The following is a 71,591-nucleotide window of genomic DNA, read 5'->3' on the forward strand; positions in this document are numbered from 1 at the left end:
GAAAGTACTTGCACACTGGGGCTTGCTGTCCTTCTGCCCCCAGATTTTCTGAGTTCCCATGTGAGAAAACCTAGGCTGACCAGGTGGAGGAGGAGAGAGCATGCTGAGCACAGATGCTGAGCCACCCCAGGAGCTCTCCTACACCAGCTCTCCAGCAGAGGGCCCAGCCAAGATCGGCCAAGACTGGTCACAAGCAGCAGAACTACCCAGTGAATCCCAGGACGTGTTGCCGACCCACAGAACTAGGAGCCAAACAAACAGCTGTTCAGCCACTAAGTTTGGAGCTTGTCTTATGCAGCAAAAGCTGAGTGATACAAAGGCTAATTTCCTTTAAAAACATTTAATTTCAATTAAAAACAAAAGAAACAAAAAACTCCTACATCTCTCACATAAAATAATACTTCTATAGTCAATGAGGCCTTATTCTACAAATACATTTTTATTCATGAGAAATTTTGTGTTCAGACATACCTTTGCTTTTTATGTTGCAATGACAAAATACATGAAGCAATCTCATTTTCCATCAATAGAGGCCTAGCTATATTCATATGCATTGTTGGTGGGTATGCAAAGTGGTCTGGCTCCTATGGAAGACAATTTCACAATGTCTATCAAATTATAGATTAGTGTACCCTATAACACAGATATCTATCTTTCTATCTATCTATCTATCATCTATCGTTTTCCTATTCTCCACTTTGCATACTATATATATTTCTCTACATCATGCTTTTTTTTACTTAACAGGCTACAATGAGTATCTCTATCTATTCTGCAGAACTTCCTCATTCTTGGCTGACATCTGCACAACAATTCATTGTGGGAGTGCTCTAACCAATCCTCTGTAGACAGGTGCACTGTTTCTGATCTTCTTTGGTTATGACAGACAATATTGCAGAGAATAACCTTTTTACAGTACACATGTAAGTAGATCTGTAGAGCAATCCTCCAAAGTGAAACAATAGGAAAATAAAATATATAGGTACACATATGCTTATATTTGTATAAAAACTCCTGACCTACAGATAAGGAAAAATGAAACTGGTTACCTGGCTGGGGCAAGCAGCTTGGGAGAAAAGGCATATGGGGGAGATGGGAAGGAACATTTTTACTGTATATCTTTTTACTCCAATCAGGTTTTGCTCTCATTATTCCACCAAAACTGCATTTGTCAAGATCAACAGTGACTTCCCTTATGCTAAAATCCAATGTTCTTTTCTCCATCTTCACCATACTTCATTATCAGGAACATCAAACACACTCGATCCTTTTCTGTTCCTGAAATACTGTCTCTGCTTAGCTTCCAGGACTCCACGTACTCTTGGTTTATCTCTTACCTCACTGACCATTCTCATTCTCCTGGCTTCTCTCTAGATCTCTAGATCTTCTCTCTAGCTCTCAGGCACAATCTCCGAGACTCTTTTCTGTCTACACCCACTCATGTGATGATCAAATCCAGCCCCATGGCTTTAAATAGTCCATCTTTCAATTTGGTAGTTCCCAAATCTCCACCATCAGATCTACTCTTTCCTGAACTTCAAACCCAAGTCTTAGTCATCTCAAATTTAACACATCCAAATCATTTTCTGCTCTTCCTTTCCAAAACCTGCTCTACCTTTGGCATTTCAGTTGAGGGAAGGAAATTAAATGATCTGGTTGTTTGGGCTCAAAATCTTGCAGTCATCCTTGAGTCCTTTCTTGTCTTACCCAGTGGCCAACCCAACCACTGATTCCTACTTCCAATGTTACCACCATGGTCTACCATCATCTCCCCCCGGATTACTGCAACACCTCTTGTCTAGTCTCCTCACTTCTACTTTGGCCCCTCAGGCCTATTCTCCACCCAACAGCCAGAATGACCCTTGTCTACATCATTTCCTATTACTCCTCCATTTGAATTCTCCAGGGGTTCCATCTCACAGGAAAGCCAGTACCTTACATTGGCCTACCAGGTCCTCACGTCACCCCCAAGATGTCTATATGGCTAATTCCCTCATCTTTGTTCAGATTTCACCCCCGAAGTTTCACCTGCCTGACCACCCTCAACCAGCCTTAAGATCTTCATCTCTGCTGATTTTTCTCCATGTCCTCCAGTTTATCATCTCACATTCACTTATTTTGTTTATTGCTGGCTCCCTTCATGAGAAATGAGCTTCTTTGTTCACCAATATATCCCTAGAATCTAGAACAGTGGTACCCAGTGGACACTCAGTAAGTATTTCTTGAACAAATAGTGAGTGGGTGAATGGACTGAAAATATTTTGAAATATGTGAATGGTTTACATATTTACAAAATTAAAAAAGAAACAGAAACAGAGAAAATATCATGAGGAAGGAAAATGTTGCTTAGCTAAATAAATGCATCTAGGTAAAAAGAATGAGGTAACTCTAGGAATCTCCAAACTAATTTATTAAGGAAAAAAGCCAGGTGCATACATTAAAAAAATATACATATTCATATATACTTCTGGAGTAGATGCAAGAAACTGGTTCTAATGTTTGTCCCTAGGGTAGCTAGGGCATGAGAATGAGCTGGAACTTGTTTTTCAAGGAGCACTACTTTGTATTATATTGAATTTTGTACTGTGTGTAAACAATACCTGCCCCAAAACTAAAATCAAATAATAATAAAAGGTTGTCATTGTGAGTTATACTCCAAAATTAACGATTAGAACTAAGACATGCAAATTCTCCTTAGAAGAATGGATCCCAAGACTTGAGTGTAAGACATGTCCGAATTATTACAGATACAAACTTGTTCAGTGCCCACCAGTCACCATCCAGTGGAGAAATCTTGACCAACCCAACCAACTTTGAGTGTTTGGTGCAGTAGGAAACCGTAATTGTTCCATCCAAAGGAACATAAATGATGAGACCTTGTGTGCCCCGTCCTCCCACCAGCAAAGTCTTCCTGAGAAGTTTCCCTTCTGAGCAAGGATGTTGCAGGACCAAGAAGAGGGTCTGCCCTCCCATAACCCTCACCTCAATATTTGAGTTGCATTTGCCTACAGGCAAGGCCATCCTGACTTTGGAGATGTTACTGCTTGGTTTTTCCATTGTTGAGGTCATCTCTATTGTCTCTTCATTCAACACTGGTGTTTCCAATAATCTCATAGCTTGCCCCTAACAAATTTTCACTTGTCCATAGAGAAGTGAGAAAAAACACAGAACACTCACTTATAAAAAAAATCTGTTGACTTTGTGTGGTGTCAAAATGCCTCCCACAGAATTTTAAAGCCCTGGTACCAATGATATTTCCAGGAGTGTTTAATCTAATTAATCTCCTCCCTTCTAATTCCATATACATGAACAGGCTTTAGATCGTTATTCAACTTTTCCCACTTGCCAGGAGTGAATACACCGGCCAGCCATAACTTCTTAGGATTCTGATTTCTGGATCAGTTGTAACTACTGTAAATAAATAAATGGGCATTTTGGGATTTAGACATCTGTCTCAAAATTGTTTAATGTGGGGCGCCTGGGTGGTTCAGTTGGTTAAGCAACTGCCTTCGGCTCAGGACATGATCCTAGAGTCTGGGGATGGAGTCCCACATCGGGCTCCCTACTCAGCAGGGAGTCTGCTTCTCCCACTGACCTCTCTCTCCTCTCATGCTCTCTCTCTCTTTCTCTCAAATAAATAATAAATAAAATCTTTTAAAAATAATAAAAAAATAAAACTTAAAAAAAAAAAAGATTGTTTAATGTGAATTTGCCCACAAAAGAAAAATTTGCTCTTGGGATTTACTATCAAGACCAAGAGCAGCCCTTAGTTTATGGAAAATTCACAACCCTCTGCCAACTCCTACTACCCTGATCTTCACTCCAACCCCAAAACAGACAGGAACAAATAATAGAAATTCTAACACTTTGCCCAGCAATCTAATAAAGTTAAACGTGTTTAAGATACGATACACTGCACACCTGCCAAATCCTTCAGTTGTTCAGACTCTGATTAGGAGTAAAACGTATCACATTTGAGCAGACCACTGAGCTCTGAAGTGCTTCAGGACACATTGTTAATGGCCATGAAGGCTAAGCTATATAGATTTCAGAGGAATTCTTCTGTTGTCTAAAAAATATGTATATTCTTGTGTGCTTGGTATTTTCATAAAGAAATAGTACAAGTCTGCGCTAGAGACTCATCAGTGTTAGGGAGGAGAGGACGGGAACAGGGATGGGAACAATACTTTCTGTGTAAAACCCTTCAAATCATTTCGAGTTCTGGACCACAGGACTATATTACCCATTCAAATCAAGAAAAAGTGACATCTGTATCTTTGTGGAGCCTTGTAGCTCCTGGAAGTTTCGTGCATGAGGCATCAAGTTATGTCACAATTTTGGTTTCCTCTGTGTCCTCAGCAGGGGATAATATCAGATCCCTTTGGAGACCAAGGATTCATAGGACTCCTAGGGATTAATTTGTGCAATAAGGATATCTTCTAAATTATTATATTTGATGCTTAGACATCTTGGGACCTTGCTTGTGATGGAGGGACTGCCCTTCCCGGGATTAGTCAATTCCTAGAAATAGTGAACAATTTGCCTTGAGCCCACCTTGCATGTGCAAACCAACCAGTGCAGAGCCCACACTCCCACTACCTCCTTTATGGGCTCTCATATTTTGGGCCACTGTCCACCTGCCCTAATCACCCTAAGGACAGGTGTCAGACACCCAGGTGGGGAGCCTCAGTGCCTCAGACCCCACTGAAATTATTCAGTCTGGCCAATCCAAAACCTGTTTATCTCTGCCTTGCCTGTTCTTCTCTGCAGGCTCTTGCCCACAGCATCGCCCCCCTTCTCTCTCTGCCTCCTGACCAGCCCTGGTGTTTCCCCACGTGGCCCTGCTGGTGTTGTGTCTCCCTCCTCTTGGGGTCTGTGAGTAACAAACCATGTTCTCAATGGCAGTCCTCTGATCTGTTGGCCTTGCCATGCCCCTATAATCATAAAATCTACATGTGAAAATAGTAATGCACCTAGAGCAGAAAGTTGGTATGCAGAAAGTACTTTAACCCCTCTGGACATGGGTCAGAAATCTCACCTACAATAAAAATGCTTGTAATTTGACAGAATGCCCTCTTAAATGAAGACCAAGAATGCATTCGATCCCCAGGAGGAGAAAGAGGCCAAGGTTAGGACACATTGCTCAGGGCGGTTTGGCTGCCAGCACCTGCATATATTTCTATTAATGAATGTTCTATCTTTGAGGACAGTGTGCTTATTAATGAGCCCCAGTTTGCTCAATTACCAGGTAGCTTATGCCCGTCTGCTGTCCCGCAGCAAGGACGTGGACCGCCCAGCATGTCAATTCTGCAGGCTCATCAGAGGACAGACCTAGACTGTGTCCTCGTGGTGTACCTTCCAGCAAATCTCATCCGTGAAATACAGTGTCTATTTACAACACAAGGAGCAGATGATGCCCCTGCCTATAAATAACGTTTGCTGAAGTTTCCTTTCAAATAGGAAATGCAGGTTTCTTTCATTTAATTTGCCAAAAAATTGTCTTAACTGCATACCCCTTTGCAGTGGAGTGCAGTACCGACACGATTCGGTAACAAAGGGGAGTGTCCAGGCCACCGCTGCCAAGGGCCTCCTGGTTGCCAGGGCAGCATGAGGGACATGTCACAGAGGAAACAGAGAGGCAGGTTGTTGTAAAGAAGACTCTGGAGAAATGTGTGGGCAAGAGTGCAACCTTCCCATGTGAACTTGAACTTGTCTGGTGTTGATTCTCTGAACTGACAGTTTAGAAACCAAAACTTTCTCATTCTTCTACTTGGAAAAGTTTCTTGTCATGGGTGTTTTTTGGTAACTCTTCAAAATTGGGGTATTTCAGATAAAAAGTCAGATTTCCAGCTCCTTTTGAAAACCTGGGAGGGCTGGCCACCTTGAGCCCACCCAACCAGCTGGAACGGCCCACTAAACAGAGCGGTGCTGACTGCTCCCTTTACACAGTGCACGAGCTCTGTGTTTGCTCCAGTCCCCACCACCCCACACTGGCCTTCCCACAGGGATGCTGAGCGCTAGTGACCAATCACCACTGCACTTAAAGAAACGGTTACCTGTACTTCAGATTCTTTCAAATGTCAGAATGAGAATGAGCCTGCCTTGTGTTTTTCCAGGGGAAAAAAAAGGAAGCCAGAGAATTGCTCTGATGTGCTTCCTAGGAAAACAAATATCCAAACACCCGACCCCTAGTTGAGAGAAGTCTCACGGTGTACTGACTGGAAATTGTGAAGAAGCTTGCAGAGCCAAGCTTGGGCCCCAGTGGGGAAACACGGTCCACGTAAGCAGAGAGAGGAACTTGGCCAGCGGCTGGGCAGAGAGAGAGAGAGAGAGAGAAGCAGCTCTGGGGAATAGGGGTCCTGAGGATCAACTGTTGAAACATAGATGGTGATTAACTAAACGTGGTGATTGATTCTAATCTTAAGTGCTAGGTGAGCAGCCCTATCCTTGTAAGGAACTGAATTCACCCCACAAGAGAAGAAAGACAACTGGCCAACCCCCAACAGCCATCCAAGAGCCTATTTGAAAGCAGGATGTGTCAGCCGAGCCACAGCTGGGAGACAGAAGGGAAACGCAGATCCCATGGAAATCCCATGCGAGGCTGTCAGGTCACAGAGGAGGGTTCCTGGGGCTGCCAAGAGGAACATGGAGAAGGAGGGGCAACCCCAAGTCAGAAAAACAAAAATCAAAAAAACACCAGCTGTTTGTTCACTTTTCGGTTTAGACAGATTATTCCCTAGGGTGAGAACAGAACACATTTCCTAGATAACAATGAGGCCAGAATGCGGCCTGGAATAGAAAGAGCCGTACCTTTAGACACCAGACATCTTAAATCCTGGAGTAGAGTAATACACTTTATTTAATTAAAATAGATTAAAAAACAGACTGTGTAAAAGAATTAGGATTCTCAATAATTTACTATTATTTACATTAGCAAATGTTGGTCGTTAGTAGACACCATGAGGAGATCAGCACACAGGACGCAGGCCTGCCTTCCTCCCTCCCCAAGGGGCAAAGGGGGACTCGGCGCTTTCCTGTTGATCCCCCCCCCCCCCCCCCCCCCCCCCCCGCCTTGCAGGTGAATATGGCAATGACATCACTGAGAGCTTGGTAAACAGCAGGAGAGGTGAACCTTCCACAGCCTGGGGTGCTTACGGCCTGGAGTGCTTACGGCAGGGCTACCCCACGCTGAGGGGCATTAGAGATGCTGGCAGGCCAGGCAGGAACTCTGTTCTCTGGAGGGGAATCAGTACTTCTCAGTCCTTGCTCACGGGGACCTGATGGGCAGTGATTTCCCTATCTCTGTAGCCAACACTCACCATTCCCAAAAGAACCTTCTATAAGGAACCCCACTGGCTGACACCAGACTCACAGTTTCCACAAAGAAGATGAAAAAGGAAAATGAAAGCCACACCTCCTGGTTCCCAGGGAAATCCTGGATTACCCAACACTCCCTGCCCATGTTGTCCAGACTGTGGTGACTCCTCACCACCTCACAGGCCATGTTGTGCTCCTGTCGTGTGAGGGAATGGTGGGGAGCGGGCGGTGGCCAGGCGGCCATGGGGTGCACTGCCCCAGGGCACAGGCTCTTCCCCAGGAAGCAGTCACAGCGAAACGAGGGAACTGCCAGACCCTGTGTGTCCGCCCTGGTGTCCACATGTCCTGCAGGCACTTGTGGCTCTCCCACACAAGGATGGGGGGCGAGTCCCAGGCAGGTGGAGACAGGCTGGTGGTGTTGAGCAGAGAAGCAGCAGGCTGCGTGGGGCTCCGGGGACCTGGCTCCTGCTTGCGGGAGACCGTGGGGATGGCCCTCTGGAAAGCCCTGCTGCTCCATGGGCCCAGGCCTCCAGGGCACTGTCACCGTAGAGACACCCCCTGACCCAGGCCTGGGGCAGCAATGGGGCCCCTGCAGCCGGGACAGAACCACCAATCGAGGGTGGGGGGAGGTGGGCCTCAAGAGAGACTCAGTCTAAAATGTCCGTCTCGAAGGGGACCAGGTGGTAATAGGACAGGTTGGTGACATAAGCTGCTGGGTCATCACCATCTTCCAGCTCTGAGGTAAATTCACCACCATTCTCAAACCTGAAAAGGAAAGTTCAGAGGTAAGGGCTGGGGCTGGTTCATTGACCCCCACCCCCACGCCCACTGAAGTGGAGAAAGAAAGGGCAGAAGGTCATTGGCAGGAGGGCGCTTAGGGGTCAGTACCAAACACCAGGGAAGGGCTTTCCCTAAGGCTCCTCATGAGGCATCGGCTCATCGGACCACGGGGCACGGCCTTCTCAATGCAGGTTAGGAAGAGTGACAAGGACCATGGCGACAAATTAATGAGGTGAAATGGACCCTTCTCTAAAGTCCCTGACAGCTCTGGCGGTTACTGGCTTCGACACTGCTCTCCGCATTCATGACCCAGGGTTTACTAAGACATTCATTCACTCACTCATTCACAGAGGGATTCTTTTTCTCTGTCCAGGGTTTGCTCTGTGTCAGGCTCTGGGGACATGGCAGGAAGCAAGGCAGAGAGCCAGTCTGTGGGAACGGGAGCCCCCCCCCCCCCCCCGTGCGGGGTCCCACAGACAAAGAGCACAGATGAGTGGGAAAAGCCACTGCGGCCACAAGTTCACAACCTAACCACATCGGAGCCACATGGTGCTGCTGACTTAGGGGCGCGAGATCAGCGGCCCAGAGAGGATCTGGGTGGGGGGCTGGGGAGGTCATGGAGGGAGGGTTCCTTCTAGAGGGGCCGTGTATTCAGTGTGGGGGCTTAGGTGCGGGGAGGGCAGGCAGGAAGAGCTGGGGAAGAATATGTACTCCGCACATAAGGTGACTAATGCCATCCGGATACGGATTCCCCCATGAGTCGAAACCATTTCCACTCCCTGCCTAACCCAGACACGGCCTCCTAAGCTGGGGGGTGGGGGTGGGGGGACAACCTCCAGATTTTTCAAACAGAGAAACCACTCCCTGAAGGACATTCTCCCCAGGAAGGGCCAGAGATGCTGTTTGTGCTTTTCCCTCTTCCTCAACAAAGAGGGGGCAGGGCAGAGGCGGGCGGAGGCGCGCTCCCTCCCTGCTCTCCCAGGCGCAAGCGGCCCGCGGAAGGAACCCACAGCGTACAGTGTGTCCCCGCGCTGATTCCTGGCACTGGAAGGCGTCACTAGCGAGTACCGTTGTAGGAGCTCCACTCTGCCTGGAAGGGTCGGGCGGGACCGGGAAGAACATGAACTGAGCCCAGGACACGGGAGCCGCCCAGGGGGGCAGTGGAAAGGCCCAGCCCCTGCCCGCAGAGCGCCCCTCCCAGCATCCTCCTAATTCAGAATGCGGCTTACTTCCTCTCAGTCCAAGCTTGAAGTTAAAAGTGGAGGAGGAGGCTTTGAATCAGTGAGAAAAGGTCTCCGCCTCCCCAGTGAGGGGTGTTGTGTGGCGATGTGCGGGGCCTTCCCGCATCCGCGGCAGGGGCAGGGCAGGGCTCAGGGCCGCTTCCTCCTCCCCGCACTGCCTGCCTGGGTAGCTTGTGGCTGCGGAGAAGGAGATCGAGGCTCCGACACAAGTGTTCGCAGCCTCCGGGGTGGCAGATCTCATGGAGGTAAGACCAACTCCTCGAATTTTTTCCAGGATGCGGACTCTTCCCGGAAACCAACAGCGGAATGAATTAAAAGACGACTCTTGGATGCAGGGAAAGGCTCAGCTTGGGGAGGAACAGGGCCGGTTTCCTATACCTCCGGCCCTCATCACATGACCCTAAAAACCCAGGGAGGGAGGGGAAGCTGGGACGCTGTGGAAAATGAGTCACCGGCCTGAGTCCAGCGGCCTCGTCATCCCCGATGACCCTCAGCTGGCCTGGCAAATACCTTTGCTCCTAACCTGTGAGGACAGAATGGGGGGCTTGCCTCAGCCCTGGGTGGATTTCTAGGAACCCCGTAACCACTCCAGCCAACCAGGATGACCACCAGAGGTCCCGCTGGCCTGCTGACTCACAGCCCCATTCCCTGAGCACAGGGTCCGCACCTGGGTTCTGGAACATTCCTGCCCCAGAAGCATGAAGACTGCCCTCTTGGCATCACAGCACAAGTTCTAATGGCAGGCTTGACAGCACTGAATTCACAGTGTGGGGGCCAAACAGTCACCCTCAGGTACCACGGAGGATGGCTGTGGCAGGGGGGCAAAGCCTTGTTCTCCAACGACATAGATCTGTGACCTCCTGTCCCCATCGTCAACCCCCATCACCTGCCTGACAGCCCTGTGGAGTGTTAAAACAGACTGCTTCTGAGAGACAGCCAGCGGCAGACTGTCAGCGCACTGCCCTACATCAGATACCCAGAGAAAACCCTGGCAAGCCCGCCTCAGGAATTCCCTCTAAATGCTCCCCTGAGCCACTCGGAAGCAGACGTTTCTTTGTTAAGCCTTTCTGGGATCACCGAGGCTTTTCTTACCCAGTTTCCTTCAGCCAGGCATCCTGGAGCCCAGGGGCCCCATTTTAAGGGTGTGTCATCCCTGTCCATGCAGAGCTGTGGGGTCATGTTACCACCCTTGCTTTCTCTCTGTGAGCTTCTCTCCTCGGCAAAACTATTCATAGTTCAACTTACTTGTTCAATCTCGCCAAGTGCGGGTTGGCCTCTTAGGACTCCCGACAACAGAAAAGGTCTCCCGGGAGAAACTGCTGCCAGAGCTGAGACCCTATTACTGACTAAGGAGGGTCTCCACCTGCCCCTCGTCCACCAAGACAGCCCCTCCGCAGAAGCTCCTCCCATGACGCTCCAGGGCCTCTCCTTCCGGTCACCCACTTCACGTAGAGCAATCTCATGCCCCCTCGGTGCCAGCCCTGTGATCATGGAGGGCCCCCGGCTCATGAACGAATGAGCTATAGACACGCACAGTGGGTACGAAGCCATGTGGTGTCACAGCAAGGCATGCAAAGGGACAAGGACCTGTCAGGGAAGGGCCACCCCCAGCAGCCTTAGCAGCATATCCTCTTACACAAGCATTTCATGACATCTCCATGGTGAGGGAACCTTGTGCCATTGACCCAAGAGACATCTTTGAAACTGAGAAAGTGGGAGCTGCCGGCTGGAGCTGGTTCCATGGGCCTGACGTGGCTCCCCCTGTGCTCGGTCACAGAGCAAGGCTCCAGCAGAGAAGGCCCCGGCTGCCTGCAGCAGGAGCTCAGGGACACCCGGGGCTTGTGCTCTGCTCTGCTGTCGGCGGCTGGGGTGGGTCTCAGCACAGAGTCCGTCCTAGTGCGTGTTTACTGGCAGCTCAGTGGGTGAGGCCGGATATGAGATTCCAAGGCCCCCGACCCCGGCGTGTGCTGCTCATGGGCCCCCAGGGAGACTCTGAGCACCCAGCGTGGCCTGTGGGGGCTCCTGGGCCAGGGGGTTTCCATTTACCACCTGAGATCTTTACAATGACCCCGGGAGAGCCTCAGGGGCCCCACTCGGAGAAGAGAAGCCAGGAGAGGTTAAATAACTTCCTGAGGCTCACATAACCAGCAAGAGCTGTGGGGTTGGCCTGGAAAGTCAATAGAAGCCAAGCTGTGATGTCCCCTCAAGCTGCCTCCTGAAGACGCCCAAGGACATGACCCGGAAGTGCACGAGGGATGAAGGAGGCTGTGCCTCTCAGGGACGCCAGGTGTCGGGCTTTCTCAGTGCGTTTATCACGGTTAAACATTCTTATTAGAGAATGAGGGACAAAGAAGGCTGTGGTGTTTTTGGCTGTCCTGCCTTCACTAATCAGACACACCCTCCTTCCCCTCAGAGCAGGCCCAGCGGCGCCAGGTTTCAGCCTGTGAGCTCTACGGAAGCCACCTCAGAGTCTGGAGAATCTCCAGCCCTGTGAGGTGACACCATGCAGGGGACACTTCTCCCCATCCCAGGGGACCAGGTCCTTGGAGCAGGGAGGCTTATGGCCGCCATAGTTCCTCAGGGCCCAGCACAGACCAGACCCTGAAGTCCGGCCACTTCTCCTTAATGCCCCCTTTCAGCCAGCCCCTTGGCCAAAGGAACTTCTTCCCCTCAAGGTTTATGAAGCAAGCTCTCACTGTCCTCTAGAAAAGTCAAACACTTCAAAAAAGTGTCCAAATGCAGGCAGGATGGCTCAGTATCTCCGGCCACATCTGCTTCCTCTAGAGCTCTGTCTGGGCCGTGAACTCTGGCTTCTGGCACCAGCTGACAGGCTGACAGGTCAGGGATCCCTTCTATAAAACGATACCCAAATCAGTCTACTTACAAGTGCTCTGTCGGATCCACACCCAGGTGCTGGTCTTTTCCGTTTGGTATACTGTGGTCAATAACAATGGTTTCCGTATTTGCTAAGCAAAATCCATTGGACCTCATGATTTCTGAAAAATGAAAGCAATGAAGTAAATATGCAGGATGGGCCAGATTTTGAAGTTTTGGGCTTATACCAATCTCTCTACTTCCCCCTCCATCTACAGCCCTAAATTCTCCCCCACACTCCAAGAGAATGCTCTACACTCCCGAGGCCCATTCCGGAGTCCTACCAACAGATTCAGGAGCTAATGCCAACCTCCACAGAAACCACATCTGAGGACCCTGTATAAGCCAAGAGGCTCCAGGAAATGCTCTGAATTTTACCAGCACCCTCCCCAAAAGCCCTCCCCATTGGTTTAAAGCTGGCATAGAGAGAGTACTGAGCTCACGTCTATCGGCTTGGGTTTGGGTCTGGGTCCATCACCCATTGCCGCAGTGAGGCTCTGCACAGGTACCCGATCTTCCCTGTATCTGAGACACGGATGACACTGTCCACTGCCCTGAGTCGCTGTGAGGGTCAGCTGAGATCAGTATGCATTTTACACCAAATGGGCAACTTCACCTTTTTACTTTGATAATTCTGTAAACAAATTGATCTCTCTTTTTTTTTTTTATCTGTACGCATAAATTTTGGTAGTTAAAAAGGCAAACAAAGTAGTCTACATTGGCCTTAGGCAGTGAGCTTCTGAGGATGGAAGTCTAGTGTTTACCCCACACTGGGAGAGGAGAGGACAGGCATGTCTGGATGTGTGGCAGGGGACACAGCCCCGGACTGGGAGCCCGGACACCAGAGGTCCACGGTCTTGGGACTCAATATCCTCAACTGGGGAATTTCAGCATAGTAGTGGATGGTCTCCAAGGATCCCTTCAACTCTAAACTCTCATGAGTTACCGGATTCCATCACGCCATCTCGTCCACTTAAGTATAAGGAGTCAGTGTGTCTTGACTGACTTCTCCTATCTGGTGTAGCTTTTATTTACATTTCCCCAGGGAATGTGTTTCTGTAAAATGCTCCAAGAATTGATCTGGTGTCCATTACTAGTCCTCCTCGGTGTTGGGAGTTCTCCAGCCCTCTGGGAAGCTGGTTAGGGAACCTTAGCTCTTAGGGAAGGGCCCTGTTCACCGCCCTTGTCTGTCTCTCAAATCAGGTCCTCTCCTGAGCTCATCTTAAAAAAAACTGACTCTGAATTTCTGGGGCATTTTCAAATCCAAAGGATTATCATCTTCCCGTTCAGAGGCTCTCACACAGAAACACACAACTTGAAATAGCTCACCTCTCCTACTGGCCCAGCACAGGTAACAAACACATCCCTCACCTGTCCACAGTCTCCCTAGGCACCTGTCACCACTGTTCGGGAGATTGTTTTCTTTAAATTTTTTCCTTCATCTCATCAGAATTTAGATTTGTTTTTATTCCCATGCATGGATTTTCTTTTCTCACAAGTATAATTGTAACTTTCTATTTATTTTTACTCTTTCCAGATACCTGGAAAAGGTAGTTCTTTGAATTTCTTTCCATGTGAAGAGAATTAGGAAAACTACACAAAAACAAACAAAGAAAAAGAGAAGTTTTCCTCCTCAGCCTCACAGGAATAAAACGATGCTTCATCAGTCAGATTTGCCAAGTAATTGCTACCATCTCCACTTGACTTTCTGCAGAAGTGACAGCTCATGGTTCTTTGGTCTTTTGAAATACCAGTCCCGTCAGTAACACTCTGGGTGACATCAGTGCATGGCTCTTCCCTGCCCACCCCACCCCTCCAGGTTGAACTGCACCCGCCCTCCCTGCGCAAAGACAAGCTTGCAGAGCCTGAAGTCATGAGAAGGCACACCAAGACCTGATGAAAAGTCAGTGCTTGGAACCTCTGGGATCAACGACATTTCTACAGGTGGGAAGATGTTTACCCAAGTCTGAGTGAACAGACTCTGAAGATGACTACATTGTAACAAGAAAGATTAAGATGCCCTGGCCTCTCCAATCAAAACACACAGCAGCACAGAACCCCTCTCTTTATTGCTTTTGACGAACTCTGACTCAAATATGTCTGTTTCAGAAACACATCCAACCTCAGCCAGTTCACAGCCTCCAGCCCTTTCCGCCACCCCTTTGATAAGGGAGTTTGGAGGGGAAAATCCTACAAGGGAAAACAAATGTCCATGGAACAAAACATTTCTGACTGTAATAAAGAGTTACTCTTTTTTTGAAAGAGTAACTTTCAAACTTCCTCATCTCTCTTAAATGTGAAATTTGGATCTCTAAGAAATGGAGTCCTTACCAGCCCCCCAAAACAGATTTGTAACAAATCACTCCTTAACTCCCCCTGCAAAGAAACCTCTGTACACAGTCATGGGGTTTCATGGTGTGCAAGGCAAGCTATGATCTCCAGTTCTGCTACTCATGCGTAGGGGAGCAGGCTACTGCTTGCTCACTTCCTTCATCTATAAAATGGACATACCCATCCCCAAAGCACAGGAGTACTTAAAATGAGATGGTATTTGTAAAGAATCTAACAAATACTGCGGGCCGGGCAAATGGTAGTGATGACTGCCATGACTGCAAATGTCTTCATAGCTGTTGTGTCATGCAATTAAACCGAACCAGAGAAAAGGTTATGATTACAGAACAGCGCTCACATCTGAAGCCTGTCTCCAAACACACATAGAATGTGAATGTCTTAGAAGTAAGCTTAGTCCCTATTGCAAAAATCACTGGCCAGTGTCATTACTTTCATCCCATACATGACTGATTCCATGAAACAGTTCCTTTTCAAGCTACTTTCCTGCATTCTTTTTTTTTTTTTTCACATGAAGAGTTATGCTTCGCCATTTCTCAACTTTTATCTTTTGAGCTAATTTTGAATTATAGGAAAGTTACAGAAACAGCATAGTGTTCTCACGTAGCCCTCACCAGTTTCTCCTGATGTTAACGTTTCCTGTAGCTATGGTGCAATGATCAAAGCTGGTGGACTTAACCAGACACCTCCCTTACTGGAATGTACAGACTTTTCCACCAATGTCCCTTTCTTCTGTTATAGACCCAACCCTGGATCCTTTGTTGGGGATCCTTGCATTGCTGTTTCCTTGTTTTGTGCAGCCTCTGAAGGTTCCTCCGTCTCTCCATATCTCCTATGAAAGTAACACTTTGAGAGGGGCTGGTGCATTATTTTATCGATGGTCCCTCAATTTGTCTGGTGCTTTTGAGCTCTGACTGACGTGGAGTGTTCCCAGCAGGAATCCTGTAGAGTGACCCTGTGCTCCCCTCTCCCCCCCGCATCCTGTTAGGGGGTGTGATGTCAACATCAGCATCACTTGCATAAGAAGTTTCTGCCAGGTTCACTCCTTCTCTTTGCAGTCAATATATATCTTGGGGCGATGCACTGATACTGTGCAGAATCTGTTTCTCTCCAACTTTCCCCACTCATCTTACCAGTGGACCTTTCCTGCAACAATTACAGTTGGCCTTGAACAACACAGGTTTGAACTGCCTAGGTCCACTCTGTGTGTGTGTGTGTGTGTGTGTGTGTGTGTGTGTGTGTATGTGTTTTAAGTACACTATAGTACCATAAATGTATTTTCTCTTCTTTAGGTTTTCTTAATAACATCTTCTTTTCTCTAGCTTACTTGTGTAAGAATATTTAATACATATAACATACAAAGTATACATTAATCAACTGTTAATATTATTAGCAAGGCTTGCGGTCAACAGTTTTGGGAGAATCAAAGTTATACGGATTTTCAACTGTGCAGGGGGTCAGAGTCCCTAACTCCTGTGCTGTTCAGGGGTCAACTGTACGACTGTGGTGTGTACTGGGTCATGATTTTTTTTTAGCTGTTGCCATGCTTTCCTCTGCCCCATAGGCCATCCTTCCTTCAGCTCAGTAATTCCTATGTTCTTCTTTTAATGCAGCCATTAGCTCAGCTCCAAAAGCATTCACAGTGCAGCTTCCCTCCATGTAAATCCTCTCTCCCATTATATTTTCAGTGCAGTCCAGCAATCAAACAAAATCCAAAGCATGGCCTTTTTATTAATTCACCAACTGGATGAACCTCGTACGGTGAAAATTAAGGTTGAGATGGTACAGCTGCCTGGTTAATGAAATACGAAATTAGAATTCATTTCCAACCCCCCCCCCACCCCCAAACCTGAATAATTATATTTTTGTGGCTTACATAGATTAGTCCAAGTAGGCAAATCACAGTGGCGCTTTAGGCTTCCTGCTAAGCACGGACCCAGCCACCATGTAGAAAACTCTAAGTTTTTCTGATTCCATAAACATTTAGATTCACACGGGAGGAAGAATGTTTAAGGATGTACTCGCCCAAAGCCTCCCGCAGGAGGTCACAGGGCCTCCCACGGCCTTGCAGCGGCCCCAGGATGTGGCTAGCGCCTGGCGCCATCTAGCGGAGCCCAGGCGCTCAGCAGTCTCCGCGGCTGCGCACTCACAGCCCCAGCGCACGCCTGGAGATCACGAAAAGCCCGCGGGAAGCCTAGGTCAGCCCCTGTCGCCCATGCTGCCACCTCCCTACGTGCCACATCAACAGTAGCTGCAGGCATTAAGGAAAGGAGGAGGAAGGGTGGGGTGAGCTGCAGCAGGCAGAGGCATTTTCAGGAGCGAGTGGAATTTAGCAGGACAGGATGGACGGGCAGGGTTTATGGGAACGGAGGGAAGATGGGAGCCCACAGCACAGCGAAGCCCCACCAAGGGGAGGCCGAGGGTCTGGAGCAAAGGGGTCCATGGCGACGGCATCAAAAAGCTAGTGTGAACCAGACTCTGGCCTTCTGGAATGACTAGGGCACTTGGCCTTTATCATGAGTGTAAGGTTGTGAGAAAATGAATGAGCCCAGGAAGTCAGAGATCCAGGATGACCAACCTCAGTATTCAGGGTCTGTCCTGGGGCAGGGGGGAGGCTGAGAGAGACAGAGAGAGAGAGAGACCTGTGGATATGCCCAGGTTGGGGTGGTCATACTGCCCAGATTCTGAAGCTTCAAGTCTGGGGGGACTCGAATCCACAAACACCCACATAGGAGAACAAGCCTGAAGAACATGGCTTGCCCACGTGTGGACTAGTTCTTCAAAGGCATACCAGTGCTGCTGTAAATAAAGGTTTCATTGAAAAGTATTTTTTAATTTACCATAGTCCATTGTCTTAATATATTTCTTAACTCACTCAGTGAGTGAGTAAGGAAAGTATATCTCACACTCCGGGGGCGCACCCCGTTATTGTCTGCATATGTATACACTGATGGTGAGAAGCCCTCCCTCAGACAGAGTGAGGGCCGCCTAGTCCCGGAGCAGAGATGGGGAGGTTGGGACGCTTCCAGGGGAGAAGCCTCAGACTTGGTGCCCAATCGATCGAAGGGGATAAGGAGGTTCATGAAGGCCCCAGGAGACACAATCTTAGCTCTTCAAGGGTGGGAGACGCCTCTCCCAGCTGCCGACCCTGGGGAGGATGCCTCTGACAGGCTGCCCTGGCCTCTGCAGGGAGCCACGAGGCTCTCGGAACAGACTTGCAATAGATATTTACAGATTCCATTGCTGGACGGAGTTCCCGTTGCTACAAAGTGTTCTGTGCCAAACTCAAATCCCTGTGGTTATTTGCACCCGCTGCAATGCCCCTGGGACCGAAAACCTGTCCTCAGTCCTCACAGAAGACCCAGAGAGTGTAGCTAAAGCCTCACATGGGAGGCTACAATTATCCCTGATAAATTTCACCTCATTATTTCCAGCCCTTTAGGATGAACATGGGGCATGTCATGTGCTTAGCCCTGTCACAAGTAAAAACAGGACGGTAGACAGAGGGCTGGGAGTGTTTCCAGGTGGCTGCACTCCAGAATTAATCAGACACAATTCCGCGTAGCCAGGGTCAACCGGAAGCAAGTGTTCTGCGCCTGCTACCAGCACAGGGCCCTGAAGAGTTCTGCTGCTCTTTGCTCTCCTATTGGCTCAAACCAGAAATAAAGCAAAACAGTGACACCGTGCTGGGACTCTTCTGCTCAGGACAAAAGAACGGAGACTTGACTGTGCTCTAGTGACAGCACATAAAAGCCACCATGAGTGACAAGCATCCCGGAGCCTTCACTGTGTCCTCCAAGATTGGGGTCCATAGTCACCCAACCAGGATAAATGACTGTCATTTCTCCTGTGAAGAAGGTTCTGGATACTAGGTGCCAGCTAAGGAGGGACACCCAAACACCCTGCTCTTCTTCCTAACAACACACAGGAAGCCATGCTGGACGGACATCAAAAGCAGCAGACCCCAGCAAGCCCAGGCCTGCCAGCCATCCCGCACGCCCAGTCACATGCTAACGCGCTTTCCCTTTGGGTCCCCTGAACTTGCCCACCCTCTCCACCCGTCCCCCACACATGGTTAAGAATCTCATCCCTGCTACAGCACATAGCTCAGTAAGGACACTTGTCCTACCAAAGACACCCACCACCACCATCCCGATTGGTCCTCTGTCTCCCCATCACCATGAACCCCCAGTGCCTTCTTCGGAGACAGCTCTGGGCTCCGATGCACTTTCGTCTCCTGACTGCTCTTCACCAGCTTCCGGGGTGTCCCTCCCGCCCATGCTCGCTCTGCTCTCCTCCCTCCTCCATCTGGAAATAGAATGCTAAATGCAGAATCCCTCCTTCCCTTCTTCCGACAGACCAGCACCTTCTGCAGGATCTGGAGCCAAACGCTATCTCCTCTTGTAGCTGCCTTTCCGCCCGCCACACTCCCACACGACCCCAGTCATGTGGGGTCACGCCATCTCTTGGGCCTAACCAAGCTGACTGTCCATTGCCTGGGGGAGCTCCGTGTCCGGGACCCTGGGACGGAGCTCTTTTCCCCACAAAATGCCCCTCAGCAGCCTTCACCAAAACAGTACTGCAAACACGGAAGTCTAGTGTTCTGACAACATGGGCAGCCCAGATGCAGAAAGCTACCAAACAGGGCTAAGTTCCAGCTCCCCCCACCTTTCATCCACCCCCCAGGGGAGCCGGCCGGCAGCTCCTCCCAGCCAGCATTCGCTTTTACTGCTGCTGACACTGGCCTCTTCGGGGCTAGAAGGTTTGGTCCGGTGTCAACGTTAGTGACATCTAAACCGTGTGCTCTCCTTTCTGTCCTGGATGCCCTAAAACCCAATCCACTGCCATATTATGTGAGCAATCTTACATCAGCTGCTAGACTCCTGATTGACGCCATTCACTTCCCAGTGCCCCATTAATGTGTTCATCATGACCCTGTTTCCTAAGAAAGTTCCAACTGATATACCGAGTTACTCCTTTTGGAAACGGGAGAAGTGTAAACTGCAGGTCGACAGGTGGAAAACACTGTTCCATGAAAATCAGGTAACAGCCTCCGCCTACTTTATTACTCTTTTGGATCATCTTTTTGGATCCCAAGGGTAGAAGGTGTACCCGGTAAACCGGAAAGGCTTCCCGAGAACCACGGCCTTCCACAGCAGGCCCCGGCCTCCCCATGCCTTCCCTGCAGCTCTTACCTGATATTTTCACTGGACTCTGAAAGCTGGGTTGAATTTTATGTACGTTGTCATTTTTTAACACCTGGTCCAGAGGAGATCTTTCAAAGAAGGTGAGCACAACTTCTGACCTGGAATACTGGGGTAAGTGCGTTAATGACTAAACTTGAGTCCTCCCTAGAGGTGGCCTCTCGTGAGGCTGACGCCCCTGCACCTTCCAGATGCTTGGCGGGACGGACCACACTGATGAGGCTGTAGTCAAGGCCCACCTTTCACTTACGGATGGCCCCGTGTGGCAAAAATGCAAGGCTCCAGGGACAGCGGGGATGCGGTGAATGGGAGCAATGGAGAGGTTTTCTGAGCGCTTGGTGCGTGCTGGATTTCGCAAACGTGTCCCTCCCCCTTATGATAAACGGTGTGTTGACTTTCCCCATTCGCAGAGGAGGAAATGGACCCTGTGGGAGCCAAGTGGGTCCCAAGTACACGAAGCTTGCCCACTTCATTTAAAGGCCATCTGCCAATGTGGATGCTAACACTCTCCTTGCTCTCGTACACCCTCTTCCAAAACACCCTCTGCAAGACCGGTGGGCTTCTGAGTGGAGGCAAGGAAGCAAAGACCATGGCAGTGGAGGGACCATGTCTCTTCTACTCAGCGCCTCCTTGGCCCTTGACTCTCACTTCTTACCAAGGAGAAAACCACGGAGCTGCACGAGCCCACAGAAGTCTTCCTTTCCCCTGGTTTTGTCCGCCCCTCCCCGTGGCCTGAACCATCCAGGGAGGGAGCAACCAGCTATGTGGGTGAGGGCATCGGCTGTCGGGAAGCGGACAGGATGTGTCCTGGTCCCCCCGCCCCCGCCAGCCGCGCGGGTCAGACTCACTTTGCAGGGCATGCTGAGGATGGCCTTCAGCAACTTCTCCACCTCGTTAAGCCTGGTCTCGATATCGCGGGCGTCCCTGATGGCAACCAGGCCTAGAATTGAGACAGACATTCAGACAGAATTGAGACAGAAATGCCTAAAGTCAAAAAACCAAAACCCAAACCAAACCAAACAAAAAAACCCCAAACCCAAAAAAACCCAAAACCAAAAACAAAACAAGCTGGAAATGTGCTCCTAGATTAAATACAGAACAACAGACAACCCCATGACAAGGAAGCCACTGCCCAGTGTCCCCCTCCACCAAAGACGTCTGGGAGTACTTACACAGCCTGACTCTGAAAGCAGTGCTCTCAACCTCATTTTAAGTTTCAATGACCCAATGGATGATTTCCATGTGTGCTGGGGGAGACAATGCCCTTCCCCGAAAGGAGAAGTCTGGCAGGCAGGGGACAGTGGAATGAGTGGGAAACGTAGGTGTAAGCCAGGGATCAAAGTCCCCTCTGTGGGACAGTCAGGGCCAGCCTCATGACAAGACCAAAGCTTGGCTGGGGACCACTCAGGCCCTGGCAGGTGGTGGCTGCTGCTGGGGGAGGGGGTGGCCCAGAACCTACCACACCCACGCAGTGGAAGGGCTGGCTCGCCTGGCCTCCACTGACCTCAAGAGCCTATGGAAATGGAGTCCATACTCAGACAAGTCATTTACATGCTGGGTTTGGAAGGGGAAAAGTCAGATCTTTACCCAGAAAAAAAAAAGCAAAGTGGGTATGGCTCACAAGACTTTTTCAGAATCTGAACATCTACCCTCGTTACATGTAACAGGGTCCTGAGTGACTTTCAGGAAGTAGAGACTTTAGTCTGTAAACTATGACGGCGGGCAGCCTGGAGACCTGGGTGTGCTGCAGCCTCCCCGTGAGCTGGAAACAGCCTGAGTCTCCTCATTTCAGTTTCTACACACTGGACTCCGGGGGACGCGGCAATGACATTCCCAAGGACACGGGCCTCTTTGCCATACTTCGTGTGGCCCAGCAGGATGGTCCCTGGGAGCCAAGGCCAGACCAGGTGCTGGGATCATCCCAGAACTATTACCAGTTGCTGCGTCTAAGGTTTTCAGTTCTGGTTTGGTTTGGTTTTGCAGGAGAAAGCCTTGGTCTTCAAGCAATTCATCAACGGAAACTACAAGTCATCAAGTTAATTTCCTAAACTAAATGATTAAACTTACAGTTCAAGGAACCAGGGACAGCCCCGAACATAGGGCAAGGACATGTCTGAACGCCTACGGTGTCACAAGGGGAGTCCTTCAAGCAACCTGCGTCACGGCCAACTTCTAAGCAAGGTTCCCTCAACATCCTAAAGCACAGGCCACCTCAGGGGTCAGAGGGGCTGTCTGGGCCTGCCAACCCCCTCAGCCCCGCAGGCCCAGTCAGCAGCTACTCAGGTGGCTGGAGCCGAAGGGGGCTGGCTGGGCTGCGGGCCACCTGGGGCCTCTGTCCACAGGGCCCAGGCACACACCCCAGCAGTCACCGGAGAAAGGGACTGGGCTTTCTCTACCTTCTCCCCTCTTCCTCGGGTTACCAGGTCCCACCACACCCCCTGCACGTTCTGGGAAGCCAAAAGAAGAAAGAAAATAGTACCAGAATCTCAGGATGCTTCTTCCCCAGCCCTGAATTCCTTACTTGGCAACATACATAAACACACACACACACACACACACACACACACACACACACACACACATTGTTTTGCTCTTTGCACCAAAATGCTTTCATCCTCTGCTTGCTACCGGGAGTCTGCAAAATCCTCTGGAAAATTGTTTTTAAGAAAGGACAATTAAATTAATCGTCCCCACCAAATGCTTCTTCATTCTAGAATGAATAAAACTATTATTATTAAAGTTCAACTTTTGTTACCTCTAGAATCTGAGTTTTAAATCACTCACATTTATGACACAGTAGTTTTATTATTTTATATTCTGTACGTGCATTTGTAGGAAGGTTAGCCTCTCGTATGGTCAATGCACGCAGCGTACGTATACCCAAATCATAGGATACACTTCACAACTTAACAATCTTAAGTTAGTATAAGGGTTTATAATTTGTGCATTTTTGCCTCAATGACACATTTGGGGTTACATCTTTGATTTAATTAATGTTCAGCCCACGGTTGAGTTCATAGCTGCAAAGTTATATATATAGTAGGATAAATACATTCTGCTCTATAGTGATCTTCTTTTTTTTAGGATGGCCTGATTTAGCAAATAAAACAAAGGACACCTAGTTAAATATGAATTTCAGATAAACAGTGAATCATGCAGTAGTATGGATAGATTACACTAAAAAAATTATTTGCTGCTTATCTGAAATTCAAGCTCAACTTGGTGTTCTGTATTTTATCCAGCAGCCCTATCTTCCTGGTAGGGTGTTGTTTTACAGAATGAAGTAGAAAAAGGCAAGCAATCCGTTCCCTGATCAACCCCAGCCCACCTTACAGCTCTGTGCCTTGCAACTCCCCATACTCTCCTGCTAATCTCAAAGGTCCACGCTACCCAGACACAATCCCCCTGACCTCCCCCCACCCCCAGGTTCACAGGTGGGAATGTCCCACCCATCCCTTAAGGCATGGGCGCACACCATCTGTTCTGAGAAGCCTTCCCCACATCTGAAGATGGAACCCGAGCTGCCTCTGGGCTCCCAGAGAACTTTCCTGACCTCTGCAGTATTCACCACTCAGCCCTGTGACTGCTCCTGGACCTATGGGTCTCCCCAAGATGCCCATGTGCAAAGCTAAGGGGAGCAGGTGCCTCTTCCTCTCACTGTTATCATCACAGGGCCTGACGCATGAAGGGGACTTGATGTTCACTGGCTGTTGGTCGACTGAAGTTACAGAAGAGAGCACGGAAGTCAAGCGTCAATGGTCTTCTGTGGGTGCGCTCCATCTTGCCCCATAGGCTCATCACCCTAATTCATGCTTCACAGCACCACACTCGGTCAGCACCACACCAGAACCTGCTGCCACCTAGCTTGAGGTCGCAGGCCTGACAGTCGCGCGGCATCATGTGAGTCATGAGTCATGCCGGCCTGAGTTTATGTGTGGACGTGCGCAGAGCCAGACTGCTTCCTCTGACCAGTCTTTATGATCCTCAACAGCAGCCAGATGGATCTCCTTGGAAATGTAAACAAGCCTCCAAACAAAAGGAGGCTCTGGAAACTTAACCGGGCAAAGGAAGATGCTGGAATCCCTCGCTCCACGAACATTAATGACAGGTGGCTGCCCATTTGCTTCTCCATCCTGGCTTCCCGGGTGACCCCAGCAGAGGCCTCAGCTAATCAAAGGCAGAGGGATTCAGGAAACGATGGATCCAGCTGAACACCGTGAAACCTGCTTAACAGCAGCTACCACCACCAACCAGAGCTCAGAGCATAGCAAGTCCCCCAACACCCCAAATACAGGCATGGCATGAAGGAGTCACCACTCTCCAAGCGCCTCCCTGCAGCCCAGACTTTCCCCTTCCCTCCGGGGCCCTGGACATCACCCTTCTCAGTTGTTTTCAAAGTGCTTCCCATCAAATGAGGGCTACCGTAAATGTGTTGGGAAAGTATTTTTAAGAAAAACAAGCCCCAAACGGCCATAATGCAAATATGAACCAAATCATCATTTTAGAATTTCATACACACAGGGGTTCCTTTCTTCAGACTTTCTGGTTTCATGATGGATGGGAAATTCAGACACCTACCATGAGACCAAAATTATTATAAATTCTCAAAATGTGACAGGGCTAAAAGGTGAAGTTGTGGAACACTGCATTACTTTCACGGGCAGGTGGCAAGAACAGAGTCCATGAAGGACTGCTACCCCAAACAGATTATATGCACTGGAGTTTCCTTCTAGCCTATCTGCTGTATTTTTCCTTTGTGACCCAACAGCTTTGGTTTTTAATGGCTGATAAAGCTTCTCCGAATAGGAACTGTTTATAGCAAATAGCAATTTTAAAACTTATTTTTATAAAAATAGGCTTAAACACAGTAATCTAAATACTTCTAGCTTTTATGTTCCAAATATTTTGGATGGAACAAGGATTCTGTGGGGATCTTGTCTGACTCCGTTTTCCTATCTGTGATGGTAATAACAAAAACTGTGGGCGGGCAAATGGTTGCGATTTTGCACGGTTGGACAGAAAAACTTGTCAAGCATCTACTGGTTATAAGACTGTCACCCTAGAAGTAGCCAGCAGGGGGCGCCAGCACTCTGTGGAACCAACCAGGTTTCGCCTGGTAAGGACAGAAGGGAGGAGGGTCCACTAGCACACTTTAATTGTTAGTAGTAGACTCGCACAATTCACAGACCCTGGAAATCTTTTTAATTTCTGATAAAGCATAGTCACTAATATAATCTCCATTTGTAAAGTTTCACTGTACCCAGTTTGTAATGTGTAAATTTGATTAGCCTCAAAGCAAGTAAAGATTTGAATCTGAAAGACTGATAATGTGATTATATATAAATTACAGTCTGTTAACTTAAATATATTTGGAGGCCAAAAACCAGCCAAGATCAGCCAGTTTGTCCTTTTTTTCTAAACTAGTTTAGCACTGAAAATCGAGAACCCAAAATGCGATTCTGTCATTTTCAGAATTAGCTTTTTTTTTCTTTTTAAGATTATTTATTTCTCCTCTGGGCTCTTTTCTCAGCGGGGAACCTGCTTCTCTCTCTGTCTCTGCCTCTCCCCCTACTTGTGATCTCTCCCTCACTCTCTGATAAATAAACGAAATCTTTAAAAAATTACAAGATTATTTATTTATTTATTTGTCAGAGAGAGAGAGAGAGAGAGAGAGCGCAAGAAGGGGGGGCAGCAGGCAGAAGGAGAGGGAGAAGCAGGCTCCCCGCTGAGCAAGGAGCCCAATGCAGGGCTCCATCCCAGGACCCCAGGATCATGACCTAAGCCGAAGGCAGACGCTTAACCGACTGAGTCACCCAGGAGCCCCTAGGATTAGCTTCTTTATGCAAACACAAACACCTGACTTATTCTTGGAATCCAAAATGAACACGCTGGAGTCAGCACAAAGACTTATCAGGGAGAGCAAACATAAACAAAGCCGTTTCCTAACCTCAGAAACCCTGAGTCCAAAGTCCCACATTTTCAGTAAACGGAGGCTTTGGGATGAACACCTCTGGTAACTGCGGGGATTCCTCCGTGGCTAGACTCTGGGGCCTTCTCCCATCATTCCAGACATAAAGACAAGGTGCCTCTTGGATCAACTGCTAAGGAAGAACGTCCTTTTCAAAGCACATTAAGAAGTGCCCATTACCCCAAGAACACGTCTCTTAGAGGAAACTCACATAGCAGAGCCCTAGGGAAATTTTCTGTAAAGCACACTTTCAAATTGAGTCAGATAATAAATTAGGTTTAAAGATTTCCTTCTCCATTTAATAAAATATGTCCATCAACACACCGTACAGCAAGGCAGACGGCTCGGGTCATCTCGCATGCGAGAGAGAGAGGTATTCCTCAAAGGTGGTGTGTAATAACCATTTTAGAAGCAAAATAGTTGGAATCTTCCAGGGAAATTTTCAATGCTGATTTCCTAGGTACCTGTGTTCTAAATAGGCAGCCGACATTTGAGAAGCGGAGAGTTAGAAATGGCCTGCTTGACAGCATAAGGGAGCCGATTCTGTGCACACTTAAGCACCCCAGGAGGGGCCGTCACTCCCGAGGAGCCCGTGCTTACTTTACTCTATGTAGAGTTCTGTGCGTGGAGTGTGGCGCAGCATTTCGGGAAGGACAGAAACCCTGTTTCCCCCTCCCTCCTGGCACGGTTCACCCTCCCACCCTCCTTCCACGAGGCTGCCCGCTTTGGTGATGCTCACACCGAGCTGTAAGAGGAGGGAGCCGCTGGGCATGCATATCTCTCCTGCATCTTTCCAAGAAGGAAAAGCAGGGCAGAGAAAGCATCAGAGGCTGAGAAAAAACAGCACCTCCCTGAGGACCCAAGAAGGGGCTGAGAGGAGACCCTCCTTTTTCTGCTTCTTCCTGCTCCTGGGAGGCGCCCCCTTGAATGAAGTGTTTTTATCAGCAGGAGAGAAGGACTGCTGGACTCCACGGCACTGGCCTTGACTGTGCCCTTCCCCAGTCTCTCCCTCCCTGGCCCTCTTCATTATCCTCTCCCAATAAAAGCACAATTCCTTTACTGGACTTCCCACTTACTGCATTTTAGCAGCCACTCCCTCGGGGAGTCTGTCTTCAGATCAAAGGTATTTAGGACACCCCATCCTTTGCTGGGTTCCCCAAACAGGAAGCACGCATTCAGCCACTCCTCCTAAACTATCCCTGCTAGGCACCCTATCACATGGGGGTGTGGGGGTACTGTACTGTAGCTGGAAAGACAGACGGTCCCGGGCTCCCCAGAGCTTTCCTGCTAGTCAGGACAATGGGCATGTGGCAAACATCAGCCACAAAAAGCAGGGGGGACAGGAGTACTCCAAGCTGGGACACCCTCACCAGGGTCGGAGAGGTATCTGCTCACCTGTGCAGATACAGAGGGCCCGGGGAGGGAGGAGAGGAACGCTGAGTGGGGTCAGGAGGTGCAGAGGCCCTAAGGAGGCCAGAGGGGTGAGGACTAAAACAAGCAGGGCCTGACAAAGGGCATTGAGGGTAAACCCCACAGTGGGCAATGGGGAGCCAAGGCTTCTCATGTAGGCTCTGCTCACAAGAACCCTACCCACTTGGCAGCTGCATTTCTTAGAGTGATACATACACCCGCCCTAGGATCCTACAGTCATCTCTGCCTGGTGAAATTGCCCCTGGAGCACAGTCCCCAAGCCTGACCCACGCTAAGCACCAAATTCTAGTTTCTGGATCTGCAAAGCAACAGGCTTGGTCTGCAGGGCTCTCACTGAGGTACATAAGGGCGGTGACCCCCTTTGTGGGCTCTCTCTTTCGCCTGGGCTGGGGCTTGCTCCATCTGTGCCTCCTAGGGACCTGGGGTTGGGGGTTACCACCCAGGAAGTGGATGCCATCAGGAGCCCTGGACCGACCCCCGCTCATCTGGACCACCCTGGGAAAGATGCTGCGTGTCCAGGAGCAGACGGCGGAAGCTCCAGGGACCCGTGCTCCTGAGTCCACACCCGGCAGGTCTCGGGTCTCAAGCGTCCAGCCGGTTCTGGGTACTCCATGGCTGTCGGGCCCTCCAGCAGCCCTGCCTGGGATACCATCATGCGATTTCATCAATCAGGCATCCGGGGCTTGGGTAACTAAGCGACTGCCGAAAGTCAAGTCATGGCGGAGGAGCAGGGGACAGAGCCAGCCTCTGATTCCTCACCTGTGGGCTCCCAAAGCCCCCGCCTTCCACCACACAGCCTGAGCTTCTCCCACAGGGACCCTGCGATACCCCCAAGGGAGTCATTATGACCCTGACCCCTCCCACCTGGGTCCTGTGTCCCAGGGGGATCCTCACTCTTTCGGGGCCTGGGTGGGGAATTTTCTCCCTCAGGAAGCAGGATGGGGTTCTGCTGGGATTCAGATGCTCTAGGTAGAAGTTTTCACCACGTGGGATTCCTTCCCACCTCCCTCTAGCCTCTGTCCAATTACTGCTCATCAGAGTTTTCCTGCTGATTCCAAGTTACATATCAGTGAAGGGTGATTAAGATGTTTTGGTCTCAAAACAAATATGAAAGCTTGCCAGTATAAATTAGCCACGGACCAAAGTGGCTCGGTTCACGGTCATGACTCAATTTGGGGGTGGGGTGAGGAGAGCAGACTGGAGGTGTCTGTTTGGAGAATTACATCATCCTGCATGTGGGTCTGTGCTGGGGCGTGACACACCCGTGCCTCCATCACTGACGGAAGCCCGGTCTGGCCGGCAGAGAATGGTGCACAGGCCCTCGACCCAGCCCTCAAGCAGAGGGTGCACACCAAGCAGCCCCAAGGAGCTTCTCAGGCCTGTTCCCGGACATGGGGACCATTGTTTAGTGATCACAACCGAAAACATTCAGCAGATGCCTAGAGTCATCCAAGAAAGTAAAAATGAACACAAATACCAAGAAAAAGGGATTTGAGAGAATCAGCTACACCAGCCACCGTTCTGGACGCACTCCCTCCCCAAGAAGGCAGAGGGGGGCTGTGGGGTCTGCTCGAGAGGCCCCCCAGGGCAAATGCACGTGGGGCTCATCCTCACTACCAGCCTGCCTGAATCCCACCTTACTCCAGGCTGAGCTTCACTGAAAAGGGACAAACTCATCCAATCCCCATTATTTCACTTCCACGGGCATTCCAGTCTCCCCTTTCCTTGACTCTTCATTACGCAGGAACATCTTTCAGCTTTTGGAAAAGTGTTTGTAGAGACAGACCACAGAGACACATGAGGCCCAGACTTTAGAAGGGAAGGGGACCGGTGTCCCTGTGGGCCAGCCCGACGGCAGCCGGGAGGCTCCTGGAGCTGTCTGCTCAAGAAGCAGGCCAAGTTTCTCCTCGGGAATTCGGCGGAAAGTAACTGTGACCTAGAAGCCAGCCACCTAACCCCATGTGTAAGTTTCTGGCTGGCTCCTTCTCTACCTGAGAGGTGAGGTCAGGTCCCCTGGGGCCCCCGACACCGTCAGAGATCTGATGGGATGAGATCACAGGACCGAGAACCAATTCAGCTGCTTGCAGAGAAAAGAGAGGGCCCTAGAGTGCAGGGAAAGGAAATCGCAACGAAGCCCGGGTGCACATTTGGGGAAGAGAGAGACAGAAGGCAGAGAGAGGAGAGCAGGCTACGTGGGGGCGGACACTCTGGCACTGCCCTGGGACGGCGTGCTGCCCTGGGGCCTGGGAAAAGTGCACGTACCACCGATCTAGAAAAGCTTCAAAAATACATCTGTGAATCAAAAAGAATACCTCCAAATCCCCGAAGTCCGAAGGGGCAGGATGCCCTAAAGTGAAGTGACACAAGGGCTGTGGGGTGGGCAGCAGTGTTGAGGCAAAGGGTAGAGCCACACTCAGCCAGCACCAGGCTACAAGGGCCCTGTGAGGCGGGGCAGAGCTGGGCTTGCTGCCTCTGGTCTGCTGCCCGGGGCCCCATGTGGCGTCTGATCTCTTTCCTGCCACCTCCACTAGGCAAGTAAGCTTGGTGGCTCTACAGTTTCTCCTCTGCATCAGCCGGAGTTGGAACAGAGCGTCTCCCCTGCAGTCCATGTGAGAATGAGTGGGCAGGCTCAGGGCTTGGGAGCATGGTCTGGGCTGTGGGAGCTCAGCAAATGTATCTGCACCCAGCCTTTTCCAGTTCTCTCCTGGGTGCCCTAACTCTAGTCCTCAGAATCTCAAATCTAAGACCAGACTATCTATGCTTATGCAGGTAGACCAGTCCTGGCCTCAGGGCCTTTGCACTTGCTCCTGCCTCGGCCTGGAATGCTTGCTTCCCCAAGTATTGACCAAGAAGCTTGACCTCTCCCTTCCTTCTGGCCCGGATTCAAAGGTCACTTCCTTTGAGACTATCTGGAGAACCTTATCTGAAAGTTAACTCCTCCCTCTAGAAGTCATAGCTGCTTTCCTTGCCTACTTGCTTCCTTCTGAATATTTATCACTATCTACCATATTATTTATTTATCTTTGTTTATTGTTGGATTTCTCCCAACCACAATATGACAATCAAGAGGGCAAAGATTCTTTTTTTTTTGCTGGGTCTTCTTTTGATCACTGCTGTGTCTCCACCCACTAGAATGATGCCCATGCCTGGCACACAGCAGGCATTCAGCAAATACTCACTGCATGAATGAATATGAAACCAAAATGTTTGATTTCAAGGTCATCAAGAATCAAAAGTCACCTGACTACTTGGGAAATAGAATCTCTTGCTGGAGTGGTGACCAGGATGGCTCAGACTTCACCAGGCCTGAAATCGGTGTTATTAAAAAAAAAAAAAAATCAAAATGGGCAAAGAGCACCAAACAGCCAGAGATTCTGCATGCTTATGTTTTAACGTGTAAGCCTTCTCAGACGTAAGAGATGGAACAGGCAGGAGACCCTGACCACGTCAGGAAACCCAGAACCACATAAGTATCACACAGAGGGAATTCAGGTTCAAGACTCAGCCCCACTGGTGAGGGGTTTAGAAAAACCAAAAGGAACCCCTCGGTCATCCAGAGATAATATCCAGAGGAAGCAGCGGTCTTCATCTCCTTGGGCCAAGGCACCAGAAAGGATGGGTGGGTACCTCAGATCCAGAGGAAGAAGAGGGTGAGGTGGGAAGCCAAGATTCTAAGAAAAAAAGGACAGAGGACAGAAGCAGGACAATTCCTGAGGTCAGCCCTGCCCAAGAGAAGGCCAGGAAGGTAGTGAGGGAGGGAGGTCCCTCCGCGTGTGCAGCGCCTGCAGTATCTTTACGCAACATGTACCAAAGTGAAACATTCAAGGCCATGGACAGTCCCTGAGCCTAACACCACAGTGTGTGTGCCAAAGGGAGAGAAAAGCCCATTCTCTCCACATAAACACTCTCCCCCACGGCAAGACTTGAGGGGCGAAGGAAAAGGGCTCAACATCCCTTTAGCTGCATGCAGACTCAAAAATGCAAGTGAGGGGGCAAGGCTTTTACGCCCCATGAGGGCGTTCAATCAGACATTCCCAAGAAGAGCTACCTGCTTGCTGCCAGCATGAGCTCTGAAACCCAGATCTGCTCGCAAGGCTCGTTAATAGAAGCCGAGAGCACAAATCTAATCCAGCCAGAAGCATTTCAATAAATTTCAGTGAGGGAATCTGGTGGGGAACGATTCTGAGAAAACCTGACATTTCCCATACAACACACGCATCCGGGTGCCTTCTGTACTTACAGTTTGTATATCCAGACAATGTTTCTATGCAAATAACAAATCTGCATGGAAATCAGGTAGAATCTTCTCTTATATTACTATTATGTACTTGATTCAGTGAACAATTTCCCTGGACTTAAAAGACTCTAAGAAAAGAAAGGGGCTTCCCCTGGGATTGCACAACGGAAACTCAAAGGGGTGCCCCAGAGCAGTAGCAGCGTGCCTCATGCAGAGAATCAAGGACCACCAGGACAAAGAATTAAGGTCACCCCATATCCTCCCCTCCAGGGGGTGCTGGCCCAGCCCTCAGAGGGGTCTCCCCTGAACAAAGGGGCCAGCAGTTCCAGTAGAAAGCCTTTCCACCCAATCACTGGTCCCCATCCTAAGCACCTGCCCCACCCCCACCTCCACCAGCAGCAGGGCTAACACGCAGAACTAGTTTCTCCCTCCTTCAGACACTTAAGCAGCTCTCCTATCCTTCTAGATCTTCCTTTCCCCCTGGTAATCCCCCTCTTCCTAAACCTGTCTCACTCTCACTTCAGACACACACTCTATGTCTACATCTCAGGAATCCAGAACTGACCAGCACTGTTAGCACAAGGACAGATGGGTCAGAGCCGGGGTGTGTGCAAGGCAGGTCCAGTGACTTACACCCACCTCCCTTCTGCTCCCGGCAAGTCCTTTTCCCTACCAGATCCCAGGGCTTCCCCACTGGCTACAACCCTTGCCAGGAACAGCTGATGCTGAGGGTAACAATAACAACTAGCATGTATGGAGGGCTTACTACTATGAGACACTACACTATGCATTTTAATCCTCACCACCACCCCTCCAAAAAGTAGGACCTGTGTTACAGGGGAGGAGCCCAGTGCCAGCCTGCCTGCCTGCCTGGGGTCCCAGCTGAGCTGTCCCACCTGCCCAGAGCGCGACCTGGCAAGGACAGGGGAGGGCATGTACACCTGGCAAGGACAGGGGAGGGCATGTACACTGGCCGGCTCTCAGGGGCTCTAATTTGTTAACGGCTCGCCTTGTTCCACCAAAAATGTAAGTCACTGAACAAACTGTCGTTCCTTCATGCAAGCTTTCCTGATTTGAACATTCTTTTGTTAAAAAAAAAAAAATACAATATACACACCCAAATAACAAATCCAAGGAAAACTGCTGCCATGCTTGAAATAACGCTCAGCTATCTGCAGAATGGCAATAAACGTGAAACTCTGGGGAGCAAAGAGAAGCGTGAAAGGCCGGCCATCTCACTCAGGGCCTTTGAACTTGCTGGCTTTGGGAGCCCTTCCAAACGATGTCATCAGAACTGAGTTAATTATCTATATAATTCACACATTGGGGCGGGGGTTCCACAGGGGGAAGTAGAGGTTATCTTAAGACCTCAGGCAATCCAACAGCTAAGGAGGCTTGTTGGGGTCCCTCAGCTTCAGGAAGTGCCTCCTACAGGTGCCACCAGGTCTGCTTGGAAGATTGTGGAAAGGAAGACCTCTCAGTGAAGTGTGACTAGTCTCAGAGCTGCAGGTGGTCACAAGCGGTGAGGGGGTGGGAGCGGGGTAAGGACTGTTCAGGGCTCTACAGTCTTCCCAGGCCGCTTCTCCCCGGGCCTTCTGAACCCGCCCACCCCGCCCCTCCTTCTGGGCTCAACTTCAGCCTCTCTCACGCGCTTCCTTCCCTCTTCCAGCCGCCTCTCCTCCCGGCCTCCAAAGTGCGGCCGGTGGGATGGGCGTCAGCCAGGGCGTAGGAAAGGGGAAGCCACACCAGTTCTCTGAGAACTCGAATCCCCAGGAGCCAGGGCAGTCACAAGGCCAGGGAGGAGGCAGGCCGCAGTTAATCAAACCCGAATGCGGTCCCACCCCTGGGGTGGGGACCTGGGCTCTCTCCCCTTTAGTTGGCCACAGGGAGGCCCCTCCCGACGAGTGACAGAAGGCTGCGTGGCACCTCGTACTCGGGCTCTTCTGTCACGGGAGAAGATCAGAGGCACAGCCCCTTCCAGGGGAGCACTCCGACGGGGATGGCTGCCAGACACGACGCGACCCCAACTGGACACTGTTGTTAACTCTTCCCAAACATTTCCCCAGCCCCCTCCTGTCGCTTTCCGGGCGGGGTGGGGGTCACAGCCGGCCCGCCCGAGGGTGAGGAGGGAGGGAGGCCGCCACTCCGGAGTCGGGCTGGAGCTCACCCCGACACTGGCCCAAACTGGCCGCTGTACTGGCACTGGTCACTGACTCGTCCTTGGGGACAGTCGGGGCGCCCGTCTTGCTGATTTCCGCCCGGAGGGCCTCAGGGCTCTGCGAGCTGGCTTTCGTCCTCCTACCCCTGCTGACCTGCGCGCCCTTCATTTGGGGGCGCAGGATCTAAGCGTCCCCCGTCCCGTGCCAGGGACAGAGGAGAGAGCCGCAATCTCGGCTTCAGTAACTTCCCCTCCTACCTTCACTGCACTGTGAAACGACCTCGCAACCACATCTCCCCATAAGACACCATCCGATGCGCCCTCCCCACCCCACCCCGGTGCCAGCCGCCCCCGAACCTTGCCGCAGCGGCGCGCGCGCTAGCTCGGGCCGGTCCTCGGGGAAGGCGTCGCGGAGGCGCTGCCACAGGCGGCCGAGGTCCGCGAAGCTGCGGTGCAGGTAGAGCACGCTGCGGTCCGACCACTCCGTGCGGATCTCGAAGAACTCCTCCTCGTCGCCGCGCCGGCTGACGATGAGCCTGCGGATGCCGTTCACCCAGCAGCCGCGCACGAACATGTTCACGAGCGAGGTGCCCTCAAACACCGCCGAGGCCATGCCGCGGGTCGCGCATGCCCCCGCCTCCGGGGGCGCCCTCGGCCCCCGTCCGCGCGCCAGCCAGCGGGGCCGGGGTCTGCCTGAGGTCTGCCCGGAGCCGGGATCCTGCCGGGAACTCTCCCGGGCCGGGGTGCGTCCAAGGTCTCCGGGGCCGGGATCCGTCCGCCGCCGTATGCCTGCGGTCTGCCCGGGACCGGGGTCTCTCTGGGGTCAGGGTCCGTCCGAGGTCTTTCGGGACCCGGGAGCCGGCTGGAGTCTGCGGCGTCTGCCCGGAGCCGGGATCCGCCGGAGTCCGCCGGGAGCCGGGGTCCGTTCCAGGTCTGTCCAGAGCCGGGGTCCGTGGGCCGCTGTCAAGGGCCGCAGTCCTTAGTAACCTGGGTCTGTCCGGGGTCCGCCCCCCACCTCTGCGTACACTCGCGGGGAAGTGCGGCGACTAGTCGGTCGGGCCCTGCCGAGCTGCGTCTTTATAAGGCACTTCCCATCGCGGGCGGCGCGGTCGTCGACGTCGAGGTCGCCGCCGCCGCCTTCCTCCCTCCTCCGGGCGAGCGGACGCCGGGCAGGCTGCGAGCCGAGGGGGTGGCCTGGCCCGCCGCTCCCCGCGCCGCCCACGCGCAGCCGGAGCTGCTGGGGCCGCCTGCACCCCCGGCCGCCCGGAGCCGGGCTGAAACCCGAGCGCTGGGCCCCGCCTCCGCGCCCCCTGCCCGGACCCAGACCGCCCCCGCCGCTTCCTTCCCCTCCCGGCCCCAGAGCCGCCCGCCGGTGACTGGACGAGGAGCGGGGAAGGGAGGGCGGGGCAGGCCTGCGCTCCCGGGGTTCTCGGTGCAGACTTTCTTCTCTTCCGTTTCTCGCTTCTCTGCAACTCTAGGCTGGGGGCTGCGCGCCCTGTCCGGCCGGCGACAGGGAAGGGAACTGCACGTGGGTCGGGGCGGGGGACCAGGGCTGGGCGGAGCGCGAGGGAGGCTGCGGTGCCGGGGGTCCGGACGCGGTCGGGACTGTTGGCCTCGCCCTAGTCTCTGCGCCGTCGCCCACCCACGCCGGGCTGGGCCGGGGGTCGGGGCTGGGGACCGAGGCCCGATCCCCCCACGTTCAGTCCCGCGCTCAGCGTCCCCGCTCCGCCTGGTGTCCGCTCCCCGCCCCGCGTCCCCCCGCGCATTCCAGTCGTGCCAGAGCCCGGACACCCGCCGCAGACACACCGGGAAGCAAAGGGACAGACAGACAGGGAACGGGAGTCCCTTAGGACTTTGGCCCCCTAGCCAAGCGGTCGCCCTCCAACAGGAGAGGGGATCCTCCCCACTGCTAAGAAGTGGGACGGACTGGTGGTGGAAAGGAGTCTCGGAAAGAGCCCCTCGAAGTGAGCTGGTCGCCCTTTGTGAGTCTGGGATTTCGGAAGTCGAACTAGGGAAACTGCCCGTATTGAAAACGGGGATTTACAGCAGCCGTGATTCCCAGCCCATTTTTTAGCCTGTTCCTAATCAGAAAAAAATTTCAAGTGATCGTTTAAGAATTGGAAGTTGGTTCCAGAAGTGTCTCCTGTGACCTCACATCGCCGGAGGCAGTGGTGGGAGAGCCAGGGCTAGGCCCCCTTCAGCGTTTTGCAGAATCCAGAAAGCGTAGAGAGCCAATCTAGGGCACACAAACGTTAGAGGCTGAGGGCAGGTTGCTGGTCACTTGACTCAGTCTAGCCTGAGATGTGTCCCCCCGCCCCCCATCCCCCCCACTCCCGCCTTCCATCACCGCCACAGGGTTTTATTCAGACTGCTCCAGTGACTTGAAGTGTTCTATCTTTGGGGCTCACCAACCAGGTTTATTTTTTCCTCTCTGTGCTGGCCTTGGTCTCCGTTTGCTGTGTGAACTGGGAGAAGGAGTTTTCAGCAGTCTGGTGTGCCCTGCACTGTGGCTGCAGTCAGTAAGTGGGGTGTATGGCTGATAGGCTGACCACTGAGAGTCTGCCCTGTGGACCAAGGGGCCTGAAGAAAGAGGTTCAAGGAGCTGAGCAGGGCTGCATCCCATCTTCCTCAACAAAGCCCCAGTGAGTCCTCCCTCACAACCAAGCCACCCTCCCAGGACACACACCCTTATTCTCTAGCTGCCCCTGGGCTGAACAGCCCTCACTAGGACGTTCAAGGCCAGAATTAAGGTGCTTTTATGCATTCTGTAAAATCTTGCCTAGGAACAATCAGATCTGCGGTCCCCCGTTGCCAAGGAGACCTAACTTTGTGAAGCTGTCCCTCTGTCTGTGCCAGGCATTCCTGGTCACCAAAGAGAAGAAAGTATTTTCCTATCAGGGATGTTTGTTTGAAGAGACCCAGAGTGAGAGAAAACTATATGCCCAAGCAGAAAGAGCAATTGCCCCGAAGCCGCAAATAATTACAGAAATTCAGATTAAAACACAATGGACTATTTTTCACCCATTGCATTGATCCAGATTTCTAAAAATCTATTAAGAAAAATTATCCCAAATCTGGAAAGAAGGCAAAAAGGACGGTCACCTCTCAATGTATGTCCTTTCAAAGTTACTGGGCCTTATTTTAAAGCCCAAGGATTGCTTAATTTTCTAGGAGAATGTACCATTGTTTGATGTTGCTGTTTACTATTAATGAAAGGCTAAGACTCTGCAGGATTATATATAACTTGCAGATTTGTGCTTGACAGAGATGCAAACAATTTTTGCCCCAGAGAAAAGATAACTTCACAGGTTATCTTTTATTGTCCTGTAGGACATTAACTGTTTTTATATTTAGTCTAACAATCTTATTTTAATATATTTTAAGGACAGTATAAACTTTTCTCCAAGTGGTCTTTGAGTCAGCGTTTCCATCTTACAAATTTTCTCATTAATTAGTGAGGGGAATAAAACTTCTGACACATGTGCATGCCATATTTGTAGAAACATTCGACAGTCCTATTTAACTTTTGGAAAATTATCCTTGGGCAATGTGACAACAACAAGAATTTTCGCAGAACTATGGACAGACACGTACCCTCATACACTAATTTTGGGTGCAGGAGTTGGAGCAGGCTCTTTGAAAGGCAAGTTAGCAGGTTAATTATTAAAATTCAAAATGTGGATGACTTATCACCCAGCAGCCCCTAGGATTCAATTCTAGAGAAGCATTTCCACATAAGCACTGAGTGAAAGGTACCAAGACACTCATTGTTGCAGTGTTGGTCACAGTAAGACACTGGGAAGAACTTCAATGTTCATCAGAAGTGGGATGAATGAATAAGTGACACATGATGGAATACTATATAACTATGAAAATGGATCAGTTAGAGAAGTATGGAGAAATCTCAGAATGACTGATGGGTGTAGCATAGGAATGAAGATATATAGAACAAAACAGTACTAACTTTGGAAAGATACCTGCCAAATTCATAAAGGTAAGCTTTGGGGTGGTGAATGAGTCCAGATAGGAGGGTGTCAAGAACATTTACCTATAATGTTCTTATATACGTTTCTGAATTACATGAATGCACACACCATGTAATTTTTAAAAAGTCAAGGGCTCTGTGGGAGGCTAGAAGTCCATAGCCAGAGTGCTCCTCAGTGTTCGCTTTGGGTGGGAATCATCGCTAATGAGACTTCCTTCCTTTTTTTTTTTCTCCCAAAGATTTTATTCATTTATTTGAGATAGAGACAGCATGAGCAGGGGGAGGGACAGAGAGAGGGAAGGAACAGACTCCCTGCTGAGCAGAGACCCGTTTCCAGGACCCTGAGATCATGACCTGAGCCAAAGATAGATGCTTAACTAACTGAGCCACTCAGGCGCCCCGAGATTTCCTTCTTAGTATCTTTCTGTTCTTTAAATATTATCTGATGATGCTGATGAAAAAAATCTCTGAAATAAGTACCAGAACTTCTAACTCCTGGTCCTGCCCTGCCCCTGCCGGACCCCAGCTGTTCATTCTCAAACTGCTCACTTGAACTTCCTTGGCCTGGATTTTCCTTCCTGTGAATTACCAATTGTAAACAAGAATTTCGAAAAGCCCATGGCTGCCACAGGGACAAATATCATGGCAAATGGCAGAAAGGGTTCTGTGGACAACTTTGAGGGCCCGTGGGATATAATTGTGAGGACCAGATACAAAGGCGGAGGAGTGGTTTCGGGCTGTAAATCAAGCCGGGTTGCCCGCTCAGGGCCTGTGCGGACCTAATAGAACGTGAAAGGGAGAACAAAGAGGAGCTCTCTGGGTCACCTGTGCATCTTTCCAGCCTGGTGCAGGGTTACACAGGTGCAACGGAGGGCGAGCCATGGTGTAGGTGAGAGCTTTGGAAACCAGACCCTTCCATCTGATTAGTAAGAGTCACTGAAATTCAAGGCCTTTACTTTTGAAGGGATATTTGTTTTTCTGTTTCTCTTTTTTTTTTTCTCAAGATTTAATTTATTTGAGAGAGAGAGAGAAGGTGCGAGCACACACAAGCAGGGGGGAGGGGCAGAGGGAGAGGGAGAGGGAGAAGCAGACTCCCTGCTTAGCAATGAGCCTGACCTGGGACTCGATCCCAGGACCCTGGGATCAGGACCTGAACTGAAGGTAGATGTTTAATCCACTGAGCCACCCAGGGGCCTCTCTGTTTCTCTCCTGCCATTTTTTCGGCTTCTTGTTGTTGTTTTTGTTTTGTTTTAGGTTCTAATCTTTCTAGCCCTCACCCCGTTAACACAAAAACTGTGCAGAGTAAGTAGTCACTTCTCCGGGTGGCCCGCTGTGTCCCACTCCTGCATCCCACAACACCATAGGAAGCTGGGGGCTAATGCCAGGAGGTGAGATGGGGATGGGGAAGGCAGTCCTGGCCCCAGAGCAGCCCTAATCCCACAGGTTCCACCATTTCATTCACCCTCTCCCCCTTCCTAACACTCTCCCTTCACCAATACCCAAAACCACAGCTAAAGAGTCTTTTTTCATCACTGCTGCTTGGGATGTGTTTGATAAATTGTTCATATCAGCACCAGGATTTACTTTTGAGTTTCACCTTCCCAGTTCCAGACACATTAAGGAAGTTCAGCGAGCATCCAGCTGACCATAGCTCTTCTCTGTTTCTCTTCAAAAGAAAAGCTGTGGGAGGGCCTGCCGCTGTGGACATTTGCAGTACATTAACTGATCTGATCCTCCCAACAGCCCCCGGAGATGGGGGTGGGGTGGGGTGGGTAGGAGGATATGGTCCCTTGGCCCATGAAGAAACTTAAGGTTCCAAGAGGATCTAAAGTGGTCCCAACCCATAACTAGCCCCAAACTGAGGGCCTCCCTTGCTCATCCTGCCAGCCTCGTCTGGCTTTGGTCCATCTGCACTGGCTTGTCTCCACCATCTCCAAGTGCCAGGTGCCTCCACCCAGCACCCACTCCCAGGCCTGCCAGGCCTTCCCCATGCCCCTCCACCGCCTGCCTTGGCCTACTGTTTCCCACTCACCCTTTAGACCAATGCTTCTCAAATCCTAATGTCCCTATAGATCCCTGGGAAGCTTGTTGAAAAGCAGATCCTGATTCATTAGGTCTGGGTGGGCCTGAGAGTCTGCAACTCGGACAACTGCCCAGAAGAAGGCAGCGCTCACCGTGTGCCCGTCCCTCTGGGTAGCAAGGCTAATCCTAGCATAAACCAGACAAAGTGAGTCTGGGAAATGTCAGGTGACTCCATTGTAAAATCTCATAATGCCTGCTTTCATTCCTAATCGTAACTAAATGTTAATCATGTTTTCCTGGAGAGAATATATGGTAAATGAGAATATATGGAATGGAGAGGATAGAGTAAAAGAGGACAGGGGGTGACCTCTAACGGTCTCCATGGGGGGAGGGACAACCTCTAACGATCTCCATGGGGGGAGGGACGACCTCTAACGGTCTCCATGGGGGGAGGGACGATCTCTAACGGTCTCCATGGGGTAGGGACGACCTCTAACGAACGGTCTCCATGGGGGGAGGGACGACCTCTAACGGTCTCCATGGGGAGAGGGATGACCTCTAACTGTCTCCATGGGGGGAGGGACGACCTCTAACTGTCTCATTCAGATGTGCATATCCAATGCCCAGCCCTGGGCCTGACACCTGATGAATCCTCACTCAGTATCTATGGAATGACTGAATGAGACAGAGAGCCAACACCAAAATGTTATCCCTTGGTTTCCGACGATTAGACATTTGGCAAGTGTCATAATGTATCATCAAACCCCAGGCATCGAACCATTTTAAAAAGGAACAGACCAGGGGTGCCTGGGTGGCTCAGTGGGTTAAAGCCTCTGCCTTCGGCTCAGGTCATGATTCCGGGGTCCTGGGATCGAGCCTCGCATCGGGCTCTCTGCTCAGCAGGGAGCCTGCTTCCCCCGCCTCCCCCCTACCGCCTGCCTCTCTGCCTTCTTGTGATCCCTGTCTGTTAAATAAATAAATATATCTTTAAAAAAAAAAAAAAGGGACAGGCCGAATTGTTCATGATGCCAATCTCTCAGGAATGGGATTTTATTTCCTTCTGTGCATTTTTATGTTTTCCAAAGTTCATGCAACAATCAGGCATAACTTCAGTAAATTGAAGGTCATTCATTTAAAAGTTCAAGTTCATGTAAGCAGATTCTGTCTTGTTCTGTGTACGTGGTCACTTCTCCCTTGTCACTGCAAACTCTCAGCTAACTGTGTCCCTACTGTCTCCCTTTCCTGACTACAGAGGAAGGGCAGACTGCAGGTAAGTCCTGAGACTTGTCCAGACATCAACTCTCTCTGAATCTGTCTTTTTATCTATGTATTCCCTCTTATCCTCATTACCCCCAAGGGAGTCTAATCTTATTTGTAGAGTGGTGAAGGAAAAAAACCTCTCCCTCTGTCTTTTGAGGTCTTCCAGCTGGACTAAGAATTAAATTTACATGAGACAAACGAGCAGCAGAAAAACCCCTTAAGTTTAATTAAATGGCCATGGAGGCCCAGTAATAAAATGGAGATCTAAAGAAATGACCAATCAGGCAGTTTTTGTATTTTTTCTACAAAAAGGATAATAAATCTGTGAGGAATTGACAGGACAAAGAAAACTTAACTTTGGGCGCTTCGATTAGTAAGAAATTTTTTTAAAGATTTTATTTATTTATTTGAGAGAGAGAGAGAGAGAGAGAGAGCACGGAGGCGGGGAGGGGCAGAGGGAGAAGGAGAGAGAGAAGCAGACTCCCTGCTGAACGCAAAGCCTGAGCTCCAGACCAGGACCCCAGGATCATGACCTGAACCGAAGTCAGATGCTTAACCGACTGAGCCACCCAGGCGCCCCACAATCAACAAGACATTCTAAACAGAAGTCGGGCCGGGCAGTGAATCAGTAAAAAGTAACAAGTATTGTTTATACAGCCTTCTCACCCTGGAATTTTCTCTCTGCAGGTAAGGATGTCTCTTCACCTTTTGGTATAGGAAGGGTACTTCTCCCTTGGGAGATTTATTTCCTGCTTGCAGGGAGAGAGAGGAGGGTCTGAAAGTCCTTGCGCAGGATGTCTGCTAAGTAACCTTTACTTAAAATCACCAGTAGGATGACGTGGCACATTTTGGGGTGGACTGCCCTCTGCCCCGAGGCTGCCGACCTCTGCTTTGCCTGTTCTGCCAAACTGAATATTGTGTCACACTCCCCCTTTTCTGAGGATGGAATTTCTTTATTTAAGATCTAGATAACAGAACTCACTCATTGCTACTGTCAAGGTGCATGCCCAAAGTTACCATTTTTGAGCAGGGCACCCTGAAAAATCAGTGAAAATGCAAAACTGTTTAAGATTATCAGCGTTTAGGGTGCCTGGGTGGCTCAGCCGTGAAGAGTCTGCCTTCAGCTTAGGTCACAACCTCAGGGTCCTGGGATCCAGCCCTGCATCAGGCCCCATCAGGCTCCCTGCTCAGTGGGGAGCCTGCTTGTCTGCTTGTCCCTCTCCTTCTCCCTCTCTGCCCTCCCCCCACCACCCCCAGCTCCTGCTCACTCTCAATCTCTCTCTCTCAAATAAATAAAATCTTGGGGGAAAAAAAAGAGCTCTCAGCGTTAGTCACAGCACTGAATAATCCCATTAGGAAAGGCTAATGGAGTTTGCACATTTTAGTTACTGGCATTCAGTAAATGTTCTTAGATGTAGAACCTGTGCAAGGTGATTCAGCAAACAGCTTGTGGACAGGCCAAATATGTGTGCCTCTTCCCCTGGCCTGCTCCATTTCCTCCAATGGTACACATGCATGAATAGATGAGATGAATTAACATGATTTTCTGATTTGAAGATAAGTGCTATTTTCACATTTATTAGCTCATTGAAACATGCACTTAAGCTGCTTTCTGTAGGCTGCCATGAGCAGAGTTAGTAAGCCAGTTTATGGAAACAATACAGGAAAAATAAGGAGAGTTTCAAGATCAAAGTCGAAATACTAAAGGATTGACAGTGTAGTCTGAGACACAGTGACTTCCCATAATATTTATATGAGGCATATCTATTATATTAGGACAGGTATCAGGCCTCTTTAAATGGCTAAGTTAATTTAAGGACCATGATTACTACTAGGATTCTAAATCTCCTTATTCTGAAAATAAATAAAATTTCCATGCCTGAACTTTGTTCTTACCGTTTGGAGCCAACATCGCTGCTCATATTAACCAGAAAAGTATTAGCCCCAAACAGGTAATATAATTTTAAAATCTTTACTGTTTAGGTAGATAGATATAGAGATATAAATATGTATTGTTTGAGTTCATGAACAATTGAAGATGGCTTGCCAAATTATATATACAGTAAGAAATGCATAAATTACAACTGAAAGCCTAAAAAAATATAGTAGAAGAGAAGAAGGAATAAAGGCATTTGCTACACAGATAACGCAGACCATAGAACCTTATTTGGTTAGCAAATGTGGATCATCAATGGCTTCCTATCTCAGAGTTAAACTCCGAAATGCAGCCTGTCCTCCCAAGACTTCTATAGGACCTGCTTCATCAGCCTGTCCCCCAGCCCCCCAGCCCCCAGCCCTGCAGCTTATCCCCTACCATTGTGCCCTCCCTCAGTCTGCTCCCCCACAGATAAGCCAGAAGACCCTGCAGCCCTAAAGTTACTGCTGCCTGAGCATGAAGCTGCCTGTGCGCTCCCAGATGGCTCCCTCCCTCCCTGATCTCTACCCAAATCCACCCATTATCCCAGTGCTCCTCCCCATCCACCTTACTGAAAGAGCAGAGCACTTCTGCCCATCACTAGCCTCTTCCGGTATTTTCTTTTTCTTAGGAGCACAGGGCATGATCTGCCCCCTCCCTGGCAGGTAAAACTTGTGAGAGCCTTGGAAGGCTGAGGTTCTGACTCTGGACAGGGACAGAGCACAGGCATTTTTTTGACATGAAATAAGGTCCTTCCTGCTATCTGAATGCTCAGTTGGTTTTTTGTTTTGGTTTTTGTTTTTTATTAGGGATATACTCTCAATCAACAAGACAGATTTCTTGTCTGGATCGATTAATCCTCATAGTTAAAATGTCTGAGGAGCCACCAGCTCTACATGGTTGTAGGACAAGGAGGATCTGCTGCTAAAATTGCCCATTGCCCAGAAGTTGCTGTACTGCATGAGCAAAAGAACAGTCAAGACCTCGGGTTTGTCCACCCTCTGGATGGGCCGTGGTGATTTGGGTCTGGGAAAATTTCAAAGCAATGTGTAGTAGTAGTTGCTGCGTGTCTATACATAGAGACAGATAACCAAAATGGATTATTGGTGATCCCACCAGGCTGACTTCATTGTCAGATAACATATGCCTTCAAGTAAATGAGTTTAGAGCACATTCACCACAATTAAGAATTTGGGTATTAGAACAGTCTCATAAGCCATGCTTTCTGCCAACAGCGTGAACAGAGTGTGGATAAGGTCAGCTCTGGTACATCAAAATAAATCTATCTAATGAACATAATAAGTTTTAGACCATTGGGGAAAAACGCTATGTGCAGAAATATTAAATGGTATTCCAGAATTTTTGTTTATTTTCATAAGTACAATAAAGGTATTTTATAATGAAAATGTCCTTGTTTTTAGGCTCTGCATGCCATCATCCTTAGCAATAATATGCCATAATGTTAAAAATTAGCGTTCAAGGGGCCCCTGGGTGGCTCAGCGGGTTAAGGCCTCTGCCTTCAGCCCAGGTCGTGATCCCAGAGTCCTGGGATCGAGCCCCACATCGGGCTCTCTGCTCAATGCAGAGACTGCTTCTCTCTCTCTCTCTCTCTGCCTGCCTCTCTGCCTACTTGTGTTCTCTGTCAAAAAAAAAAAAAAAAAAAAATTAGCGTTCAATTAGCTCCACAATAAATACTAAATAGATGGATAGATGAAGTGAAGGTAGAAAAATATTAATAATTACTGAATTCAAGTAAAGGATTGCAGTCTTTTATTACACTATTTTGTTCTTCCAACTTTTTTGAATCTTTGAAAATTTTCACAAGAAAAAAATGGAGGGAGAATATATTTTTATTTCTACTCCTTTATAGTATCCAGATAATCTAAGTGTGATTTCAAATCAGTAAGTCCTAAATTAACAAGAAGAGAGGGGAATAGCCCTGTTTTCTAGCCTTGAGAAACCATTTATTTCTATTGATAATCTCAAAGTGTTTTTCAAGGTCAGATTGTGAATAAGCAGCAGGGGGCAAGGATTTTTATCAAGCACATTAATATTAGCCCCAGAGTACCTCCTAGTCACTGAGTTAAAAGTCAAGGAAAAAGATCAATGAATAAAGAAGTTGTGGTTCATATATACAATGGAATAATACTCAGCCATCAGAAAAGATGAATACCTACCATTTGCATCAACGCGGATGGAACTGGAGGGGATTATGCTAAATGAAATATGTCAAGCAGAGAAAGACAATTATCATAAGGTTTCACTCATATGTGGAACATAAGGAATAGTGTGGAGGACACAGAGGAAGGGAGGAAAATCTGAATGGGAAGAACTCAAGAGAGGGAGACAAACCATGAAAGACTATGGACTCTGGGAACAAACTAAAGGTTACAGAAGGGAGGGGGTGGGGGGATGGGGTAACTGGGTGATGGGTTTTAAGGAGGGCACGGGTTGTGATGAGCATTGGCTGTTATAAACAACTACTAAATCACTGAATACTACATCAAAAACTAATGATACACTGTATGTTGCCTATCTGAACATAACTTAAAAAAAAAAAAAAAGCAAAAGCAAACAATCTGGAGTCTTGCGTGTAACTTATAGTTATGCATGAGGTGACAAAGAGCGTGGGGACAGCCATATTTTAAGGGTTCTCCATCCTGAAACACCCAGGCTTTTGGCAGACCATCATCACCATAGGACACAAGAATCCTCCCCAAATTAAGTCCAGGATACTGCATTTTATAACCAAGTTAGATATTCAATGAAACTTTAATAGAATCATTTCACCTGCTAGCGAATGGGGACTTCAATGATCATTTCACTGTTGTGAATGTTGGCTGTACAATTATTAATGTTCCTGAGGGTAGAGATATTACCCTGATTGCACCTGCATTCATTGAATGACATAACAGAGAGACTCTAGATTGGTACTGGGTAAACATTTTCTTCTGTGAGGGAATGAAAAAGAGATTGGAGCACTTCTGGGTCATTCAGGAAATTATGGGGAAAGATTTGGGTCAAGGTTACTCCATTTGATATCTGCTCATTTCTATCTATCTAACATCTTGCCCATCTAGTGCCTTTTCAATCTAACACATCAGCCATCAGCCGTGGAGGTGAGATGAGCAAGGGCTCGTAGTCGAGAAGACTCTTTATGGAGTAGAGATGCTTCTGAAAAGATTGGATTGACTCAATAGCCACAGATTTGATTAGAATGAGCAGGCATTTGTGATGGGGGTGCTATTTTCCCACTCAACCTCACCCACATCCAGGGCCTTGGATTTGTCCCCAAGAGCCTGGCTGAGTAGCAAAACCCTATTCTATTTTGGGGGTAATTATATGGGTTCAGGCCATTCATGGGAGGAAATATGAGGCATTTCTGGGGCTCAGCAGAGGTTTAGCGAGATGGGCATGCTGTCCATTGCAGGGGGTCTGTAGGTGTCCATGAGGGTCTGGCCCAATGAGGACAGGTAGAACACAACTTGCCACCCACTATCTGCAAGTGTGACTTGGTTTTCAGGCAGTAGCCTGTGCTGCCAGCCAGGTGGTCATCTCCACTCCCAGTTTTTTTTTCCCACCATGGCCAATAGCACTCCTGCCACCATGTTCCTGGCCATATGCCCCAAGCAACTTACATTCTTCTTTTCCTCCCCTTCTAGGGCATATGTTTCCTGCCCTTCTGCGGCCTTCCTTTTGGAATTGCAAGAGTATCTTTCTGGTTGGGAAACCCTTGCTTATTTCTCTTTACCTTCTCAACACAACAGTTCTAGCTTCTTGAGGGTTAGTCTAAGAAATGAGGGAAAATTTAAGTCAAGATAACGTTTGAAGACATCTTACTGCAAATCAAGAGAACTCCAGAGAGTCTCAGGTGACCTTCCTTTCTAAAGCAAATAATCACATGCTGATTTTTCCTTTTGGTTGTTTTGTGGGGTTTTTTTTTTTTAACAGTTTTTTAAAAGATTTTATTTATTTATTTGACAGACAGAGATCACAAGTAGGCAGAGAGAGAGAGAGGGAAGCAGGCTCCCTGCTGAGCAGAGAGCCCAATGTGGGGCTCGATCCCAGGATCCCGGGATCATGACCTGAGCTGAAGGCAGAGGCTTTAGCCCACTGAGCCACCCAGGTGTCCCTTTCCTTTTGGTTTTTGTGCGTGTTCATGTTTTCAGCCCCAGATTTGTTCAATGCAGGTATGGCCATACTGATGATGCCCCTGCCTTTACCATTCTCTCCTTCTCTCCAGCTGGCCTGAATATGCGCTTTCCAGTAGCAGCCCAAATTACTTAATTGTCTGCCCATTCCAAGTATTTCCGCTAATTGTCAGATTTCTCTCATACGTTAACTCATGACTGTGAAGACCTCACCAACAGGGCTTAAATTCTGCCCAGGCATAAAAGGCTCAGTGAACTGAAATCAGAAAAATGCTCAGGGCAACTGAAAAAATGTCTTGGTTCAAGGAGTTGACTTTTATAGAAGTAAGTACATTTGTATTAGATGTTATGATGGAATGTTCTGACACTTACCCAGACAGGAAAATAATGGAAGTTTCTTTTCTCAAGGGCTCTTTAACTCAAAGATTCAAAATGAATGTTTGCCCAGAGCAAAAGTCATAACCCTGAAAAAACAAGTAAATTTTTAAAGAGATGGAGAGAACACTGTTTTCCAAAAAGCCTCCAATTCAGGTCAATGATTGAAAAGGAGCTAAGAATAGCTCCCGGAATGTTTGCTTCCTCTTTACTTAAATTTTTGTGAAGTTGTTATAACACTTATATTAAACTTCCAAGTGAGAAGAGCATGTATGTATGGGAAGCTTATGCTGGAGGGTCTATCCATCACCAGACCCCCAAATTACACACATTCCAAAGAACCAAGGTGAGCCCTGATGACCAATTTTGGGCTACAACTATAGTTTAGAAATGAAGCAATTGCAGACTATGCCGGTAGGTTTTGCTTCCTGTTAATAACCTATTTTAAAGTTCAGCAGACTGGCATCTCCTTTGATTCTGATTATACGCCTAAATCTCCAAGTTAAGTGTCAGCAGATAACAGTGTGATCGTAAGTGAGATTGTTTTTTTGGTTTGTTGGTGCACCAGCTGGCCTCCCGGGAGGCTGCGTGGGCATGCTTGGGGCAAACAGCCAAGGGTTACATGTTAGCCACAGATCTCACACCCATAACCACACCCTCCTGAAAAGTACGCACAGTCTAGTCTTCAGAGGCCTTTCTATAATTTAATATTCAATGATAATGGCTCTTGGTGACTAATTTGGCTGCTTTTGGTCACTTCCAGGAAACGACATGTAGTCAGTGTTTTTCTACTTGAGAGAAAATGGAGCCGAAGAGAGTGTTTTCGAATTAATTCCAATGATTTTAAGTCCCATGTTGAAGCAATGTAATTATTCCTTGAATGCAGCCACACATTTACTGTTCAATTATTTATTATGACTATTTCATTCTAAAAAGGGTTCAAAGTGGCTTCCAACACCATGAATAAAATGATATTAATAGCTAAGAATATGAGATCAAAACAGAGCATATCCGAATTATTTCACTTCCCTATTTCTCTGGCCATTCATTTCGGTTCTTGAGGTTTAAAGAGTGATTGTTCAGGGAAAAAAATGACTCGAATCTGGGAATACCCTGTTCCAGTGAGAGGCTTCAGGAAGGCAAATAAGATTAAGTATTATTATTCAGGCCTTTTTTTTTTTTTTTTTTACACCATTTAACTGTCACATAAAAATACAGAACTAAAAGCATTTTAGTAAAGTGAGTAAAATATTTGTGCATATTCCAAATTATCCCACAATTGATGCTCCAATGTATAGGAAGCTTGCCCCATCTTCTTGCAAGCTTGGAACACCTCCTGCCTGGAAGGTTTATTCCTTAATAGCTGGACTTCTCTTCTGAACTGGTTTCGAACTGGGAGGCACTTCCAGGAACACTACATCAAAGAGAGGACTAATACAGAATTCTTTTAGTAGGGGAACGAGAGCAGGGGAGAGGCAAAAATGGGAGTGTCCTCTTGATCCAGTATGTGGTGGTATCTCAGGTTCTTCCATGGAACAGCAAAATGGCGGAAAATCCTTAAGGATAAGTGTCTATGTGGTTGTGGTATGAAGGAGCACACTTCCTCAGGAAATGAAACTTCTAAGTGCCTCTGTCACTTCATTGGTGATCTTAAGAGGAGGTTTTTTTGGTTTGCTTGTTTGTTTTTCAATTTGTTGGTTACAAATCCAGGTTCAAAACCCTACGATAATTTTCCCAATTAACCAGTTCTTTTTTTTACATGTATAAATTTTTTTCATTGCTCCAATTTAATTTCTTAAAATATATTCACTCAACCCTCCCCTCTTCTTATGACAGTCCCTTCTGGCCCACATTCCTATCCTTTTACCACTCATTCTTCCCTTCATTCCACGGAGTTTTTTGATTGCCAGGTGGTAAGCAAGGGAGAAGAGCACCAATCCAGGCGTGTGGAATTCTGTATCTTTGGCTGTTTCTTTATGAAAGATCAACCATCCCTTTGTGCCCTGAGGAGTCAGTTACCAGGTGGTCAGGGTTTTCAGTTAAATTTTCTTCAGTTGACATTTGTTAGCCTAAGAGATCATGAATTACCGGCTCCTGGGGACTAAGAAAAAGGAAAGTTGATTTTTTAGAAGCTGATCAGCTGGTACCTCTGATAAGTTCATATATCAGTTTTTAATTCCATCACTGTTTCATTTTCAAGAAAATATCTCTGCCCTAATGTGAGCTTTGCCTGCCCCCTCCCTCACTGTAATCCATGTGAGTTCTTTAGAATGCTATTTCGAATTTCTTAGATAGTTCTGCTCTCTCTGCCTTCTATAGACTTTTACCTGGAAAACAAGGGTTGGGATTTTTAAATTTTTTTCTACACTCCCCCAGCCATCAGACCATTTACTTCTGCACCAGTTTTCTCACTCATTTTAAGGGACACATTCTCTATGGTAACAAGCTCACATGCAGACTGAGTTTATATTTTGAGAGGCCCCTGTGTTGGACCTCTCTAGTAAATTTAAAACAGCACGTTAGATTTGTCATAGCAAATTTTCTCATGTTCTCTTTATCACATTCACATACATATTTCTTGTCCTGAATTTCCTTAGCCTATGGATTAGGGAAAAAGCACATCAACGAGAGAAGCTACGGATATGTTATTTAATGAATAGCAATGTCCCAAGCTTCCCATTTCATTCTTCTGATGAAAAGAATTATCACCATGTGGCATACTTCTGCTGTAAGAATTTTTGATGAAATATGCTAATAATTTGTAACCGTTAAGAACGTTTCGTCTGAAAGGAAGGGAGAGATATGAACATACAATGAACATACAATGAATTCTAACAATGGATTAAGAGTAGTCATGCCCAACTTCAAGGGATAAAGATGAAAATAATCACTTTATTCTTTCTCCTGCCTTTATTTTTTTTAATATTTTATTTATTTGTTTATTTATTTATTTATTTGAGAGAGATAGGGAGCACAAGTGGTGGGGGGAGGACAGAGGGAGCAGAAGAAACAGAATTCCTGCTGAGCAGTGGAGGAGACTCGATCCCAGCACCCTAAGTTCATAACCTGAGCCAAAGGCAGCCACTGAACCGATTGAGCCACCGAGGTTGCCCTCAACTAATATTCCTTTTAAGAACCTACCAAAGTCAGTCATTGTCTAGGTTTTACTGCCAGGAACCGTATGATATCCTTTGCTTCTTTCCCTGACAGTATCCAATCCCTCATCCATCTTAAATAGTTCTAAAAAACTATTTTTAAAAAGTTGACACAAAAATTATAAAACAAAGTTAATAAACGCAAGGGTAAGAAAAAATTAGGCAGCGACAAAGGAAATACATAGAAAGTAATTCCCTCTTTCTTCCCTGATCCCCAGGTCCCTAAATTTCTCCCACCTTAAGGAGCCATTATCATTTGAATTGAGCTGCCTTCCAGAATATGCTATACCTACACATCCACATTCTTTTTTTAAAAAAAATTTTATTTATTTATTTTATTTAAATTCAGTTAGCCAGCATATAGTACATCACTAGTTTCTGATGTAGTGTTCAATGATTCATCAGTTGTGTTTACCACTCAGTGCTCATCACATCACGTGCCCTCCTTAATGCCCATCACCCAGTTACCCCACCCCCCACCCACCTTCCATTGGTTTTTCACTGTACTGCTGCAGGTCCTGTGCCTGTCAGCAGCCAGGTGGGGCTTCACCTGCCTGTGCCTTCCCAGAGCTACCCATCCATGCTCTGCAGAGCCAGCCAGGGCCCAGAGATGGGTGTCCTCTCAGGGGGGCGGTTCTGAACCCACCACAGATTTGCTTTAAGGAAAAGAAAGTTCTCAAGATGACTTTCTATTTTTCATTACTTCCCAGACTAATACAGGCACACTGTATTTGCATAACATATTTTTGGTCCGCTCCGGGACCCCATCTCCAGCTTCCTGAATATGTATTTTAGTCTGTGTAATGTCTGAGAGCTGAGTCTCTAATCTCATTACCAGCCCGGATTCTTCCAGTGAGTTAGTCCACAGGCTTTAGAATAGGACCGCCAATTTGTAAGCCTAGCTAACAACTACATTTTCGTCTCTGAAAGATGTTAAATAAAAGAATTCTTTGTGTTGAGAGTTATATCAAACATCTCAGCATATGCGGCCACCACCTCCCAGCCTGGCTACTTTGCTTGTTTGATGGAGGTAGGCGTTGTTAAATTCCCTTTCCAGAACCTTCATCTTCACCCTGAGAACCTTACAGAAACTACTTCCAAAACACAGCGCTATTTAACCTCCTTCAGCAAGAGGCTCTAACTCGATTGCCCTGAAGAATTTCCAGGCTTGGAGATGGTGTTTAACTACTGAAGTGCCTTCCAGATGAAATGCCGTGGGGTCCCAGATTGATTAGGAATAGATTGTCCCCCCCTAAAAGAATAGGACAATGGGACAAGTTACAGTTTCAAAAAAATATGGTAATAATTTTGCTGAGACAGGTCAAAGACAGAGTCAAAATCATTCATCAAAGTCCTTTCCCAGTCTCTCTTTGGGTTATCTACTTAGGTTGGTGCTGCTGTGGGACCAAATTCCTTACCTGGATCACAATCCTAGGAGGTGTTTTTTGTTTTTGTTTTTTTAATCTTCATCATCCAGATGAGGAACCTGAGGCGAGTGCCTTTCCTGCGGTCCCACAGTAAGAGAAGTTCTGAGACAAGTAATTGGATCTGCCCTTTCGCAATAACCTACAGCTTTAATCCTCCTCGAATCCTGGCTCTACCCCTTCAGTGTCTTCCTGCCTTCCCTCCAGCATTCTCAGATCTCCCAGGGCAGGACCACATGCAGATCTGGCCGCCTTCTGCCAACTGTGCTCTTCTGCCGGCTGACACATTGCTTCTCTGGCTTCTTTTGGCCTCGAGAAACTGCTTTCTTACAAGATGGGTGTTTCTCATCCCAGGCTCTTCATCAGAATCATCGGGAATGTGTATAAAATAGAGGGGCCCCAGGATCTCTTGGAAGTTGATCTGTGGGTCTCGGGGGTGGGGGCCAGAAGTCTCTTTATTCAACGAACTCCTCGGATGATGTTGATCATCAAGTTGGGGGAAAGATGCTATCTTTTTGACTCATGCATTTTCTTTCTTTTCTTTTTTTGGGGGGAGGGGAGAAGAGAAAGAGGTCAGGAGGGTCAGAAGAAGAGAAAGAATCTTAAGCAGGAGCCAGAGGTGGGGGTCTTGATCCCACGATCCCACAGGGTGTGTACATCAGGGTGTGTATATCTCCTCATGACCTGAGGAGAAATCAAGAGTCAGACACTTAACTGACTCAGCCACCCAGGTGTCCCACACCTCTTTCCTATAATGTGTAATCTGAAGATCTCCTCCAAAAATTAGAAAAATCATTTTATTATTTTTGCATGACTTTGACCAAAAGCTATTCTTATTTTAGTATCTTATTTTAGATCAATCGGATATCAAATGATATCATAAAGTGTTCCTAATGTAATAGTAATGCTCAGAATTTGTAAAGTGCATTTTATTTTTTCTTGCTTAATGAGTAGCTTGTGCTATTTAACATGCTTTAATTTTATATGAGAAAACACAATTTGTTGACAAAACATATTTTTTTGTTTTGTTTTTACAGAGAGAGAGAGAGAGAGAGTGTGTGTGTGTATAAGCAGGGTAGAGGAGCAGAGGGGGGAGAGAGAGAATCTGAAGCAGACTCCATGCTCAGCATGAAGCCCAATGTGGGGCTCCATCTCACAACCCTGAGATCACGACCTGAGCAGAAATTGAGTTGGATGCCCAAGCAGCTGAGCCACCCTGACAAACTGGTTTTTAAAATAACCTGTTATTTTAAAGGTTTGGATAAACAACAAATATTAAAATGCAGCTTGAAAGTTAGTCATGGTAGGGGCATCAAAAATAGACCATAAACTTTTTCTTTTATCATCTTCATATTTTATTTCAAAATGAGAACGTAAGGGAAAAGATACTTCTTTTGTTAAATTTTCTTTTCAGTATATGGAAAAGCAACTGAATAAAATAGTTCCTCTATTTTCTCTGTGGGACAATGGTTTTGAGATACCAGAGACTGATGACCCTTGAGAATTTTGATTCAATGACCATGACTGGTAGAATTTTAGAGGCTTATTCAAGGAATGATTATGTTCTTTTCTTCATATGCTTGTATTTAAAAGTCAGTATTTCAAATGCTTTATGTAACTGGCGGCCCAATATGGGCATGAATTTAACAATGTCAAACAAAGATGAAGAATAATGTAAAATCTGGAGATGGTCACAAGTACCAGCTTCGCTAGCTGTCCTCAGCAAACAGTCTGACAAAAGCTGGGTACAGCTTCCACCCCACACCATGTGGGCTCACTCCCTGAAGACTTCGAAGTGCAAGTTGTTAGGTAGGAAAAGGAAAAATCTCAAATAATTGCTTTACTTACTTTTTTTTTTAATTTTATTTATTTCTTTAGACAGAGAGAGCATGAACAGGGGGAGGAGCAGAGGGAGAGAGAATTTCAAGCAGACTCCACACTTGATGTGGAGCTCTATGTGGGGCTCCATCTCAGGACCCTGAACCAAAATCGAGAGCCAGTTGCTCAACCGTGTGAACCACAAAGGTGCCCCTCATGGATTGGTTTAAAATGAAAATAGAAGCAGGTGCTGTTAGCACCTTCTACAGTAGGAACCTTCTTGGAACACTGCACTAACACTGTCGGAAGCTGAGGAACAAAGCTCTGTGGCTCCTGGTAGATTAGTAAGTTCTCCATCCCACTCACCCACCCCAGACCATGAACCAGAACCTTTGGTGAAAGCGTCCAGTGTCAGGACTGAGCACCTCAGGACATTCAACTGTGTAGCCAGGGTTGAGAACCGTAGTTGCAATGCTAAGGGATGAGTCAGACACTAAAGCAAGCTTAGTAGGGAAAAATATTTGGGGCCAAGTAAGTCTCTCTTGGATGTGAAATGCCAGTATAGGATTCTAGCCATCTTCTCCCCCAGTCTTGTTCCTGCCTCAGTGTAGTCAAAGGGTCCTCAGTGGTGTGGGTTGGCTTAAGGAAACCACACAGCAACCCCCCCCCCCCCACCAAAAAAAAACAAAAAAAAACAAAAAAACACCAACATTTTGCCAGAAGGATTTTGGAAACCTCATTTAAAGGTCACAAATTTGCAAATACAGGCTCATGGAGCTCACACCCACGTCCCTGGACACTACCCTTGCCATGCTCCCTGCAACCCCAGTATGGAAATGCTCCCTAGATCCACTTTCATTATAGGAGATCACAGGGGGTCCCCATTGGCTTGTGCTGTGTTGAGCACTGAGAACACACTGATGAAGAAGATACACCCTCCCCCTCTCCTTCCCCTCCCAGTCCAAGGAATCCCCATCCACCTGGGGACGGATACACAAATATGGGATTACAGCTGGCTATGGTAAGAGATGTGATGGGCACCAGCAGTGAACTGGTGGGTCAGCAACTGAATCCTATAAAACCACACCATTGCCTCAAATCCAAAACTCACAATGACAAAGACCAGCATTTGGACAAATTCTCTGTCTTCATAGACACATATGTATTACATATTACATAGCATATATTATATTTTGCATGTCTATATATGTGTATAAATGCAGAAGTATATCTGCGTATATAACCTTTGTTGCTATCTACAGAACAGGTAAACACCACGAAATATCCCACTGAAAAATTATTTCCACTGCAAGTGATGAGCTTATTCCAAATTGTCCCTAAATGTGTCCTCTCTGGAGCAGGGGGCCAATGGGAGAACAGTTAGATAAGTAGGTGGGGGTTAACTGTAGAAGGCTCTGCAAGCCAGGCTGGATATTTTACTCTGGATATTTTGAAGAGCTGACAGGAGTTTGTAAGTGTGTGAGTTTGTGTGTTTGTGTTAGGTGTATGTGTGTTGGGTGTGTGTGTTATTTCTGTGTTTTGAGTTTAGTGGGGTGCTGGGTGTGTGCATGTATTGGGTAGGTATTTTGGATGAATGTGTTGGAAGTGTGTGTGTTAGGTGGGGTGCTGGGTGAGTGTGTTGGGTGAGTGTTGGGTATGCATGTTCCGAGTGTGTGTGTTAGGTGAACATGTTGCGTATGTGCTGGGTATGAGTGTGTTGGATGTATGTGTGTTGGGTAAGTGTTGAGTATGTGTGTTCAGGGAGTGTATATCAGGTGAGTGTGTTGGGTATGAATATGTTAGATATGTGTGTATTGGTGAATATGTTGGATGTGTTTGTTGGGTGTGTGGATAAGCTGGTGTGTATGGTGTAGGGGTATGTATGTGTGTGTGCACAAGCATATGTGATTGGAGTAGGTTTATCCTGGTGGATTCCTGGTCTTAGAGTGTACGAGAAATTATTAGCAGACAGTTGTTGGTGGCCTGTAAGCGGCATTGTCAAGGACAGTCTCTGGCTGGGTGCAAAGAGAGCTGGTAGGGGGTTGTTGACTCAGAAAGTCCCCAAGGAAACAGGAGGAAAGGGACGGGGATAGGAAATATGGAAAAGGGATTGGTGACAGAACTTGAGACTAACTAGGTGTGGGGCCCCGGGAATGGATAACGTGGCTGTGAGCTGTGCTCCCCACCCTGAGGGGACCTCCAAGGGAGGTGAGGAGCACAGGAAGGAACTGGAGAGGAGCCTTGAGCTCATGTGTGTCTTATTGTTCAAGGGACCATGAAACTCAAGATGTTAGTTAGAATATCGTCAAAGAGAGAGCAACGGCAGGAGGAAATGTTTGACCACGGGCCAGAGAGGCATTAGATGAGGTGACAGACCTGGCAAGAATGGCTAGCTGTTCGAGCAGCATGTCCCTGAGCTCTCAGGCCCAACATCTGGCCAGCTCTGTGTCCCAGGCAAGCACACTGTGGACGGAGATAGTAGTCAGGACTTTGAAATGGCTGAGAAACTCTAAGGGTAAAACCAAAAGTTGCCCAGAGGTCTTCGAGAAACACCAAGGACAATCCCAAGTTGCATGTTGAGCAGCCTCCCCCAGCCTCGCCCAGCCTGGGGTCCCTATCACAGGGGCCTTCTGCGCAGTTCATACACACCATCAGGGAGAGCATCGAGCCCACGGAACAACACTGCACAGGGCTCTTTCCTTCTCAGTGTGCCTCTGCCTTTTGGGTGTGAAGTGGCTGGTGGTGAAGCTTCTGGTCAAGGGCGTGCGGGGTGGTCACTGGGAGGGGGAGGGAATGCCGGGGCCCCTCCTCCCGACTGCATTCCGCTTCTCACCATGTGCTCTCCTGTTCAACAGCAGGATTCAGGAGGGAGCCTTTTTTTTTTTTTTTTTTAAAGATTTTATTTATTTATTTGACAGAGAGAAATCACAAGCAGATGGAGAGGCAGGCAGAGAGAGAGAGGGAGGAGGAAGCAGGCTCCCCGCTGAGCAGAGAGCCCGATGCGGGACTCGATCCCAGGACCCTGAGATCATGACCTGAGCCGAAGGCAGCGGCTTAACCCACTGAGCCACCCAGGCGCCCAGGAGGGAGCCTTTTTAAGTCAGTGCTTCTCTCCTCCAAATACATAGATCAGTAAGTGCGATTGCCAGCGAGGGAGGAAGAGAGAGTTTTCAGACATGCATCGGACCCCCCTCCACTACCGAAAGCTAGGCAAGAAAACGGCTTTTTCTGGTTCATTTCTCTTTCCCACCACTAACATGTCATTTTCATGCAGCAGCTTGAAGTTCCTTCTAAGAAAACAAAATGGGATGAAATCAGCAAGGATGTGCGGCTACACGCACGGCTACATGCTGATAGACTGTCCGCGTGCCAAAGCCTTAAGCTCAGCTCATCTGACGCCGCCTGCTCGAGATGAAAATACAGCCCCTTCTTTACCCAGAAAAGCAGTATGTGTTTAAGGGAACCCAGTCCAGCCTACAGTAAGCAATTTCCCCTTTCATTCCCTCACTCATAACTGAAATCCATGTCTACGTCTCAACGCGTCTCGCATTACTCACAAACTCACATTAATTTGTTATTTTCATATGACATCAAGGTATGAACCTCTCAAAGTCTGTGTGTGTGTGTGTGTGTGTGTGTGTGTGGCTTGTTCTTCATTCATCCAAGGATACATTCTCTCAAACTTTCCACAGCTATGGACACCACAGTGCTGCTCTTATGAACAACCCGAGGGCTGGATGACCATAGAAGACCTGGGAATGCGTCCTCCCGTGGGCTGCGTGGTGGATTACTGGGGACACTTGTTCCGCTTCAGCCAGCAATGGCTTCCAGCCTCCCTCAACCTCCTTGGCTGTGTAGCAGTCAGCATGAAGGGTCATATCGCAGCACCTGAAAAATGGCAATGATTCCCGCCCTAATTAATCCTGAAGCCTTTACTGTTCTCTGCTTCAAATCCTGCGTGTCCAAACCAGCCTGAAGTTACTCAGGGTGTCTGCATATGAAGGTAAACAGTGATGATCTCCTTCTTAAAATGTTAAGTATGCATCGTTTCTGGGTTGCTGGGGGGAAAAAAAAAAAGAAAGCAAGAAAACTTCCACTTGGATCTTACCTGAAAAAATGTTGCATGTGTTCTAGGTAGATCCTGCACAGGGTCCGCTCAGATGGGACACCAGTCTGCCCTCTGGCCGGGCTGGGGAGCTTCTCCTAACACTCTGATTCCAGACGGTACATGTCAGAGCTGTCCCAGGTGGGCGCTTGGCAGAGATCTTCCCAAAGCCGTGTGTGATTCATTCCCCATGATCTTAGATCCAAGAGCACTTCTGTGCCCAGGAGGCTGCCGCCCACTTTTGCTTCTTGCCAAGGCTGTCTTACCCTTCTCGTAGGAGTGTGTGAGCTCCTAAAACTCATCTGCTAACCCCCCAGGGCCAAAATGCTGTGAAAGAGCCCCTGAGAGGCTCAGGCCAGGGTGCTCGGGACCTGCGGTGTCCTGGCAGTCATTATCTTCTCTTCTTTTGTTTGTTCTTACCTGAAGCTATCAACACCAAGGGAATTTTTACCATGAAGTAGATAATCACACGCAAGGTATGGGCACCCAAGGATCAGCTGGGGCCCTTCTTGAGGACAGTTTCCAGAGGATTTCTGCTGTGTCGAGGGTTATCCATTAGATGTTGGCTCTTGGGGAGCTCGAGGGGTGCTGGGGGAGGGGCCAGGGAGGCCAGAGCTCTGAAGGGGTCTCTGAGAGTTGGGGTCTAGAGCTGATTACCAACCAGTCCAAAATACTGCAGTGCTTTAACAAAAGCCCTGTGGCCTTACTGGAACATGGTGGGACATTTGAGGCCTGAGGGCTCACCAAGCCTTCATTTCTGACCCACTTCCATTAGCAAAGTGTTTCCTGATGCAGGGGCTGTGCAGGAGAGAACAGGGAGATGAAGGAGGTTGCCTTTTCCTCCCTGCGCAGGCACTGGGTGGGGCACTCCGCGCTCCCACCGCAGGCTCTGAGTGCCGAGCAGGGGCCCTGCTCACTAGGGTCGTGGCCGACCCTGAAATGACTGCAGGCAGTCGGAAGAGAGACTGCACCGCTCTGAGCAGCGGGAGCCCAGGGCTGGGTGATGGCAGCAGAAGCTTCCTTGGGGGAGAGCCTCGGTAGAGGCCCTGGAGCGTGGGTGGGACCAACTGGTGAGAAATGAAGGTGGAGCGTTTCCAGGAGGCTGAATTTTCCCCGAGCGGCAAAAGGGGCACGTCGCAGAACGGCTTAGAAAGCCGTAAACTTGGAGTGTGAGGTCGGTGGGTAGGGTGGGAACAGCGCCGAGGACTCGGGCTGGAGACAATCCAGGAATGGGTTGTGAGCATATAAGAGACTTTGTTTTCCATTTTTTTATTCTGGTAAAATACATACAACATAAAATCTACCACCTTAGCCTTTTTTTTTTTTTTAAGAGGGCAGAGTGGGGAGAAGGGGCAGAGGGAGAGGGAGACTCTCAAGCCGACTTCGTGCTGAGCGTGGAGCCAGACACAGGGCTTGATCTAATGACCCTGAGATGGTGACCTGAGCTGAAACCAAGGGTCGGGTGGTTCCCAGTGCTGCCCCCCATACTACCTTAACCATTTTTAAGTGTACAATTCAATAGCATTACATATATTCATGTCACTAGCAACCCTCACCAGACTCACCTCCAGAACGCTTTGCATCTTGTCAGACTGAGACTCTGACCCTGGTGGACTCCGACTCCCTGTCCCCCTACCCCAGCCACTGGCAGCCTCCCTTCTACTTTCTGTCTTTATGAATCTGATGGCTTAGACGTTCCTTCCTTTCTAAGGCGGAATAATAGTCCATGGTATCTGGACCACATTCTGTTCCCCCTCCTATTGGGCTTTGTGCACAGGGCTGCTGTGAACGTGGGGATACACGTGTCTGCTCCAGACGCTGCTCCCCTTTCGGACGATAATTCTATGCTTAATTTTTTGAACCATGTAACCATGTCCCCCAGTGGCTGCGGCATCTCACATTCCCACCAACAGCTCAAGGGTTCCATTCTCCCCATGTCCTCACCAACACGTGTTTCCTGGTTTTGGGTCGTGGCCATTCTAACCGGAGGGAGGTGGTGTCTCATTTCAGTGTTGATTTACGTTTCCTTAATGATTAGTGTAGAGGCTTTTGAACTCCTCCCTATTCTATTAATGACAAAAACATAGGAGAGTTGAAAGAGTAGCAGGGATATGTGGATCCAGTGATTACTGGTATTTTGAGGGTAAGCTATAACCTCTCTGAGACCTCCCTCCTGAATACTTCGGCACATGTCGTTCTAGAGAAGTTGAACCTTGGTTCCTTTGTGATGGAGGAATTGTCCAATGTTCTTCACTATTGCAGACAGAGGGTAAAAAATAATGCAGTGCAGAGGTATTTGCCATGGGGAAAGCAGGGAAGAGGCCACGGAGATAGGCTGGGCCGGAAATGCTGGGGGCTGCTGAAGGTCAGGCGCAGATTGGTCTGGAGATAAGGATTCACAAGCAAGAGACCTACTGAAGGGGCAATCTTGGGGAAATCTGTGAGGGGTGGGAGAAGCAGGACAGGGACAGAGGCAGGCCTCCCACTGTAGAAGGAAGCCCCACGCACACACACACACACACACACACCATGGCTGTGGGGTAGATAGGTTTGGGTTTAGGACATGCGCAATCTCAGCCCCAGACGACGGAGCGAGGCATTCCAACTCTGGCATGGCAGTCCAGCTTGAAGGTCCTGAAGCTCGGGGGTGGGCAGGGTCCTCATGTGGCTTATTACTAGGACCTCAGTTAGGCAGGGGCTGTGGGGGAAGTGGAGTCTCTGCTCCACTTTTTTTTTTTAACCATGCAACAAAACTTTTATTAATATTTTGAACAGCTATGAAGAAAACCAATGACTCAGTTATGACTGAATCTGGTAATTTCTAAACTTCAGTTGGGGCAAAATGGCTATAGTGTCATCATTGGGCACTATGAATTCAAAACTGAAGAATTAACAGCCACTGCTCAGATGGAGAACCAGGTGGAGAGTCGACTCCTTCTGGATGTTGTAATCATCCAGATTGTTGTGATCTCACTGCGCCGTGAGATCCCAGGAGACGTGATGCCTACTGCTGAGGGCGAGGAGTGGGACGAGGTGGAGCGACGTTCAAGTTTCCTGCCAGGTGATGGGAATTGAGGGGCGCCATTCTCTGATGGAGACCGAAGGGAGAAGCAGGCTGGGGAGGAAAGCTGATGATTGCAGTTTGGCGTATGTTGATTTTGACGTATTGGAGGACATTTGGGGAAAGTTTGGAGGCAGGGAACTGGAGGCCAGTCTATAACTGAGGAGGGACATAGAACCCTGAGTCCCACACGGGACCCATCAGAGAAGACACAGGTGAATTCTTGCTCTTCTGGGCAGGCAGAGGTTAGGTGGTTGGAGAACAGACAGCAGGGAGGCAGGGACAGGTCAGGAGCCTTAGGGGGCTTTCTTCAGAAGAAAGAATTAAATGATACAGCAGTAACAGCTAGCACTTACCAAGCCCTTATAGGGCACTCTGCACAGTGCTAGAGAGTCAAGCGCGTATTATCTTATCTTCTCTCCAAGAGATGCATGCACTATTTTTATTTTAACTTTACAGAAGAGAAAAATGAGGCTTAGTGAGATCAGCATTGCCATCAAGGTCATAAAGCCAGTGATGGATACAACTTCGGCTTTGACTCCTGGTTTTAAAAACGTTTCTTTGAAGAAGCATTCGTATGGTGGGAATGTGACCTGGGCATTCTCTAGTTGTTTCGTTGTACCCCTGGCTTTTTAATGCTGGTCACCCTTCTCCTGCCCACAAATGTCTCCTATCTCCTGTTTCCTGAGAGCTGAGCTAGCCTCCCTGCAGTGAAGCAGAGTCTTTAAAAAGTCATTCATGGGGCACATGTGTGGCTCAGTCAGTTGGGCATCCAACTCTTGATTTCAGCTCAGGCCACGATCTCAGGGTCCTGGGATTGAGGCCCGAGGCAGGCTCCACACTCAGCCTGGAGTCTGCTGGAGATTCGCCCTCTCTCTCCCCCCCTGCTCTTTCCCTGCTCTTTCTCTCTCAAATAAATAAATAAATTTTTTCTTATAAAAAAGTCATCTCTCATCTCTGAGGGTGTTTTCTCAGCCCTTTAGACAATGTGAGGTGATCTGGACCACCGTGTCTTGTAAACTCTGAGAAGGGACATTTTCACACATCTGAGTGGGTAAGAGGTACAGCCATGTCAGAGGACAAAGACACACCGGAAGCCTGCCCCGGGGCCTTACGTTGTAAATCGTTTCCTGAGCTGTATAGGAGAAGTGCTGGCTCATCCCCCCGGAGGCAGCTGCTGGTCATTGCTGTGAGCTGGAGGCAAGGCGGGGTAGCTCCCCTATCGCACAGCAGGTGTGTCGAAAGAAGAGTTAGTGGCCAGTAGGAGAAATGCACACGTCATAAAGGTCTCAGGGGTGCCGTGTGCATGTTGTCCTGACCAAACAAAGGCATGTTCTAATTTTGTTATCTGGCTAAAGGACATAGGTGATGTGGCAGCAGGAAGTGACCGTATGTCTGGTGTGTCCAGATCAGCCCCAGTGTACGCCAGTTGTCCCAACTTGGAAAACACAGCATGTTTTTTTCCTCCCTTTTTGCTCTGTATTAGGTTTCCCATGCAAACTGATTTCTAAGAAGGGACAGATTTCCTGTCCAAAGCCTCCAAGCCACCCTCTTCCCAGACTTGGAAAGGAGTGGGCCAGGTCAGTCTTCCAAGATGAGAACACCCATGGCCTTCACTTTGGGCTAACGATGAGACTGTGACCACAATTGTAAGTAGTCAGTCTATGCACATGTAAGAGAACAAAGTCAACTCCCCAAAAATAAATAAGGTCAAGTCTGTGGACATGACTTTGTGGCCAAGGAAGCTTTGTAGAGATGTAATCATCTGATTGCTGGGATGTCTATGCTGGAGAAGACCTCAGAGATAAGACCATCTTCAAATGAGGGAGGAGCTGGTCCACGAAGGGAGCTGCCTGTTACTGCCAGGCCAGTGGGTGGCGGATTCAAGTCCCAGTTTCCCTGCTGTGCCACTCTGTATTCTCCTGGACTGTGCCGGCTGCTGGAATCACGACAAAGGGTTCTGATGATCTTTGAAAGAGAAGGCAGGAACGATAGCTGCCCCACCAAAAATGACAGGTGTGTGCCGGCCGACCACCTCGCATCCTATGCCCTCTCAGAAGACCCTGCCCTCCCCCAACCCCCGGAGGTCAACCACGCATTCCGTTTGCACTCCTGCATGGTACTTTTTGGGGATCGGGATGCGGATGCAAGGTTTGAGGGAAGGAACAGAGAGTCCTGATTCCGACCCCACCTAAGCCTCCCAGAAATCCATTCGCAGGTTCCGCGGGAGCCAGTTTGGCTGCTGCGACCACATAGCACGGTAGCAGGTCTTCAGCTCCAGTCAGACCTCCCGCACAATTAGCATCCTATTTTCTAGTAAATTAGATGCCTCGCCTTTGGTGGTCCCCCAGCCACAGATGTGACTGCCGCAGCATATGCTTCAATGCCTTCCCCTCCCCCGGCCCTCCCAGGAAATTTCAAAAGGATTCCATCTGGTATTCAGCATCTTTATGTTTGTTCTTTTTATAAATATGTTCTGTGATGAAATTAAGGGTTAGGCTCGCTGGTCATGTGATCCTTCCTACTTCCACAGTCATCCATCCTTTCTGGATTCATGCCTGTTAAGTATTGCCATGCTTTCCAGCAACGCCATGGTGGCGCCTGGATTCTTGCTCCGTGTGTGGCTGCGCCCAGCTCCCAGCGCTCGCTCTGCCCCATGACCGGGTCTGTGCAAGCCACACGGGGACCGGTTTGAGATAACACCAATCAGCAGGTGGCAGCTTCCCTTTTGGGTAGGAGTCCTCATGGGTGTCACCCCCAGGGTTAGGGGTGCAGGCTTGCTTCCCGGCAAGGTGGAAACAAATGAGCACGGCCTCCCTTCCTGTAGCTGAGCCAGACTTGTGCGTGTTTGATTCACCTTTCCGATGGGCAGTGTTCTCTCTTCTCCAGTGGCGATTAGAAAGGCTCAGATGACCATGTCTATAGATTTGTAATCCTGACTTCACATTAGAATCATCTGGCAATTTCTAAAAATCCCTGTGCCTGGACTCTACCCCATACAAAATAAATCAGAATCTCTGAGCATCAATACTTAAAAAAAAAAAAAAAAATCCCCAGATGCTTGAGATTCTATTTTTATGACAACATTTCTCAAACTTGAATGTGTAGGCAAATCATCAGGGCATCTAACTAAAATGCAGATTCTGAATTAGTAGGTCTGGGCAGGGGCCTGGGAGTCTGCATTTCTGGCTTACTCTCGGGTGGTCTGGATGCTGCCGGTCCAGGGACCAAGCTCTGAGTAGCAAGGGTCTGTCACGGGGACTGGTAATCCATGGCTCCAGACCAGATGCCTCCTTTTGTAAACAGAGTCTTATTGGGGGTCAGTCTTGCCCAGCTAGGTAGTTACAACAGACTGTACCCAAAGGAAAACCTGAAATACTTATTACCTGGCCCTTTATCGAAAAGTTGTGCTAACCTCTGGTTTATCACGGGTTAATGCTGGCATATTTGTCCTGAAGGGGAGGACCCAGGGGTCAGAATCTCGTGCTCCTTATCAGATGATAGAGAATCCAAGGGTCTCACGGGAAGGTCATGGCGAATTCTGAAGTCCCAGCAATTATTAGTTCTTCTGATCTCCTTTTGAAGCTTTCAGATTTGGCTTACCATTTTGGTAGTGAAAATCGTTTGTGTGTACCCCAGAAAAGAAGGATAATCTGTACTCTTCTGAATGTTGTTTGCTAATGTCTTAAACTGTACAATCTATTACCCGTAAAATTCTAATGGATTATGCCGTGTGTAAGAGTTTTTTTACATTTAAAAATTATACAAGGGGCGCCTAGGTGGCTCAGTGGAGTAAGCTGCTGCCTTCGGCTCAGGTCATGCTCGAGCCCCACATGGGGCTCTCTGCTCAGCAGGGAGCCTGCCCCCCCACCCCGCCTGACTCTGCTTACTTGTGATCTCCCTCTCCATCAAATAAATAAAATCTTAAAAAATTATACAAGTACTATGTTTGTTGAGAAAACATATACACATATATGCACACATGAGAAAACATAGACACAAACTTATACATATATATGTATATATACACACATATATATGGTCTTTATAGTCTGAAAATCCAGAAGTGACCACTAGGATGTTTTAGCAGATAACTTTTCAGGTCATTTATATATATATATACAAACACACACACACACACATACCACATGCCACAGGGTAAATTGAGGCTGTAGCATCAGTTTTCTCATCTTTAACGTGGGGAGAACAATGGTACCTGTGTGAAATAGGAGAACGTATTGATTGCTCCATGTCCGCAGCTCCTGAAGCAAGGCTCCTGAAACCCTTGTCATTTCCTAAGTGATAAGAGCACTAAGGGTGGGGCACCTGGGTGGCTCAGTGGGTTAAGCATCTGCCTTTGGCTCAGGTCATGATCCCAGGGTCCTGGGATTGAGCCCCACATTGGGCTCCCTGCTTAATGGGGAGCCTGCTTCTCCCTCTCCCACTCCCCCTTCTTGTGTTCTCTCTCTCGTTGTCTCTGTCAAAAAAATAAATAAAATCTTAAAAAAAAAAAAAAACCACTAGGGGCATCTCTTGCTCTGACACTGACTCTTTGACTTCATCCCTGACACAGGGCTCCTAAACCCTGGTATATTCTTAAATGGTAAGAGCACTAGGGACAACTTTTGTTCTAGCGAGGCTACTCTGGGTGGGCTTCTGGATGGGAGCTGTTCACCAGAAAGAAACCCTGGTAGGATGCTTGGGATTTTCAGTCTCTTTCTCCGATTCTCTTGAGAAAGGAGAGGGGCTAAAAATGGAGTTAATGGTCAATGATGTTTACCTAAGAAAACTTCCATAGGAACCCAAGAGTGCAGAGTTTGGACAGTTTCCAGGTGGAACCCACGGACGTCCTGGGAGAGCGGTGCCTGCCCCATCCCAGCTGCCTTGCCCTACACATGCCTTCCCCCTGGGTACGTTTCCCTCTATACGTTTAAAATACTGCTTAACAAACTGGGAAATGTGTTTCCCTGAGTTCTTTGTGCTGCTGAGCAAATTAATCAAACTCAAGAAGGGAGGACACGGAATCTCTGATTGATAGCCCAGTAGCCACCTGGGCTTATTGGCATTCTGGGTTGGAGGGAGACATGAAAACTCAGTCTGCAGCTGGTTGGTCAGAAGCATCAGTGGTTACCTGGGCTTGCGACTGGCAGCTGAATGTGAGGGGACAGTCCCCTTGGAGGGGTGCTAAGAAGTGAGTGTGCCTGGGCTGACCAACCCAACACAAAGCCAGGACTACGAGGGCATGGGGAGGGGTGGAGAGTGGAAATTGGTGGGCAGCTAATCTCTGCCACAATATATTCTGCCCATTTTCCTGTGGGACTGTTCATCTTTCACTTTTCAATATGTGTGAGGGTATGTGCTTTGGTGAGTGCTGTGAAGTGTGTAAACCTGGTGATTCACAGACCTGTACCCCTGGGGATAAAAATATATGTTTATAAAAAATAAAAAATTAATAATAAAAAAAATAAATAAATGAAAAATAAATTAATGATAGTAACCTTTTGAATCACATATACTACAAAATTTTTCTTTGACATCCTTTTTCATATTTCACTTTGTCTGTGGAATTTTCTCTCTTTAATCTAACTTTTGTTAATATGTGCACATATACATATTGTAGAAAAACTTGAAAATAACAAAAAGGATGAACTGGAAAATTAAGATTGCTTAGAACCCGACCATTACACAGAACAAGTCACTTAGATGTAATGTGTGTGTGTGTGTTCACACAAGACTGAGTTTTTACTCTGTATTTGGCATATAATTTTTTATCTTGATTTTTTACTTAAAATTCTATTTTCCTGGGCCCCTGAAATTTATTTAAAAACTAATTTTAATGACTGCTTAGTATTCTATCATAGAGATGTGTTCAATATTTTATTTAATAGTTTTCTTCTGATAGTTTCACTATGACGTGTAATGTCTCAGGAAATGTCTTTCTCCAGAAAGCCTTGGCACTCCACACTCATGGTAATGTGCGTTGGGCACTAGCTACGTGCCAGGCGCTGCGCTGGGGTTAGGAAGCCATCTAAAAAGCAGACGTCATCACTCTTGTCCTGGGGCGCACAGTTTCACACTGTTTTCTTAGCATGAGTTTCTAGAAGTGGAATTGCTTCTGTCAAAGAGAGAGAGAGAAGCTGAGTCAGAGGAAGTAGCCGAGCCCCGTGAAGGGAGGAGCACCGAGCAGGGACCTGCCAAGTCCTGCTCCTGAGGGGATGACGTAACCATACCCAGAGGCTCCAGTGACTCTGGAGAGGCTCCTGGTAAGCTGACTCTGATGTCCAGTGGTCTGGTCCAGCTCCAGGCTGTTATTCCCTCAAGGTCTGGTTCAAACTTCCCTTAAAACGTGACTATAATAAGGAAGCCACATACATGTGCTTCTCGGGGAAAGAGTGAACTTTAGTGTCCAACAAAATAGCATGTGGGAGGGCAGTTGAGGAAAGAAACTATGATCATTCTAGAGGGCATCTCTGGCCCTGATATTCATGGAATCTCAGTCAAGTGTACAGACGGAGGCCATATTCCATCTGTCTAACTGCTGAACAAAATACATTCTACTCTCCTGCCTTTGCAAATATACCCTCATAGCTACCCGAAGAACAGGTCCAAGTTCAGAGTTTCTGGGCTCTTGGAGGCTATATACAGCCGTGCAAGACAAGCCCACTCTAGGCCTGTGGCCTGACCCCTCCTTCTCTTCTCATACCCAACACCTGAGGGGTCTGTAAGCTCCAACCACACCCCATCACCCACAGCTCCCATTTATTGAGCTACGCTCTGTGTCGGATCCTGTTCTCCATGATTTCTGTGCATTGTTACTTTCAAATCACAGAGTGGTCAAGGTGCATGTTCAGCTTGCTCACAGTGGGCAACGACCCAACCAGGATTCCATTCTGACAATCTGAACCCAGCATCCACACTCTTTACTGGAGTAGTTTGCTGCTTCTCAGAAAAGGCTGGGAAGCTCTGGATCAGAGGATCTCGAGACCCACTTCCTTCCCTGTGATGTCATTCAGCTTGGCCAGGAAGGCAGCTCCTCGTCTGGCCAGCTCTGTATGAGGGGAGGCCCCAAGAGCTTGAGAGGGGCTACGTCTAGTATCCTGTGACTCCATGAATTTGCACCCCCTCCCTCCTGCAGGCAGTATCAAGACATACTGCATGTTCTGAATTTGCACTTTGGTGATCATTTATGAAAATAGGCTATAATCTCTCCTCTGAATTTTCTCAAGATTATCTCCCCAAGTAGGGATGTTTAAATGCTTCCTTCTGGATGGACCTTTCCCTTGTCATTGTGGAAATTCCATGGTTCTCTCCTGCTTCTAGCAAATCACACCGTGAGGAAATACATTCCCTTGGAAATGCTCCTAAGTCTAGGTTTTACCAAAATAAAAGTATTTATCAAAATAATGATCAGACTCTGGAAACTTTTTTCTGAAATTCACCATCTTGGATCTATGGATAATGTTTTGGCCTGGGCTGTGGTCTTGTGTTTAATCCCATTCCTTCGTGGTGGGTTTGGAACTGTAGTGGGACCATTAGACAGTCCTTCATGGCCCCTGCCATGCAGGCTAGCTTGGGAGTTTTGGTGAAGGACCTTGGGAAAACACCAGCCCCCAAGGCCCTAATTCCCCCAGCAGTGTTCTCAGTGGTACCCTAACTGGCATGTGGAATGAATATTTCCCCTAAATTAAATCTATACAATATTTCCCACCTCTCACATTATTTCCTCTTTGAATGGGCAAAGGAATAAGAACAATCAGTGCATGGTTTTTCCCAGGGGCAGTTGCAGGGCGGTTCTTCTGTGTTTGATTGTCCTCACGTATCCAGTGGTGAAAGAGTTTGTTTCATTCTTGTGTTTGTTAACATTGGGCTTCCTATAGCAACTGCCCTCTGTGTCCGTTTAGAGAGCCTATGGGATGAGAAGAGCTGCGTGCTCCTCCTACATCTGTGTTCATGACTTACAGACCTACTGGGGCAGTGTCTAAGTCTCAGGTTCAGTTTCTCTCCTCCTTAGACAACATTCGGTGACAGTTTGGAACCTTCTGCCAGTATGTCTTGAGGACACTGATATCATTCAGCGTCCCGAGTTGTCAGTTCTAGACCTGATTGTGCTGCTTCAGAAGCTGACATGGATATCCACCTTTGTGTGTCTCATTTCACCGACGGTCCGTGGAGACAGAAGGACCTGCCTTGCCTTCCTGGAGAGCAGGGCAAGGCATCTAACCTAGAATTATTCCAACAGACTTGGGGGCATTAATGAAGGAGAAAGAAAGGTAATCAAGACATGGACACGGTCCCTGCTGTCAATGGAAACCAACATGTAAATGACTAATTTGGACGCATGGGTGAAAGAACTTTGAAACTTTGCAGTGCTTTGTATGTTGAGTTATTGCTGTTGAGCATTTGTGGAGTGACCGTAGCTAGGGAGGCTAGGTCTGGGAATCTTAGGAGCTGACTTAGTCCAGGTTATCAGTCCCAGTAGAAAACATTTGCACTAGGCACCAAGAACAAGTTCATGGTTCATCTGATGGTTGTTTCTGGAATTGTAGACAAGGTGCCTAGGTAGAAATGGCTTCTAAGGACTGACCTCATGAAAGATGAATCCATTTAGTCACAGTTTTCCCAAACTGTGATCAGTACTCATTTTGGAAATGTTAATAAATGTGGTTAAAAACAACAACAACATATTGTGGACTCAAATAAGTTTGGGGGATGTTGTATACTATCTGTCCCTTGACAATGAGTAATACAGATTACTCATTGCAGATTAAATGACCCCCTCAACTGAAAAGTTTTGCATTAAATAAATCTGTTAATTTTGTTTACCTTAAATATATGCGTCTTAGACTTTTTAGGGTCCTGTTTTATAATTCCTAGTTGACAAGTATTCTTCAAAACACCAGTTTGGGAAATGCTGGGTGGTTAAAGGTGTGGCAAACATCACAGCTGACTGCAGGAGGAGCAAGATGAAAGCCTATAGATGCATTCGTCCAAATCTCTTTCCAGGAGTAGAAAACAAAAACAACCCAAAACATAGGATCTATAGACGGAACCAGTAAATCAAAACACAACAATTTGTGCTCACTGTGTTATTATTTATGGTTTATGCAGGGATGCGAAAGTGCCGATTCATTGAGCATTTTGCCGTTCTCATTAACTCACCTGAATATTTCTTGTTTAAAACTACTGTGCTGTTTTAGGTCTAGATTGGAATCTTGACTTTTACTTTTACAAATTTGGATGAGGGGGAGCCTGGGTGGCTCCATCGCTAAGCATCTGCCTTTGGCTCAGGTCATGGTCCCAAGGGTCCTGGGATCGAGCCCTCCATTGGGTTCTCTGCTCAGCTGGGAGCCTGCTTCTCTCACTCCCACTTCCCCCTGCTTATGCTCCCTCTCTCACTGTCTCTCTCTGTGTCAAATAAATAAACAAATAAAATCTTTAAAAAAAAATTGGGTTGAGTCTCGTGGTGTCTCATTTACCATAAATGAAGATAAAACCAAGCTGACAGGGCTGTTGAGAATAGGGGAATAATTGCTTTGTCCTTGGTGTATGGTAGATACTCTGTAGATGGTTGTGTCCTCTGCCCTACAAAGTATTACTAAAAACACCCACAGCAGCTCTCTGTGAAGGCTGCATGTTTTGCTCAGTGCCCAAGGCCATTACAGAATTGAGGAAAAATGGTTTTCAAGCTTATTCATCTTGTAGAATCAGAAAAGAAATACCTGAAATAGATTTCTTGAATTCTGGTGCCACTTCCTTCTTAACCCCAAGACAGGAGATGGTGGGCATGAATGTGAATCCATCACAGAAAGCTGAAGTGGCACTGGTATCACCATAACTGTGGCCAGCCCAGAAGCCTGGGGATAGTCCCTCCTCTGGCTGTGGCTAACTGTGGCCAGGACTAATGTCACCCAAGAAATTACTTCCTTTGCCCAATTTTTCTTCTTCTTACATGTGTGTCATTTGAGAGGGAAAGTTTCTGCCAAAAAACCCAGAGGGAAGTGGCACTTATTTTTATACCCCTGGTCTTAAAGCCTGGAAGTCTTCTTTCTACAGTATTTTCACTTTGAAGAAGTTGAGAGTATCCATCCATCCGCAACATCCAGTATCAAAATTGACTGAACACCCACTGTGTACCCATTGATAAGGAACCTGCCTTCATGGAACACAAGACCAGAAGAGAATGACATTAACGTGGAAGTCACCTGCATTGGCCACAGGTAGCTGTGTGTAGGCTGTCACCGGGGATAACGTTCTAGGTCACCAGCAGTCTAGCATGAGGCATAGTCATGGGGCACAGGGTAGCTGTCATTTGAAAGTTTCAGGATCCACTTTCAAGAGAAGAAATGAATAAATATTGAGTTCCTGTTAACCATTAGTGAACGCTTAGCCCTTCTGTCTTTATTCACCAGGCAGTACTGGGTTTGAGACCCACTGACATTACACAGCCATCGTTGCTTCTAAAAAGGTGAAGCTGTTGGCCTATACTTGCTATTACTGTTTGACACGAGGACACAGACCCCTAATATGATTCATCTCTGTTCTATAAGACCCAAAACCTTTATGGATACAATGGTACAAAACAGTGCAAGTAGCAGGGCCTCTGACACAATCCCTTTGGAAAAACCAATGAACACTTTTCTAAAACATTCTCTAATTAACCATAGGAAGGACAGAACTAAAGAAACTAGAAAAAAAAAGGTAGGTATTTGGAACAAGCAAAGGAAGTGTGACTATGAGAGCGAGGTCCTAAAGACAGAGTTC

The 71,591-nt window shown here is 48.1% G+C and overlaps 1 protein-coding gene and 1 long non-coding RNA gene across 2 annotated transcripts; one reads left to right on the forward strand and one right to left on the reverse strand.

Annotated features, from left to right (window-relative positions):
• Window positions 1-6,841: 6,841 nt before the first annotated feature.
• Window positions 6,842-34,863, reverse strand: PXDC1 (PX domain containing 1). The gene is made up of 5 exons (XM_082730909.1): window positions 33,917-34,863; window positions 20,614-20,705; window positions 19,757-19,874; window positions 12,223-12,334; window positions 6,842-8,082 (listed from the first exon to the last, which is right to left on the reverse strand). The coding sequence occupies exons 1-5, from the start codon at window positions 34,170-34,172 to the stop codon at window positions 7,965-7,967; spliced, it is 696 nt and encodes a 231-aa protein (XP_082587035.1). The 5' UTR covers window positions 34,173-34,863; the 3' UTR covers window positions 6,842-7,964.
• On the forward strand, window positions 32,347-57,596 carry LOC309864939. The gene is made up of 3 exons (XR_014311856.1): window positions 32,347-32,923; window positions 56,939-57,143; window positions 57,357-57,596. It is a non-coding gene; the product is annotated as an uncharacterized lncRNA (long non-coding RNA).
• Window positions 57,597-71,591: the final 13,995 nt, after the last annotated feature.

Source organism: Mustela nivalis (genome assembly GCF_964662115.1).
Source record: "Mustela nivalis genome assembly, chromosome: 5".
Classification (NCBI taxonomy): Eukaryota; Metazoa; Chordata; class Mammalia; order Carnivora; family Mustelidae; genus Mustela; species Mustela nivalis.

Bases quoted from the DNA above. Each gene is read 5' to 3' on its own strand.
- PXDC1 (XM_082730909.1), bottom strand. From the start codon at position 34,172: ATGGCCTCGGCGGTGTTTGAGGGCACCTCGCTCGTGAACATGTTCGTG. The intron at 20,706-33,916 runs GTTCGGGGGCGG...TCTCAATTCTAG, and splicing joins GCGCGCGCCGCTGCGGCAAG to GCCTGGTTGCCATCAGGGAC. The intron at 12,335-19,756 runs GTAAGAGCTGCA...TTCATTTTTCAG, and splicing joins GAGTCCAGTGAAAATATCAG to AAATCATGAGGTCCAATGGA.